Source organism: Apostichopus japonicus, chromosome 20 (assembly GCF_037975245.1).
Source record: "Apostichopus japonicus isolate 1M-3 chromosome 20, ASM3797524v1, whole genome shotgun sequence".
NCBI lineage: Eukaryota > Metazoa > Echinodermata > Holothuroidea > Aspidochirotida > Stichopodidae > Apostichopus > Apostichopus japonicus.
The window spans coordinates 34,272,923-34,330,693 of record NC_092580.1 but is presented as its reverse complement, the minus strand read 5'-3'; the positions used below and the strand labels follow the sequence as shown (position 1 = coordinate 34,330,693).

General features: G+C 36.1%; 1 protein-coding gene across 5 annotated transcripts; it reads left to right on the top strand.

Annotated features, from left to right (window-relative positions):
* The first annotated feature begins 336 nt into the window (after nucleotides 1-336).
* On the top strand, nucleotides 337-57,438 carry LOC139961332 (uncharacterized). Of its 5 annotated transcripts, none has more exons than XM_071960464.1 (17): nucleotides 338-658; nucleotides 5,126-5,240; nucleotides 6,107-6,235; nucleotides 7,127-7,258; nucleotides 7,948-8,008; nucleotides 9,016-9,104; nucleotides 9,633-9,758; nucleotides 10,820-10,978; nucleotides 13,241-13,372; nucleotides 20,178-20,306; nucleotides 20,548-20,966; nucleotides 26,568-27,504; nucleotides 27,886-27,927; nucleotides 31,909-32,043; nucleotides 39,575-39,681; nucleotides 53,443-53,640; nucleotides 54,603-57,438. In XM_071960464.1, exons 2-17 carry the CDS (start codon nucleotides 5,129-5,131, stop codon nucleotides 54,618-54,620), a joined length of 2,925 nt encoding a protein of 974 aa, XP_071816565.1. In that variant the 5' UTR covers nucleotides 338-658; nucleotides 5,126-5,128; the 3' UTR covers nucleotides 54,621-57,438. The 5 variants fall into 5 exon arrangements, with proteins under 5 accessions (XP_071816568.1, XP_071816569.1, XP_071816565.1 ...); XM_071960465.1 differs by lacking the exon at nucleotides 338-658 and adding an exon at nucleotides 719-1,200; XM_071960466.1 differs by lacking the exon at nucleotides 338-658 and adding an exon at nucleotides 1,220-1,437.
* The last annotated feature ends 333 nt before the right edge of the window (nucleotides 57,439-57,771 follow it).

The window sequence follows — 57,771 nt, the reverse complement described above, 5'->3', positions numbered from 1 at the left end:
CAAACGATTGGTATTGTTCCCTTGTACGACGGTTGGCAAGCGCCAAATTGGCAGACTCCATTTGTTCGTGGGTTTGTAAAGATAGCTTTTTGAAATGTAACACACTATGAGAATCAACTAAACCCATAAAATGGAGGTTTGACAAAGGAAATATGAATTAAAATGTACTTGCCAACGTACATAAGAACAAAGCTTTGAATATCACACTTTTTCTCATGAAAACGAAGGTGATCACTTATGGTGTTTCACTCAAACATAATGGGAGCACTGGGATATTTGTTGTCATACGTCAGGCGGCAGGTTGCTGACATTTCGAGCATATCTATTTGTGCAGTATTTTACTGAATGGCTTTGCGCTAGCGCGACGCATATACTGGCATACGTACGTACGTACAGTATTGTACGTACGCGTTACGATCGAACATACGTATGATACTTGCATTGGTTGTGACTACAGCTAGCCGGCCTGGACCACAACACGGAATTAGAACAAATGATTTTTGTTACCACCTACAGTACTACTAGTTGTTTTTTACCTGATAAAGTGAACTGAAATGCATGGCGTTGCTAGCAAAGTGTGCCGCTTCAACTTTACCCAGGCCAGTTATGTTCGATATGGACGTTGAAACTTAGTTTGTGCGGTGCAACCTACCCTCTTGTAAGTTAGGCTAACGTTAGGCCGTTTTAAGTACCCAAAATCGTCTTCCAGAATCTTGGTAGATTTAACGATAGGCTTGTCATGGTACTGACAGGCGCTCCCAACGTTGCCAAACAGTCCTAAGTTATGACGTGACGGTACTAACGTCGTTAGCATACTCAACAGACTGGACCTGTTTAATCTAGTGAACATCTAGCTGTGGAAGTAGTATGCTACTCTGGCTGAGGTAGTAGGATGGTGACTTCGAAGTTAAAACACCCCAAAACTAAATCTTCTGGTATAAATCATTTGAAAATATACTTCATATGGTGGGAGAATTTTGTTATAGTACGATACACGGCCAAACTTTCTTTCCTGCAAACTGTTTTCACGTTGTTTTCCAAGAAGATTCTTCGTGATTGTGGAACTGGTATTTCTTGCTAGAGTATTGCGAATTTCGGCCACGCAACCTACAGTGTGGCGCTGGTAAAATTGGTGGCGCTGTTGCTCTTTCAGTAATTATAACAGACTTCATAGATCTTCGTCATTTTATTGACAAATATGTAAGTAATTTCTTGCACACGGGTCATTTTGGAGAGAAAATAACTGTAGCTTCGTACTTTTTGGTAAAATTTGGCTCTTTCTGTAGGTTTTCATGGTGAAAATCGTGTATTTCTTAGGGTGCCCGAACTTCGCAGTATGGCGAACTTCGCAATACTGACTATACTTTGGCGTTTTACTTGTCTAAGGATCCAACACAAACGTCAGACAAACTGGGGCCTAACTTGGGCTAAGGGAAGGTGAAAAGAATTGATACTGTTAGTCAGACAAGGCTTAGGCCTAAATAATGCTGCTTAGCAAGGTCTTATTCAAGTTATTGGAATGCCTAACTAAGGCTAGGCCAAAGCCCTAATTTTACTAGTTTCGGTCACTGTAGGGGTGCTAATTTGGCACTAGGATTAGGAATTCATTACTAATACTACATTCAGGTCGAACATTAGCAAGGTGCAATTGTGTATATCCCTAGAAAGCTGGGAATAGGGTTTTGTTGGAACATGTGTGTTACAACTAATTAGTATAGTAAAGGCTTCATAATTGACGCACCCCCGTAACTGACGCACCTTCAATTATTACTAGCAACGATACAGCAGGCCACCTAAACTTTCTGCAGTCAAGCATAATTACATATTTCATGAGTTTGAATCCATTTCAGCTATTTGCTGACCAAATTGTGGTATTTATTAAGCTTTTAACACCCTCCCCCCAGTTTAACACGTTTTTTGGACATTTGGAAATCTTACTCCCAAAAAATAACCAAAATTACTTCAATGTGATACAACTACTCTGTGGGACCTGACCTGTCTGAGCTTAGAGGTTCAGAGCATAGCAAGTAGCATCCAAAGTCAAAGGATGTATGCTAAGGCCTACACTACAGTTAACTTATCGACGGATGTGTCAATTTAGGGGTATGAAAGAACTTGACACGGCAGACATTTTGTGGTCAAATTCTGCTCAATTGTAGGGTGCATAAGCACAGAACCTTAAATATTTTGAGATCAGAACATTTCTGAGGAACTACACATATGAAAAACACATACAGTTGAGTGATTTGGATTTTTCCTTGGTAGATATTGTTGATCAAATCCTTAAGTGCGTCAATTATGAGCCCACCATGCTACTACTAGCATGGTCACTTCGAAGTTCGGACACCTAAGCCTTAAAACACCCCCAAACTAAATCTTCTGGTATAAATCACCGGAAAATATACCTCATATGGTGGGAGAATTGTGTTATAGTACGATACACGGCCAACTTTCTTTCCTGCACACTGCTTTCACGTTGTAATCAAAGAAGATTCTTCGTGATTGTGGAACTGGTATTTCTTTGCTAGAGTATTGCGAAGTTCGGACACGCAACCCACAGTGTGGTGCGGGTGATAAAATTGGTGGCGCAGTTGCTCTTTCAGTAATTATAACAGACTTCATAGATCGTCGTCATTTTATTGACAAATATGTAAGTAATTTCTTGCACATGGGTCATTTTGGAGAGAAAATAACTGTAGCTTCGTACTTTTTGGTGAAATTTGGCTATTCCTGTAGGTTTTCATGGTGAAATCGTGTATTTCTTAGGGTGTCCGAACTTCGCAGTATGCCGAACTTCGCAATACTGACTATACTAGGCTAGGGCTTTTTGTTGAGGTAATAATATTTGGTAGTCTTTTTATGGCATTATGTAATGTGATCTCAAAAGTTGTTGTTAGACCTATGCCTGCTATATTCAAAGTGACATTGTGTAAGCATAGTGAGCAGGAGTGTCAATCCGAATTGGACAGTGGGGGGGGGGGGCTAAAGGATGAACATGGTTAAAACTGAAGGGTTTAGTGCTTTGGTGCAATTCCTTTAGGCCTATCAGGTGAGGACCAGGGACAGCCTTAGGGCCCCTGGTGGGGGTGCTGGTTCCAGGCGGCAGACTCACATACTGTACTTCAAGTTTGCATCTGTTTGGTTCCTGTATATAATGTCAGTCATAAATATGTTTTAACAAATGTCACATCTCGAAAATTGAAGCATGCATCGTGGATATAAAATCGTGGTGCCTATCAAACAAACTTGTCTTAAATGACTCTAAGACTGAAATATTACATTTCCGATCCCATTTCAATAAACCTCTCCGTCCGCCTGCATTCAGGATTGGACAATCTCTTATCATGCCATCTCAAACAGTGAGAAATCTACGTATGGTTATGGATCCTTCTCTGAATATTAGTAGCCATGTAGAATCAAGTTTGTAAAACTGCTCATATAGATCTAAGAAAGATCAGCAGCATCTGACTGTTCTCGCCACTGACACCACCAGTAGGTTAGTTCATACTTTTATCACTACTAGACTAGACACCTGTAACTCGCTCCTCTACAGTATTCCAGACAAAGACACCTCCAAGCTCCAACGTGTTTTAAACACTGCTGCTTGTCTCGTGTCCCTTGTTCTCATTATATATCACCTATTTTAAAATATTTACATTGGCTTCCTGTTAAGATGAGCATCTCTTTCAAGATTCTTCTGATGACATTTAAAGCTATACACGGACACTCTGCAGTCTATCTGTCGGAACTTATTCACCTTTACAGACCGACCAGGATGCTAAGGTCATCCAGCCAGTCTATTCTCACTGTCCCACGGGATATTTCCAGTCATTTGGTCAACATTCTTTTTCTTACGCCTCTGCTTCTCTCTGGATTGCCCTCCCGGCTGACATTCGCCTAAATGACAATTTAAACTCCTTTAAATCTATGTTAAAGACTCACTTATTTGTAAATGCTTATGTGTTATCTTTCTTTAGGGCTTAGAGGCTTTTACATTTTGCACTTTATAAATTCCTATTATTATTATTATGGTGATGTAAGCTGCATGGTGGGCTTGTAATTGACACACTTAAGGATTTGATAAACAATATCTATTAAGGAAAATCCCAAAACAATCAACTGTATGCGATTTTGAGATGTGTAGTACCTCAGAATTAAAGTGACCCCGAAGTATTTATTCTTCTGTTCCCACAAAACTTACAATTGAGAAGAATCTGACGCGAAGATGTCTGTAGTGTCAAGTCCCAAAATACCCCTTAATTGACACATAAGCTTACTGTGTGCTATAGGTAAAAAAGTGTACACACACTCTGCATGCCTAGATGTAGCAGAAGAATCATTCCTACGGAGTAGTGGCGTCATCTCAAGGTAAATTGGTTATTTTTAGAGAGTTAGATTTTCAAAAGCGAAGAATACTTGCAAGATTTGGGGAGTGTAAAATGTTTAAAATGAACCAAACTTTAATCGGCACATACCTGAAACGGATTCTTACTAGAAAAAACATATATCTGCTTAGGCGCAAAATGTTAGGTTGCCAGCAGTATGGTTGCCACGGTGATATCTAGGAATATTTAGAGGTGTATCAATTATGGGGTCCGTCAATTACGAACCCTCTACTGTACATAGTATGTACTGTTATGGCTTTTGCAACACTTATACCTCATTAGTGGGTGGGGCTTAACTGGAAATCATGGAAAACAGCTTGTAAACATGATATCTCAACAACCACAAGTTGAGTCAATGGCAAACTTGGTTGGAAGATGCCCCATGATGTGAAGGTGTGCCCTATTGGTTCCCATTAATGAATATTTATGATTGAGCATGGCTTAACATAAAACTTTTCAAAGGTCAATATCTCTGTAACGTATGTCCGATTTAGTTCATACTTGGTATTTTGATGTAACTACATAGCATGTACATGTTCTTTGCAACAACAATAAGGGTTACATTTCTTTGGACCATCTGGGCCCCAAAAAAATTTGGGCACATTTTTGAGCCAGGTGGGCCCAGATTTTATTTCCAACTCAAACACATTTCGAGAAACATTCTTTGGGCCCCAATTTATGGGCCTACATATGTATGCATTATCATATCCGAGATATTCTTTACTCTGTTATTTTAACAGAACATGGAATCTGATTTAGCATTGGTCATTGACTGCTTGAAACATCATGATGTTCAAAACTACAGTGCACAGAGGGATAGCCTTCTTACCATAGCTGCTCTATGCACAGAAAGTGGTAAGTGAAATGTACTGTAAATAACATCTCAAGACTGAATCAATACCAGTCTTCATTGCAAGAAACATGTAAATGTTGGAAAATATCTCAATTGCAAAATGGCAGGTATATCAGAGCTTTCATAACTTATGAATATTTCTTCCTGGTATTAACATTAAACTTATAAGAACCTTTCACCTAGCTGCATATTGCCAGTCCCTTGCATTTTCACAACATCTATTGGCATCGGTTCTCTGTACTTAGTGTAGCATACTTCTTTCATAGTTAAAACAACTTTCCCTCATGTCTTATTACACTGACTTGATCATATAACATATTAATTGTAAAAAGTAGGCAGGTAGCTTCCTTTCATGCAACAGAATGTTAACTAACCATGGTACAAGTAAAGATAATGCTGTTCTCAACTCAAAGTTTGTCACCAATTCCAACAACACAACAACATTAATCTTTTCGTTGAGTATTAAACGAAAGTGCAACCTGCCTTCTGATAATTTTAAGAGTTTCTATCATTAAATTTAGAAACTAATATCAATGTATTAAACCTACTTTTGGCAAAGAATATTATAATATTTTGGGGATATTCTTGATTAATAAACAGTATGCCATCTATCAAGTCGGTAACATGCTCAAGTGTGAATGCACCTGTGAGGAACTTCTTTACGATACAATAATTAGTAGCTGGATTGCAAATTAACAATCTGTTTTGGTGTAGTTGTATAAATTTAGGATTAAAACTTAACCCAACAAATTACCTCCCTTTATGCTTATTGGTAATGAATTTGTACGCTAAAGTTTATTTGCTCTTACACATAACATAGAGGTTAAATTTTACATGACTTTGCGTATATAATTTTTGATTCTTGTAGATGCTGCAAAGAATCACTTTCGTGAAAGTGGAGGTCTGGGATATGTACTGAGTATGCTTACATCCAAAGATGATGATGAAGTTAAAGTTACAATACTCTATACATTGGGATGTGCAACAGAACGTAATGGTAAGCTGTATCTGTGAAATGTGTAGTGAGACTTAATTGATGTGCAAATTGGTCATCAACCATGCTGTTTGTGGATCAAAACACCTGTTCTGGTATATAATCTATTTTCTACCATCGGGTAAAGTTTATTTAATAAATACATAACAGGTTGACTTCATGTGGCTTGGTGTGACAAGTATGAGCTTTTCAACTTTCTATGCTTTATACCATTTTTTATGTTCACATTTCACTCGTTGGAGTATTTTCATCAATCCATTTGAAAGGATAAATTGAGCTTTGACAATTCTAGATAAGCAATGCATGTTTTTGTACATACCTTGCATCATTTTAGAAGCATTTATTAGTATTGTAAAATCCTGGTAAATTCTTTCATCTTCAGTTTTATTTTGTTACAAGTACGGATAGCAATGGACATACTATGCATGGAGTCTCATTTGTAGCTTAGCAGGTTTAAGCAAACACTAACTATTAGTAGATGAATAGTTCCATTGAGTCTACCTGATGAATTGATCTACCAACAAACGATATTCCTTTATTGAATTACTTCAGATATTTGCTCTTTTGCTAGACAAGTTTGATGTGATGTGCTGATGGTGGCATTAATGATGGTGGCATTAGAAGAGTCATCAGTAACATTGACAAACTGAATCTGTTGTCAATTGAGTATCCTCTACAGTAATACCACATTGTCTTCAATCTGTAATTAAACTTGCAAATGCATTTGCAGAGGATCAGGTGGTAAACAATATATTATATGGTGTTTACCATAAAACTTCCCTACTAACATAAATGCCAAGAACGTGTTCTTTCTGTTTCAGGAGTAATATTTATCCCAAATCCTCTAAAACCTTGGAGGCACACTCATGATATATTTATTGATGTCTCTTTCAGTTTATTCCCAGAGGAGATTGTGTGGCAGTGTCTTATTGAAGTATCTTCAGTGTCAGCTGAGTTCTCAGAAATCCTCTGTGAAATTAAAGAGATCAGCAACCTTCTTGATATGCTGTCTGGTTACCAACAACAGTAAGTGTGCAGGATAGGCTCACTTTGTTGTATTAAATGTATATTACTGTTTGGAATCCAACAATTCAAATTTAATTAAGTTCTGACTTGTATACCACAAAACAGTTAATTTAATGTTTACATGCTTGATTATATACTATAATGTACACAGTTATACAGACCATAATGTTGCTGGTTCTTTGTGTTTAAGGCTACATTAAATCACAACTAGCATGGGTCCTCATTGTAATTTGACTTTCCCAACAGGATCACACTTTTCTATGCAAAAAAAACACAAAATGAAACACAAGAGCTCAAAATATTGTAGGATGTGAACCACAAAACTTTAAACTTTGTATACTTAAGGTGATCATGTTATCTGTGAACTGTGAAGGGAGTATTCTTAAGGGTACTGTACATCTCAAATGACTAACATCATTTCTGATTGAGCAACTCTATTCATTTAATTAATCAGGTTCATCTCAGAAATATTGAAATAATACTTTTTTGTGTTATGATTAACCTGGATACAAATGTTTAACAATTTACATGTTGTTGATCTAAAGGGATAGTTTCACATGCAGAGATAGCTGCTTTAAGATATGAAAAGTTTCATGCCTGCACAACGACCTTGTCATTTATCACTTACAACACTTAATTTCACAAACACCATCAAGGTGACTACTACAATTTGCTTTTTCTCATGGTAGGTACCGGTCAAAATGATGTCAGAAATACTGGATGTCTTGATTGTCTTCTTTCAACCCTGAGGTGAGTACTTGAAGCTTTTAAATGTAAATTCACTTCTCACAACATTGTTTTCAAGCCAATGTGCTGATGTTGTTTTAATTCAAGAGCTCATCCGAAGCCCATGCATCACCAAACTCTGCATGAAATAGCAACAACTTTTGAATGGGACATTTTCTTATTGTTAAGGTTGTTGGAATCTGAGTCAATTTTTTAACTTCTGTAAGTTTTTCATTCTGTCAGTGTATTTGACAAGTCAGTGATAGACAGCGATGACATTTATACACAGACACGAACTGCAGTGTGTTAACTGTATAAGAAGCATGTGGATACCTCTGTCTCAGTTTTGGTAGATCAGTCAATCGATTTTAGTTCTCATTAGTCATGTGTAGCTTGGTGTGCCTATCAGATTGAGCTTCTGTGTGCAGTGATGCACTCAATAGCTTTCGTAACCCTCCAAGAACTTGCACTTCATGTGCTTCAAAGTGTAAACAGATTAAATTGCAGAGTTTTTAGTTTGTCATATTCTTGTGTATCATCTGTATATTTTGAGAGAGGTATTAAGTCTTAATTCCTCCATGAGACCTTTGGGGGGTTTATTTCCGCTGGGAATAAATTGCTATTACATCAGCATAAAGATACATAAACAGCAAGTTTATTGACCAGTTCACTGCTCACACTACAAAAGGCTGTCCTGTTGTTTCCAGGTAAAAGCTTTTAATGTCCCTGAGTTTAATCTAGCAAATAGGATGCTTATTGGCTGTGGCTTTGACATGGTTGTAATGTTGAATGAATATAGTATAATTTATGACTGATGTTACTGGAAAGTTATCAATTTGAATAACAAATACCTGTTTGGACCTTTGTTTTATGCATTAAGAATAGGCCATTGGTTTGCAGGCTGCATTTATTGAGTTTTGTTCACAATTAATCAAATATAGATTATCTTTTTAGGTATTATCTAAAAGATCTGATGCATACTCAAATATATCATCATTTTAATGTTTTAATCATTGTTTTTTACCCATCAGTAATTTACTGAAATCTAAAGGCAGTCCACAAGATCTTTGGAAGGATATCATCAAGACATTAGGCTACTGTGTTAACAACCCACAAAATCGTAAGTTGTTTAGTAATTTCTATTTTAATATTTATCGTAAGAAAATTGCTCAACTTTAACAAATTGCCTAAATTCTTGCAAGAACTTGGACTCTTTACAACAGCTCCAACAACCTGTTAAAACTGGTGCTTTGCCATTGTGTAATTTGTTAATTTGGGTATGTCTTCTACTGGCTCTGAGGAATCTGGAGGTACACAAAGGTGTGGTGCTTCCTGGGGAGTTTCCAAATAACTAGTGAGATTGTGAAATGGTTAGAATGTGTGCATGGTTTATAGTTTTTTAACTCAATTAATTTTTTTTGGCTGTAATAAAATTCTCACCTCTGGTAATGAAGGATTTGTAAATTATCAATTTATTTATGAAAACCATATTTTGAAATAATGAGATGAAGAAAGAAATTTACATGTAGTATAAAAGGCTGCTATGCATTCTAGCTGGGTTCTCAAACTTTTATGTAACTACATGTATTTACAGTCAGTGACAACTTATTTACAAATTTGAGGGTTTTTTGGGGTTTGATTTCTTCAGGTGAGAATCAGCTGCTTTGTGCTTCAGCTTTTCCAAATCTGCTTCAAATTTTGCAAGAATGGACTGATAATGGGGTAGTACTACAGCAGGTGTCTTCCTTACTTTCATTGACTGTCAGCAATAATGGTTAGTACAGAGAGAGAGAGAGAGTGGAGACCATGCTCTGAAAATATGACAAATTTCAAATTACAAGAGCATAAAATAAGCATTTTAGAGCAGAAAAGTCTCAAATCTCAATGATACAAGTGGCTGAGCTTTAACTAGACCATACTTTACATATATGTATCTATGTTTCTGTATTAATTGTGTTAATATGTTCAAGGGTGTCTGAGGAGAAGCGAATGGTGGGGTGGGGATGTTACATGTGGAATCATAATACTGTGAACGTTCTAGCAAGAGTTGCAAATGACGCCGCATGATTATTTGTTTCCACCAGAAATTAATAGATAATGTGATACTGTCTTCATAAACTGTTGGGCTGAAGTACCTTGTGGAAATGAAAGACTTACATTTAGGGGTTTAGGGAAAGCTTGAAAGTAGCAAAGCCTTGTTTTGTTTTTTAAAGGTTTTGGTCTGTTTTATAGTCTTCTTGTGTTTTTAGATTTTTGTGTTCTTATTTTACATACTGTTTAATTTTTGTTTATGTATTCTCTAGACTTTTTTATTCCTTTGATTTCTCTGTCTTTTAGATTTTTTGATTTGTTTTAGGTTTTGTAAAGCGCCTAGAGGCCTTTTGGTATTTGGGGCTATATTAAGAACTTATTTATCATGATTATTATTATTCAAAGTGCAGAAATGTCTTTAAGACTCTCACAATTGTTGATAGCAGACATTGATTGGCACATGGCTGCAGCGGTTTGCCAATATTTATCAAGACAGAAATTAGTTTGACTGGAGAAGACCTCAGATGCCGCTACCACCATTTCATTGCTTTTAAACTGATCAGGAAGTAACCTATAGAAATGCAAACAACTTAATGTACTTTAACACAAACGTTGACCATGAGATGACTGCGATACTTTAATCCAGAGGTTATTCAAAATGCATTACGTTTGATTCCTTAGCAAACATGCTATTGCAAATTAATTTTCCTTCTCTATCGTAGTTAACTGTATTATTCGTTTATAAATCCACTTTTTATGGAAGATGCAAAGTAAACTTTTCTTCTTTTCTCTCCTATTTTCCAGCAGCAAACCAAACCCGATTAGGAATCCTTGGAGGACTGGATGTAATTATTTCTGCGTTGCAAGATTTGGTGCAATCATTTATCAAAGTCCCAGACAAGCAGAAAATGACTGTTATAACAGGACTTGTTACCACCTTGGGTGTCGCAGCCACTGACCATAGTAAGCTAATATTCTATGATATTATGTCTTTCATACTTTATTACCCGTTAAGAAATGTTGAGATAACTTAGAAAACTTCTTGTAAAGAGGAAATTTAAATTCTGGTGTAGTCAGCATGCAGTAAATTTTAAATCAGACTCAGTTGTTGGAACTTCAAAATCGAATGTTCATCTTGTGTAGTATATAAATAAGCAGAGATTTCTGGAAGCTGTTATTACTTGAGTGCTCTTTTAATCTATACATTGCAACTTATGATGCCAGCTGTACTCTGCAGTGTTATTACTACACATATCTTGGTGTGTACGCACAATTGTGTCTGGGCATTATCTTAAAGACCTATCAATAAAATACCCTGGATCTGGATGACTGTTTATTTAATTTGCGGGGGGGGGGTGGGTGGGGGGGAGTAGTACGGCACTCTCAGCAGCAGGAAAGGTATGATGCTATAAGATACACTTACACAATGAGTATAATTTTATAGACAGCTCCGTTGTTATGAAGAGCTCTGGAAGTTTGCCAAGTTTGCAATTATTTCTAGTTGTTTTATAGTTTCATAAACCAAGTCCACTACTTTACATTCACATACATTAAGATAAAGTTTTTCAGCTCATCCATCAACCTGGTTATACGGTTTTTTACTCATTCTGTGAGGTTTTCAAGATCCAGTATGTGGCCAATGACCCTGGTCTTAACAGTTGAAACAATATTTTATTACTAAAGATAGAATTCATGATGATGCATTCTCAACAGTTTTAGATGATACAATCATTTCTAATTAAAGAATCTCTCTGTTCTTGATTCATTCCCACCTCAGTGAAGTACCTGTTGCAACCAAATACCAAATTGCTACATCGATCAGATTCTATCTCTGCTATGAATTTTTCATTAAAATTGTTTTCAATTTTCTTTACGTATAGTGGCTTTAATCCATAAAAATCTGTTGAAAAACAATTTTGCTTTTAGTTCATTTAATTTGTCCATTTCACTGCATGGTACAAATGTATGAAGCGGTCAGTGAAAGGTGTTAGTGACATTAAACCCAAATTGGATGCATTGAAATATATTTAGAAATTATTTTCCAGTGATAGTTTCTGTTAAAAGTAATTTCTAGGAACACTGATGGCTTCAACTGCTCCCAAAACGTCCATCTATTGAGCCATGTGTGTTTGTTATGTTTTTAACATACTTGCCAGGTTTGATGTCAATTCATTTTTTTAAAGCAATCAATGCCATTTTTATACCAATTAATTAATGATTAATGTGATTCTCAGAACATTCATGATTACATTTAATCTATGACAACACAGCTCAATCCAGAACAGTTTCAGTCTTTTCCAGAATTGTCTGATTTCTTATAGTGGATACTTGGCAATAAATTTTAGCTCCCAATCCTCCATTCCCACAGCCCTAGCAAAGACAAAAAAGTCCATTAAAAGACAAGAACTGAAGCAAACAAGCGCAATCGATGAGTGGTTCAGTGCAAAGTGAAGGCTCATGTAATAAAAAAGTAAATCTGTAATTATCTATAAATAGTCAGGTCAGCTAGTGAGTGCATTAAGTATATCCATTGTTCTCCAAATTTGTTGATTGCCCAGGGCTACTCATTCATGCAGATGCTGAAGATTTAACAATTTCAGAGATATTGAACCCTATTTGGAAGCTTATTAGATGGTAATGAAAGACTTTATTTTTCTTTTTATCACCTATTAAGCAGCGATGATGTACAATTAGTTCAAACTTGCCATAGTTATCACTTTTCTAAATTAAGAGATAATGGTTGTGATATCTGAAAATGAATAGTTTTAACTGTCTTCACATAAAATCAATTTACTCTCGAGATTACTCGGTAATCTTCTTGTTTGATGGATTCATCTTCTTCTTTAATGAAGCTTTACAGCCTGGAAGTTTACTAGTTTTTTTTTATTTTTATGACAAATCACTTCAATGGTGAGTAATAGTTCTCTGAATTGCTGATTTATGGCATAAACATGACACACTCTGTATCATGCGAGAACTGGGAAGATTATGGGAAAACTTGTTGTCACTCATATCCTAAAAGAGTTACAAAAAGTGGAAGAAAAATGCAAAAGGAATCAAATTTATAGTTCAAAGTACCCTGTGTTATCAATTATACAAATGTCTTCCACGTTAGCGTATGTACATATATGCCAAATTGTTCTGGTCGTAAGTTGTCATGTGAAACATGTTAAAAACAACCTTCAAATGATATTAATTAATTGTCAACTTCTCTTCATATTACAGAGAGCAATTGTGAAATATTGACAGAACTAAGATTGATTCCTCTGTTGGTGCAGCTTTTGTCTTCAGAGGTACTCACAAATGAAGTAAAGCTGAAGATAATCCTGACAATGTCCTCTGTAACACAATCATCAGGTAGGCACTGTTGATTCATGGAGAAATATAATGCCACGGAGGCAGGGAATGGAGGGAGGGAGCGAGGAGTAGAGGCGATATAGAATAATTCCCTTCTCATCATTGTGAGTTTGATGATATACAGGGGTTGGAAGAAAATTCTTATATTGATATAATTTAGTATATTTTGTCAGAGGAAGTCTGACACCAATAAAAGCAAAACACCAATATATATACACTGTAGGAGAGAGGTGTAAGTTCGTGAACAGAACAGCAATATATACACTGTAAGAGAGAGGTGTAGGTTGGTGAAGAGAACACCAAAATATACACGTAGGAGAGATGTGTAGGTTGGTGAACAGATCACCAATATATACACTGTAGGAGAGATGTGTAGGTTCGTGAACAGAACAGCAATATATACACTGTAGGAGAGAGGTGTAGGTTGGTGAAGAGAACACCAAAATATACACGTAGGAGAGATGTGTATTGGTGAACAGAACACCAATATGTACGCTGTAGGAGAGATGAGTAGGTTGGTGAACAGAACACCAATAAACATACTGTAGGAGAGATGTGTTGGTTGGTGCGCAGAACACCAATATGTATAGGCCTACTGTAGGAGAGATGTGTAGGTTGGTAAACAGAACACAAGCTTTAAGGGTTATAGCAAATCATCATTTACCTATTTAGGAATAGGCCTTATTTAGTTGTAATGCAATTTGCTGTTAACAACTAGTCTTTTTAGCAATTTTATAGCATTTTGGTTGTCATTAAAGAAATTGGTCATCTCTGAATAGAGGACTACCATCAAAACTTTTGTCCTGCAATGTATGTGTATGAATATATCGATGCATTGTTGTCAAGCTAGCATGATAAATGGCAAGTAATACCTGCAGACTGTAAGAATGATGCTCCTGAAAGCAAGCAGCCTAGTTTATATTTACAGATGATATTGTTTAGTCACTTTCTCATGCTCCTAATTCTTCTCATGCTATTATTTCTCACAGTGTACTTAACAATATGACTAATACAAATCTGTTGTCACATGCACTTCCAACTTAGTGGTTAATGGATGTGGCTTCTCAAAAGGTCATAAACTGAAGGTTGTATGGTGGACTCATTATTATTTTGTGTTTTACAACAATAGATGTGTAGAAAATGACTTTAATGGTACTGGAGGCAGTTTTGACCATTGCAGTTAATTAGAGTATTAGTTTCTTATCTTAACTTACCCTGAAGTAATCCTTTCACACCCCATTTACAGGAGAAGCGGTAATTGCTCAAAGGAGTACTTGCTATTAACTAGGATTAGAACTATATGACATTATGCTTAAGTGCTAGAAGTATGAGTGATGTAAATGTGTATTAGTTTTGTCGTACTCCTGGAGACTCTTGCAATCTATTCAAAGTTTGTGATGGAAATTGTGAATGGTCACTTGGAATTGTTGCTTGAGAGAACATATTTTTTTATTTCTTCATTACTTGAAACTACGTAATTGACCAAATGTTGCCTACATGGATCTATAAGCTTTAGAAGTGGATTGATATTTCATGCAACAACAACAGTAACATTGAAAACCAAAGCATCCATTGGTCTGCCTCCTTCCTTCTCCTCCCTTCTCCCCCCTTTTCAGTCCCTCTCCCCTACCCCTCCTCCCTCTTCCCCTTCCCTTACCTCTCTTTCCACATGAGCACACAAAGGGGACACCCCCATAGAGAAACATCACCAAGGTAGAAAATTTTGACACATAGGCTACAAATTAGATTCCCTACTGTACTTCCTATTCTTGTTTAAAGCCATGTCAACGATATCTTATGTTATTACAAGAAGTCTATGTGATTCACTTTTGCAAAAGCAAAAACATATTGTTATTATCCTTCTCTAACATTCATGTATTATTTGCATTTAAACAGGCTTGGGGCGATTACATCTGAATGTAATCGATTACGATTACGATTACTTGAGAATGTATGATTACGATTACAGCCTAAAGTTGAAGTAATCGATTACGATTACATTGTAATGTAATCGTGATTACAATCACGATTACATTGTGGTTACTTGCACAATCCTCTGTATATCTGTTAATATAACTCTCTGCCAGGAAATAGGGCAATGAAATAGGGCAAAGGAAGGGCATTTACAGTATATACGGACAAAATTGTGGAAGTATATCTACAATTCCTACCAGGCATTACACATTTATGCCTTAACATGTTTAAGATGTGTAACCCATAAGTCCAGTAAAAAATACAATTTAAAGAGACAAAGAGTAAACAGACAAATACTAAAGTAAAACAAATGAAGATTTTCATGCAACACTATATTTTGTAAACTAATAATTTCTGCATAGCAGCAAAACTAAAAACTCTTTTAACATTATAACACCAAAATAAAACTAAACAGCTTTGAAATGGGGCATTCCAATGATTCCACAGTACATGGGACATGGAAGGCCCAAGTAAAAGTAAATTATTTTCATCAAAAAGTGGTCAACTCTGGTAATGAGAACAATAGACTGACATAAATAGCAATGTGCTTTCAATAGCTGCTACACCTGAGCCTTGTGGCCCAATGAACATGGCAAATGGAATTATTTATCAAATTTACTTTAACAAAATTACTTAAATGAATTTAAAGGGTGTATTTTGTCAGCCTGACTGTTATTGTTTGTTAAGTGTTTAATATACTAATGAAATAACTTTCTATAATCAGCACACCATGTCAACTAATGCCAACCAGTTGTGTATGCAAAAGGATTGTGAACGCTGAGAGGCAGCATTGAACAGAATAATTCAGGTGATAAAAAATCCTTGAATATGGTGATCAAATCCCCAGTACTTCTTAGTGTAAGTTTATTGTGCTACAGAATTCTAGAAGCAGGAACACTTCTTTGGTCACACTAAAAGCCAATAGTAAGAATTAGTTTTAATCATTTCTACTGATTTTGCCCTTCTCATTCAAATTTCACTGTAATCATAAATGTTATACGATTACGATTACTTTGCAATTTTCACAAAAGTAATCGATTACGATTACGATTACTTTGTAATTTTCACAAAAGTAATCGATTACGATTACGATTACTTCAAAAAATGTAATCGATTGTAATTGATTACGATTACTGATTACGATTACCCCAAGCCTGCATTTAAAACTATTTTAGTGTATATATAACATGTACAGCATTTGTACAGTGTGTGTGCTCAGATCTCTCAGTGGATCTCTCTATTGAACAGCACAGTGCCTACTCAGATGGAGCAATTATTTTTTGTTTACAATACAAAATAAATTATTCAGTAATAAAATGTTAATATTACCCAAACCTTCCAAAATTTTGAATACCGTCCAGCCACCCGATGCCCCTTCCCCACCCCTCCCAAATAAATAAACAAATGCTTGATTATAAATAAATCAATTACCTTAATGTCACAGTGCTATCTCATTTAGTGCTTTGTTATCATTAGGAAGTTTCTCAAAATTATCAAGGATGTTCCTAAAAATAGACAATTCATGAACTGTTCCAATGGTGTGTGCTCATATATGTAGTCATAAAAGGAAAGCCATCATAGTGTGACCTACTGACATTTACCCAAACCATCCAAATGTTTGCATACAGTCCAGCTACCCGATCACCCCCCAACCCCCCCCCCCTAAAAAAGTAAAGTAAAAAAATGCTTGATTTTGAATAAATCAATCACCTTAATGTCAAAGTGCTATCTCATTTATTACTTTGTTATCATTAGGAAGTTTCTCAAGATTATTAAGGATGAAAGGATTTTTGCTAAAAATAGATTAAATGATCAAATCCTCTAGATCAGTCTCTGTAAGACAGCTATATTGTAATTTGCTAGGAAGACTGTTAACTTTATTGGATTTGTGACGGTTAATGTACATGGACAACATTCAATTAGAGAGATCATGCAGCCAGCTCCTTCAATAACTGACACTGCATGCAATATAGATCCAATGATGTTGAAATTGAACTACATAGGTTTGGAAAATAATCATTTGCGTGACAGGATATTATTGGATCGAGAATGTTGTGGTCAAGTGGTTAAGGCAGTGGACTTGTGATCTAAAGTTTGTAGGTTTGAATCCTGACCAGATCATTGTGTCCTTAGGTGCAAGGCACTTTACCTCCATTGCCTGTCTTTGCCCAGGCGTGTACATGGGAACTTGCGAGGTAACTTGTAAATATAGTTGGGTGCGCTGGTTTCTAGTTGCACTTTATGGGAAGTCCCCGGGGGACACAGAGATGCAGAGGGATTGTTTGAATTGTGCATACTTAGGTGTGACAAGTTACTCAATGACCAGGGGTTAAGTTGAAATGTTGTGTGAGGGGGCCTTTAATTGGTCTCATACAGAACTGCAAACCTTTAACTTTAAGGTATGATTGTTGGATTTATCACCATTAAAGAGTAATTTCAATTGTGAAAGCTTAGAGGATCCTAAGTTAGATACAGTGAATCAATGAAACAGAATGTTTGATGTGTTGTCTATCTATGCTATCTTAAATTATTGGAAACTGTAATTAATATCCAAATTAAATGAATACACTGCGCTATGTGTGTAAGCAGTCATTTGATGTTTGGCACAGATGACTTAATTACTGTACATTACAGTGCTTCATCAAGAATTAAGTTACAAAAACCTTGGTCGTTACTCACTTACGCTTTATTACATCGTAGTTGAAGTCTAAGGTCTTCAATGTGTTGTATTAATAAACTTTAAACCTGAATCTTACTAAAAAAGAAAAAAAGAAAGAAAAAACAATACCTTCATCCACTTCTCATCTTTCATAATGAAATTCAATGCCCCCTACTAAATTCAATTTTTCAAGTTTGTGGTTTTGGGTGACTTTATTCTTGCACACAGCAATAACATGAGAGAAAAGGGACTTGTTCATTTCTGTTAGGGGTCGTATTCAAATTTAATATGTTAAACTGTAAAGTGAGCTATAGTTGTCATTAGAATAAAGGTGATATTTACAATATGCTTTTGCATTTAATCTTTTTTAACATAGTACTGATTATACTAGACGACAATCTCATTTTAAATCCATGTAAGATTTCTGTATATACTGCACAAACAAGAAATGATGCCTACAGCATTACGCCTAATATGGAATGTTAATGTTTGTGAAAATCTAATTCTAGATTCACAAATAAGCAGTGTGTGTATTTTACATTACTATATGGTATAAAGCAAATAGACTTTGGAGTACACAACTTCACTCATTAGCAAATCTTTCTATGGCTAAGGAAATATAACTAGGTTATGACTGGAAAAAACCAGGAGTTTTTTGACAGCGTATTGCAGTAACCCTTAATACATGGCTGATGACCAGATCCATTGATGATGTCATGCAAAGTTGATGATGTCATGAAAACAAATATAACAGAGAAATAGGGGATTGTAGTGGATAAATTTTGTATTCAACTAAAATCTGCATAAGGTTCCTGTGAATCAGTCGGATGAATTGAATACTGATGGGAAAGCTACATAGACAATCTGAGAAATACAGTTTATCCATGTCTGATATGTGACAGTTAATTAGAGACCAATGTGCTGTACAAGCTCAGACAAAGGTGGCTTTCTGTATCTATTCTCATTAACATTCTCCAAAGAATGACCAATATGTACACTGTAGGAGAGATGTGTAGCTTTTGTGAATAGAATACCAACTTTGGCCTTGTAAAACTCCTCTTCTGGTGGATCTTAGGCCTTCTGCTATTTTTGTTTTCTATCAATATCTTCCAAGGGATGGATATGTGATACCTACTTATCATTTTACCTAGTTGAGGGTAATTAGTTACAATGCAGTCTGACTTTGATGTAAACAACCAGACTTCTGCTGGAAGACTTTCAAAGCTGATTTTGTTCATCTGAACAGAAATTTGGTTGTCTCAGTGGACTACCATTAAAAAGTGACCCTGTTGCAGACTCTTTATCTATTGCTAAATAACATTCTGAATATAAAGGACAAAATCTGCAAATTTGGAGAATCGTCTCAAGACAGGGGTTGTTTCAAGCTATTGACAATTATTTGTATAGTTCTGAGGATATAGTAGGATGACAGTTTTTCATTTAGATGGAATAGTCTCATTAAAACTCATTTTAGTGCTTACAAATAATAGAATACCATAGTTGAATGCTGCTATCACTGATGGTAGTGTAAGAAAGTATCATGTGGCTCTATTCATAGGGGTAGGAGGTGGGGGGGGGGCTGCAGCCCCCAACCCAATTTTTTTGTGAAAATTCGGGCAATATGCTGAGAATTTTTCGGGCACCTACTGAGAGAAAAATAATTTGCAATGTGTTTTTCAATGGTTAAACTGATATTATTGTTATCATTATTATTGTAACGACTTCCCAAATAATTAAAACCAATATGGAAGTTTAATAAAACGGTAAATGATTGCATGTTATTGGCATGCGATGTAATAACCGATGCATGCCTATATGATATGCACATTAACATGTTGAACACGCGCGGAGCGCAAAACATTTCGGTTATATTTTTCGGGCAAGTTTTTACAGCCCCCCCAAATCAAATTGGGCTCCTACTTCTATGGCTCTATTATATATAAAGCTTAATTAATCACACACAATGTGAAGTATTCAGCCAGCCATTTCATCAATATGCTAATGAATTGGTACTTATTACATTCTAGTAGTATAGTCACCTCTGCTCCCTTACTTGTCATTATAACTACATTGTGGACATGGTCAGGTTATTGTAATCAATTGTTATTTACTGTTATGAGATATTACCATTAATGAATCCATTCTCTTTCTTGGATGTTTTCTTTGTGACAGAGCTTAGTCAGAAGCAACTAGTTAGGAGTGATGGACTGGCTCTGTTGGTTCAGATATTGCTTCAGAATCAAGATGATAATGAAATGAGGAAGACCATTTCATCAGTTTTGGAGTCTTGTCTTCGGTGGGGTGAGTCAATATTGCACTGTAACTTGAAGTTGAGACTTAACAACTGAAGAGCATTCAAGTGCAAACAGATAGTTGACTCATAACATTTCCATACGTTTTGACATATTTCATAATTATTTCTACAACTAATTCTCAGTCATGTTTTTTCTACATACCTTGAACAGTAAACTATAAAGGTTTCAGTGAACTCTGTCATGTTGTCTTCAATCTCCATTTCAGCTTATTGCTTTCTTTTCAACAGTAACTGCTCTTGGGGCGGAAGACATGCTTTACTCAAACACCCCAGCATTGGATAGTACGGTGAACCAAAGCAAAGCTGATGTCTTTGTCAAGCCCACTGCATTTGATCATCCATTGAAACAGTTCCAAGAAATACTTGGAGCAAGCAAAAACTCACTATTAAGAGTAAATCCAAAAACTCAACAACCTTATCAAAGATGTGTAATAGAAGGACTTAATTCAGATGAGTTGAACACTTGGAATAACTCTCTGCAATCAGAGAAGCTCAGTTGTTTAGATCAGAATATTCAAGACACAAATCCCCTCACAAGGCTTCTGCATCTTGTGTCTAATCAGACTGATGAGAGGATCAAGAGAGTTGAAGCAGAAGTTAGCTCCCTTCCTTTGAATGACATTGAACCTACTGATGATACATCTGATGTAAGTTTCATCTAAATATTGCAGTATTCACAATTATCACAATGTTTATTGCAGCCATTGCTGAAATCCTATTGAGTGTGGAAGGGGGAGGGGGGTGAGGGTTGGGGTGGACAGGGGTAAGTGGGTGTGAATGGGAGCACAGAGGGTTCTAGAAATGATGTGTAAAATGGATGGCCTCAGCATATATCGCTTTTGTTTCCATTCGTCTTAGATCTTTTCTCAGATCCTGCAAATGTATTAATAATGAGTGGAAAGTCTGTGTAGTACCAATTTTATGACTTTTGTAGCAATTAATGTTCATTAATTCATACTTTAGAAACCCTTGAATCTGATTGGCTTGTTGTCAGCTGACCGTTCATTAACCAGGGATAATGCACAGCAAACTTACCGACGAATGAATATCAGTTGCAAAAACTAGCATCTCGGCAAGCTTAATCCCAACTAGCGGCTTAAGCTCAACTAAGCTAAATCAAAGCAAATGAATCAGATCAAGTATAGTATGGCAGCAAGTCCCTCAGTATCATCACCCCTTGGCAAGATGATGACCAACACTTCCGAGAAAGCTAGCTTCCAGCATGAAGTATACTAACCATAGCATACAAGCAACAAAGAAAACCTTGTTTAGCAATGCCAGCTTCCAATCCAGTGCTAATGTTGTTAATGTTAACTGTAATGCTGTTAAGTAGCCATCAAAACAAATAAGCATTTGTATCAGAAGTAATTGGACACTTCAAATCAGCAAAAAGAAGCAATGTTCAAATGTCCTGAGAGCATCGATCCAAACAATCAATCCAACAATAGACAGTTATAAGTACACAAGAATTGACTAGCCAATGTCAGAGCACCATTGTCGATATTAACACACATAACATCTAACGATATATGCCTAACCGTTAGGCAATGGCATCTATAATGATTGGGAATACCATAGCAAATGTATTCAAGAAATACATGTTTCAAGGAACAGTAAATGTAGATGGAATACAACAGCAAATTTATTCAAGAGATACATGTTTCACACAGCACTGAATGTAAATGTAAATGGAATACAACAGCAAATGTATTCATGAAATACATGTTTCAAGGATCAGTAAATGTCATATTCCAAAAGAAAGTAAACATTGCAAGTCCTGGTTCACCCATATTTCCTTCTGATCAAATACCTTCCATAGCATAACGTAGTGTTATTCAATTTACTAGGTATATACATAGCCTATTACTGTCATTCTTGTTATTTATTGATTCATTTACGTTGTTTCGAGACCTTACACTATAATAAAAGTAAAGAACTAGGGGAAACTACAGTTATAAGACAATTGTTGGTTATTTTTCTTTTAACATTTCATTAAATTGTAGCATTCTGAGATAAAAAGTTGATGTTTATTTAGCGTTTGTAGGAATGAAGGGATTATGATGCTATTGTTGGATGCACTTGGCCATAGTCCTCGTGTATGATTCAATGCTTCCATTATACTCCTATTTGTGCATTATCCTGTGATAAACACACCGTTTAGACCATTGATTAACCCCTTATTGTCTCTTGTATTACAAAAGCACCTCTGTCCTATAACAGTGTGATGGTTGTAATTTTTAATCATTCTCTACATTATACAGTGATAGTGTCCCTGTTTCTATCTGTCACCTACAGTACTAACAGCAGCTACAAATTTTATATGTTACGTGGGGCTGTTTATACATCTTGGTGTGTGCTCTTTCATTTATATGACTCACGACACTAACTGTCTCTTTTCATCAGAAGTAGAAATTATCACTTAAATTGAGTATTCCCAGAAATGTAAACTTTGGTAGACACATGAACTAAATAGAGGTCATTGCTGTGTTGCTTTCCTTGTTTTAGCCTTCATGTGACTTAACGAGTCCTGTAGCTATTGCATGACTGGCTATCATCAATGACAATATGACAGTCTTTGCTTGACAATTATGGGAAACTTTGACATTTGCCCTTCCTGTTACTCGAGTTTCATGCTGTAAGTTACTGTATAGGTAGACTATATGATATATATATCTATTTATATATATATATATATATATATATATATATATATACAGGTGCGTATCCAGGGGGGGGCTTTGGGGGCGCGCCCCCCGGGTAAGGAAAAGAGGAGAGAAAAAAAAAGAGAAGAAAAAAGGAGGGGAAAAAAGAAAAGGAGGAGAGGAAGGAAGGGAAAAGAAAAAGAAAAAAGAGAGAAAAAGGAGAAAAGGAGGGAGTAGAAGATAGCCAAGACCTCGGGAAGAGAAAGACCCCTATTATATACACAGGGTAGCCAGTGACAGATCAAGGATTACGGAGGGGCTGTGCGCCTCACCCTACCCCTTACCCCGACAACTCCATTTTTGACGTTTCCGTTTTTCCTCTCTCACTAATGTACTTGAACTCGACCGAGTCGTCGGAGAACATAACGCATTTCGGGAAGGGGGCGATAGCCCCCCCCCCGAGCAAATTTTCTTTATGACATCTCTAGTAATTTCAAAATTGACAATGCTTAGATGCAACTTACAAGCAGTGTTCGATTTTTCCGGTATCGCATCGCAAAATGCGATCCAAAACGACAAACTTGCGAGACGTTTCCAAATCAGCATCGCACATTGTGCCGATTTGTGCGATACAAATTCCTAGTCAGATTTGGGAGCAAACACTCAAACATTAACTTAGGAACTGTCGATCACAATGTAGAAGTTATACTTTATTGAGTTTATACTCAATGTACAACTTATTCACTTGACCGTATAGCGAAAAAAAACCTGAAAAAATATTATCCTACCATAGTTAAGTGTAAAGCAAATAGCCTAACCACCTCGGCGGTAACGGATCTCACGTAACTAAACTCCCTGGCAACGTGCCAAAAAAATGTTAACAAACAGGTGTTACACAGGGGATGAGCTCACAGTTGTTGGGAAGGTACCTGGGCAAATTCGCAGCACATGTACCGTGGTACAGTAGTTGGGTATATGGTTAAACACTGCAGTTGTAAAAATGTACGCATAGTGCACGCTATTCATTGTTAGGCAGTCTAGAAACGGGGCTTTGCTGAACGTTGTTTATTTCATAATATCGGAAGTTTTGTAAGTTGCACTTTTTAAAGATTGAAAGACAGATTAAATCTCTTTTCATTTTATAACATAATATAGCTACTTTAACTTGTCATTTTAAAATTTTCATCAGTTTCGTGACAATTTAAATAAAAAAAGTTGTCAGTATTTTGCATCCTCAACTGCGAATTTTTTCATCGCCAGACATCGCAAAAAATGACAATTTTCCGGGGCTTTCGTCCCCAGGATCCCCACGAGGGGTTCTAACCCATGACCCCACCATAGCCCTAAGACGGGCCCCTGGACACCACGCCTTTATGCTCGCACGTTACGCGTGCTAGGCAGGCGAACACCGGCGGGAAATCGGCAGTGTGTTCGCGGGAAATTGAACAAGGTTTTCCAACACTGCTGAACTGTGCAGTTACTGTATGCATCATGTTCAAGGTTTTCACGGAGGCCTTTGAGGAAATGAATGGTTAGTACAGTGTATATATGCTGCACTAATGCTGTGTGTAGGCCAAGGTTCACGAATGTCATTGGTTATATTCGCGCGCCGTAGATGTGTTTTTAGATGTTACGGAGAGTCAGGTTTCCATGGATATTAATCGAAAATGAATCTGAGTTTAACTGACGCTAAAGAAATGGATCGTCTTGGGCAGATTAACAAATCATTGCAAGTATAAATAAGTACAGGTAGCTCTGCTGTTAAAAAGAAAAGTTCAATATCGGTTTGCTGTTATCGACAATTAGGCAAAATTTTACCGATACCGATATGCTGCCGATATTGCAAATATCGGCCGATACCGATATTGAAAACGATTATCGTAGCAACACTAGTATAAATAATAATAATAAACAAACATTTTGTAGTTAATACATTGATCGCCAACATTTGGTCCGTTTTGTGGTAATTTCAAAACTGCTATTCAATATTGGGGAACTGCTATGCAACAAAAATATTGTATAGCAATTGTCGAAATTTGTTGCTATGCAATATTTTGGCCATAAGTCGAACCCTGCTTACAAGGCCTGGGAAGTGTCACTTCCAGCGATCTGGGAGGCATTTTCGGCCAAAATTTTTCTTGTACGCTTCACACCAACTCATGGTGGCGCTTCGCTTAGGTAGTTTGCCTACAGGCTTCGCCCTCCCTTGGCAATTACTCGCTACACGCCTGTTCGAATTTGTAAAGCAAAGAGCAGATATAACATCATATCAATGAGCATTGAAATGCATGTTCCACGATGAACAGCCTCAAAACTGTCAATGTGTGTAGTCAAAGGCCTAGGAGCCAGATTGGATTTGGGGGCTGTAATGACTTGCCTGAAAAAAAAGCCAAAATTTTTAGATATATATATATATACAGTATATATATATACAGTATATATATATATATATATATATATATATATATGTATATATATATATATATGTATATGTATATATATATATGTATATATAATATGTATATATATATATAATATATATATGTATAGCTGATCTGTAACTGATCTTCATAGTATCCAATTTGAAGATCTTATGTAAGGTGTGTCATGGCGGGAAGTGCTTGTCGAATGCTCTTGAGGTAAGTAGAGCCAACTTTGTTTTGACGTTTGTACTGAAAGGAGGGTTGAACCAAATGATTTTGCTTTGCTGGTTTTTCCGTTGCCTTGGTTGGTTATGCTTCACCGTATTGATCAAGACTGTCGGTGTACCCCGCTGATTTAGCGCTTTGCCATAGGTGAGGGCGGCCTTATCGAGGACATATTTGTCGGAGCACAGGGAGTAAATTGTATTTTTGATGACTTGGGGGATGTTGTTTCATATCGCTAGAGGGGTGGTTAGACAAGCGGTTAATGTATAGGGTTGGTTATTTGGTTTTCTGTATGGCTGGAAGGTGCCAGTGCCTAGATCTAGGATTACTGGTATATTCTTCCTCGAGTAGTTCATGGAGAGTAGGTCCAGAGTTAAGGTGGTAAATGTGGATACGGCTAATGATGATGTAGAGTAGAGTGCACTACCGAAAAATGAGCTTGGTTCTCTAATTGACTGTATCACCCTTTAAGCACAGGATTTCCAGGACCTACTCTCCATGAACTACAGTTGGGTGGCTTGGGTTTGTTACCATGGTGACATGCTGATATGAGCTCGGTTCTCTTATTGACTGTTTCACCCTTTAAGCACAGGATTTCCAGCTTTTATTCCAAACATAGGTTACACAAACCCGATATGCGCTTCCCTGTCTTCAACTTGTTGAGGATTTTCTTGGTTACAGTGATGTTGTTCAACTTTCCCTTTAATCCCCATAAATGTTTAGATCATTCCGTATAAATTATGTATTGTCACCTGACATGAAGGGTGATGTCTGCACACATTTCTATGAATTGTTTGCCTAGCTTCTATACAGTCAAGAATGATTGAACTATATTTCAAAGTGCATGAAGTTTGACAATGCTATTCAATTCTAAGTTTGGTTCAGTGTTTATATGTTGTTATGAAAAGTTGGAAGTCGCTGTAATTTCATTGTATGGTACTATGTTTTTGGATCACAGGTTAATACAGTTAGTACTGGCTATGGAGATATCCACCAAAAGCTTGAAAGTTTTGAAGATAAGTTTGACAAAGTGCTGGATTATGTTTACTCAAGGAAACAAGCAGATGTAACAAAGAAAGATGTCTCAACAATTGATGTAACAAAGAAAGATGTCTCAACAATTGATGTAACAAAGAAAGATGTCTCAACAATTGATGTAACAAAGAAAGATGTCTCAACAATTGATGTAACAAAGAAAGATGTCTCAACAATTGATGTAACAAAGAAAGATGTCTCAGCGAGTGAAGATGTCAACAGAAATGATGAAGAGGAAGCCAATAGAGGTACATCTACTAACAATAATGTAGCAGAGAGTTATACAGACAAGGGAGATATTATTACCAGAGAAATAAATGAAACCAGTGGAAGACAGGAAAGTTGTGAAGAGAAAAGGCCCATTACGTGTGGAGAGAGCTCTCAGATTAGAAATGATTTGGTGAACAAACAGGTAATGCGTGACAATGAAGACAGACAGGCTGTGAGAATGAGAGACGAAGATACAAACTCAGTCCTGGTGAAGGCAGCGGATGGATCTGTTATTAATCAAACTGAGCCTGTTAATGAGAAAGGTGATGTCTATTGTAAACATTGTCTCAAAAAGTGTGTGACAGGATCAAAGACAGAAGGCATAAAATGTAATGAAACACAGAAAAGCTGCTCAGATATCGTCGATGATTCTTGCCTTGCTGGATGGAGACAAGAAGACAAGGAGGAGGACACTAGTAGGAATGGAATTGATAAAAACATTGAATATTCTGTAATTCACAGTACTAATGAGCTATCTAATACTGAACTGTCTACCAAAGATGAAATGGTCCATAGGAGAGTGAAGAGCAGGAAGTCCACATTAGTACCGAAACCAAACGAAAGAGGCGGAGATGGATTAGAAAGTGAAGGTCTGTAAACTTAGGTGCTTCTGAATAATTGTAGAAAAGATAGATTACTTTCATATTCAAAGCTTGCTGTTGAAAGAATATCAGTGTCTAAGTGTACTTTTGCTGTTTTGCTTGTTGCATCATGGGTAGCTTATTGTAATGATTGTTTGACTATATGGCTTGGTTTCCATAGTAAACATTCTTCTTGACTAAAGACAATAGTAGTCATCAAAAACAAACCTTGAATATTCATAGTAGTGGATAGATGTGACAGTATAATTATCTGACATTTAAATGAAGGTTTATAGACTTTATACACATGAACAAGTATGTGAAGTGAATCACTCAAATCTTGAAGCTACAAATACATGACAATAATTTTCACATTTGCTTCTATTTCAGAGTTATCCAGTAGATGTGAGCTGTTGACATTAGAATGTCCAGGTAATATTAAGTTTACTACTGTGTGTACATGCATAAATAAACCCCCAAAATAAAAAATGTGGTCAAGATATATACTGTAACACACATGTATACACATGGATTTTACAACAACTTCTTTGCAGCTTGTGTTAGGAAGTAATAAGATTATTGTAAGAGGAGGAAATGAAATAAAGTTTCTGAAAACTTACATCAGAACTTAGAAGCAAATTGATGCCAGTCATAGGTTTTAAAGTCTCAATACCTGTTTGCTGATGAATATTGGAAACAAACTTGCGAAGTAGGTTCAATATTTCTTATTCTAAATGCACTCGGACCAGGTGGGTTTAATGGAGAAAAGCTGTTGCAATCGAAAGAAAGAAATGTTTATTCTGTTACCCTTATGGCGCGAACAATTTACCATACAATCACTGCGACCGCCCATGTCAACATGTTGTATATTCATCCGGATCAGCTGTTCATAAATAGTCTACACATGTGGCCCAATCAAGACTTTAACGCAGTCCTATTCGTATCGTCCACTTTTTACAATTACACGGAGGAAACGTCTGAATTAACCTTTTTATTCATTGCAATGGAAGGAAATGACACAATTTCGCAAGCTACCTCGGTAAGACCGAGAGAAAGATACTTCAACTGTCAAGAGAAGGGACCTAAGATATGCTAGCCACAAAAGTGAAAGTAGGCCTAAGCATAACAGTAAACAAAACAGATAGATTTGATTTGATCTCTGTTAGGCAGGGGCTTTCAAATTTTGATTGTAGTTTGTAGAATCTACGGACTCATTAAAAAATCTGGCGAATTTTATTCAGCTCAAATTTTTAACGACAGATAACTCAATAAAAATAATGAATATTTATATGAAAATTGCATAGCAAGGTCACAGGTGTCGTTTTTACTGAGCTTTTAGTGCAGTAAGCTGGAAAGGTTGAAGTTTAAATTTGGCAAACATGTTCTGAGACTTGAATCATGCAGTGTTTACCACTGACATCATTACCATGTAAGTTAATTTAAAATACTTTATGAATTATTACACTTTCACCTGCTAGTGCAGTCCTTCTCCTTAGCAGTTACCAAATTCACACCAGTCTGCTCCTTTAAGCTAAATGTTAGACTAGTCAGTGAAAGGCTAGTAGCTGAGAAAGGAAACTACCTGACAGTGTCTATTAGTTTGAAGCCATGCATAATCAAAGGGTGCCTATATTTTTTATAATTTGGAAAGACCAAGCATTATTAATGGTACACAGGGAAAACAAATCACAAGGCTTTTTAATAACATTGTTTATTGCAAAGACAATTTATCATCATTTTTGGCAGGTAGGAATGTCTTTTGATGAAGTAAGAAAGCATAGCTCAAGATGGATATTGAATATAATTTATTAGCAGTCCACTTTGCATCTGTAATTAAAGTTATTAAACATATTATTTTTTTGTTGCTTGCTTCCAAACCTTGCTTCCTATGTTTTAGGACTATAAAGTACTAGAATGTAGAATCCACATGTTTTGTTCAAATGGCTCTAACAATGTTTGAGGTCATTCTACCACAGTCTGCAGATTTTGTGTAAAGTTCATTTTGTAAAGGAAGTGCAACCACTACCAAGCAGCCTTCCCCCATTTTCTGTGTAATATACTCTTCAAAGTAGAATATAGTGAAATCTTTAATAATTTTGCCATTACTTTTATGTAGCATTTTTCATGTACGTCACTATGAAATTACACACTGAAGCATTAATTCTAAACCTTGTTGTGCTACCTATCACAATAAAACAAAATTTGTGCCTTTTACAAATACTTCAGGGCACATTTTTTAATTTAAATTTTTTTTTACTGTGGTTGTGGTTTGGACAAACAGATCTTACTTATTGGTTGTCTGAACAGCAAAATTGGTTGTCTGAAAATGTAGCCAAATAACAAAGAACAACTAGTATGTAGACTATAGTAGGGATATGTAGGGTGGTTCATGGAACATCTCCAAAGTGATAGATTGTGATACCAATTGATCATTGTAACTCTTTGAGGGTATTTATTTACAATGCAATCTGAATTTGATGTCGCAATTAGTCGTTAGCTGGACGACCTGCAAGTCTGATTTTGGTCGTTCAAACACGAATTTGGTCTTCTTGTCAAAAGGCACACCATTAAAGATTTGCCAGGGACTTCATTTGAATCATCACTGAGCAGGTCTCTCATCATCAATTTGTTGTTTGCAATTTAATCTATAATAAAGTGCTGGAGAAATTTATGTAATTTTTCCATTTTCATGTGCTTCAGTCAATGCCATAGAAAGTTTGTGTAAATTTCATGATCTGACTCACTTGTAATGTACACAGATGTGAATTCCATTCCCATGTTGATTCCTTGTCGTGAGAGTGTGTGTGAGTGTGTGAAAACTGAGATTCGATGAACTTGTAGCCTGGCGTATTGATTCACCTTAGTGAGTTCCAAAGGTTTATCTGTTTTTGTACAGGTCAAAGTTGATTTGAGGTCACCAGAGGTCAGATTCTAAAAACATAAAAAAAGTTTGGATAAAACTCATAATGCATAGATTCACCTTACTGAGAATACAGAACTCTATTGTTACCTGTGGAGGTAAAAAATCATGTGAGGTCGAAACTTAAAATGAGGAAGGAATCACTAAGCTGTTGTTTTCCTAGTTTTCAAGGAAGTAATACTTTGTTTCAGGATTTGTTTTATTTTTGGTGTTGGTTCATTGAGGTCTATACATGAACAAACAATTACCTACCAGCAAATGGTGTAAGGTCTCAGAAATTCAATAGCTATCAACTATCAATCTTTAATCTAATAGCCTCAGTGTGTTAGCCAACTATTCAGTACAAAGAAAAACTATTATAGAGGGTACTCAGGTTATACCCTGCAGTAGTATCATGTTACTTCAGTGTGTATTGTCATTCTGCAGTGTGTATTGTCATTGTATGATATGCAAAAATTGAGTAATTCTTGACTCACTGTTATCTGTCGCTTATTTTATGTTGGTGATGTGACCTAGTCATCTGAAGTTAAACCATTTTGTCTCAAGTTTAGAAGGGACTATAAGCCTGTTAATTGACTAGTCTAGCTGGTTAATTGTAGTGACATCTGCACTACCAATATTCATTCACCCACCCACCGACACACCCACCTACCAACCCATCCATCCATCCATTCCCTGCAAACAACATACAGAACTATCATAGACAAAGTACAGTGTCTAGATTAAAAACATATACTTCTGTGCTACTGTCATCTTTACTGTATTGTACCATGGTGAATGAAAACAGAAGTGCAATATTTAAACTGTCCCCAAAGTTGTTCTTAAGGTTTTTGGTAGAATTTCACATGTAAGAAACTGTACACTGAACATCAACAAACTTGGATCGATGGGGGAAATAAGGAGATTAGATTAGAAAGGAGAAAAGGTTTAGCATTTACACACTAAGGCACCACTAAGATGGTATAGTTTATACTGAATTTAATATATTATTAACGTGTAATATGAAATGTCAATGAAATATCAGGCTCCTTATTCCAACTAGCAACCAGGCATTATTGCTTAAGTCATGCATTGGTATGACCAATCAATCAGACTAATAAATTAAATATTTGTGACTAATGGATCTGTGACATGACTTAAAGGATTACACAATTTAAAGTGATAATACCGGCCTATAACTTGGCCAGTGTGGTTTTGTAATTAGTACTGTTTGGCACTACTGGTCATGTGCATGGCCTGCTTGCTCCAAAGTTGGTGAGATATATTAGGAATGAAAACAATAGTTAAGTTTGAATTGCATCTTATCTGGCAGAACTTACTTATCTTGACTATCTGTAAGATGTGTGGTATTAGATGTTACCAATGAATTCTTTTATAGGAAAGGTGGCCTAGTCTATGAACATGGATGACAATAGCAGAATAACCATTCTGGAAGTTCAGTGTTTTCAATGTTCACTTAGTTTTTATATCATTTCAATTTTGTTCCATTGTAGCATGTTGTACTAGAACTCACCTCCACAGTAAGAGCTTTGTTAAGACCTTGATGTCAAGCCAGCATGTGTGCAACCATCACAGAAATCTAGTATCAAAGATAAAGGATCAGTATCACAGAAAGCTGCATAATCTTGGTAAGTGATTCAATCTGTGCATAAAACTGTAACATAATTCACAGGAGTTTGGGTGTCAGACCAATGTACCAATTATCTTGAAGATAAAATTGTTCTGCGCTGTTCTGTAAAAACTTCATTGCATCTGCCATGTGATCTCAGTAAATGTATTTTCAACTTAGCTTTATTTTTCCTTTTACAATCTTATGTGCTGAATAATCCTTGAAATGTGACTAACTTGGAGTGTTTGCCGCTTTTGCGGACACTATTGTCTGTATTTAGAATTCACAAAATGCAATATTTTTGATATCAATATTATATTGTGGGTGAATGATTTTAATGTAATATTATATTAAGGAAACAAAAAGACATTTTGAACCCAATTGCCAGGATGACACCATTCATTATGCCTGCTGTTACCAGGTGCATTCATAACATATCACCAATTTAAACATATTTTTATCTTCATATCTCTTTGGTGCAAAGGACCATGAAGAAGATTTGGTTTGACAAGATGCAGAAAATTCACAGCATGTCTTTAAGCAATCAACTTCCAATCATGATAATATCCCTAAATTAAGTTATTGTGCAAGTGCATGGCCAAAGCTCACAATAAGTAGACAGCAAATTTAAGTTGGCTGGGTTTTATAGATAAGCATTATCAGTTTTGATTTTTCCTTATTCCATAAGGAATTTAGATTTACTTTTTTTTCTTCATTTAAAAGGTGAATTGGAAATTCAAAATTGACTAGATGTAGCTGGTTTGTTTAACAGTGGTTGTGGGTAATTAAGTTCTATAGTTCTACACAATGAATACACTTAACTTCAAACCCATGCATTGATGGAAGGATCATGTAAACAATCCATTACAAGCCATCAATGTATAACATGAAGCATTCATTATTGCTGATGTGTTTTCATCCTGTTTTAAGTTTCATGTGAGAATACATGACATCTCCAACCTGATGTTAATTATCTAAAAGCAGTTTTTCAAATATCATCAGGGCAGATCTATGCTATAGTTATGAGATATATCAACTTATCAAATGGTTCATTTAATAATTCAGATTAATAAATGTGCCTCATTAAGTGATCTAATCTCTTTGCATGCAAGATGTGAGAAGTGATTGTGGCAGCTAGTCCTCAAGTCTCAGATTCTCTCACGTTTTACTCTCATAATAGTGCAATGAAAGTATAGTGCGTAGTTCATGTTAGAGTAGTTGTTTCTGAACACACTTAAATCTTCAACAGGGAAGTAGCACAATTGGTTGATGGTTGAGGTGATAAATCAACATATATACACATCTTAGAATCAATCACCCCTCTATTAGCTCTGAAGGTCAATCTGCCAAAAAATCTCATGCTATGCAAATTTTGTCCCAATTTCCAAAATATTTGTATGCAAATTTCATAATATGTTCCAACCTGAAACTTAGTAGCTACTTTCCATGGTTATTTAAGTTGAGCAAATGGTTAACATAATCTTGTATATCTATTTGACATGCAACTAAAGATAAGACATAACAGTACATGTAAAAAATAAATGGTTTGCAGTGTCAGGCTTACATGCACATTTTAGTTCCTTTTGTAGGCTAGCTAACTGCACAATATGTGTGTGTGGGTGTAAGCATACATCTTAGAAACCTTTAATAGAAAGATGGTTTAGCCATTAATTGATAAAGGCTAATTACAATCTAATTGCACTTGTATGGTGAGAATTTCTACTTCATTGCATTTGTATGGAACATGGCATCTGTACTTCAGATGAGTGGATGTGGTGGGAATTAGACTATGCCTAATAGGTAGTTGCAATTACACCACACAACAGGCTCCTTTAAGTGTTTTGCAAATAGCATCCCATGGCATTATATGTATTTAACAATATGTGTTTCTACAGCACTACTAATGCAGCTAAATGCATGTGGAAATTAAGGAATTCATTGCTTCTGTGCGCTGTTAGGGATGAAAAAGTTCTTCTAAAACCACAAGTTTAAATATAAGAGTGAGGCTATTGATGCATGGTTTAATTTATTATTCATTAGATGGGTATAAGATGGTAGTTGTAAATTTTAAAGTATTCCACAGTTCTAATTAAGGGCTTAGTGTAGTCATGTATTGGGTTTCATACAATATTGTTTAGTTGGAAGTAGTTTAATACATACAAGGAGAAAATAACAATATACAGAATCATAATACAAGATGTCATTTGATGGCTGCTAATGGAAAACATATATGCCAGAAAATAATAATTTCTTGCTTACAACAAAAGGCAACAAAACACACCATATCATAACTGCTTGGCATCTTACAAGTGATGATTTTGTACTGCCAAGCAAATTTATTAAATGCATTGAATATGTCATACATTGTGCCAATTATAATGGTCTTAAATTTCCAGCATGTATGGCTCTTTCTTTGAAATGATGCGACTTAATTGAACTGCCTTTAAACAACTTACAACTACCTCAAAGGAAAACCTTCCTTCTCTAATATGGGCAGCTTGAACTCTGTCAGGGTATTTCCTCATATTTAGGGTATCGGCTATCCTGGCATTGTATTGTAGCGTAGAAAACCTTCCTTCTCTAATATGGGCAGCTGGAACCCTGTCAGGGTATTTCCTCATATTTGATTGTATCGGCTATATACTGGCATCATTGTATTGTAGTGTAGAAAACCTTCCTTCTCTAATATGGGCAGCTTGAACTCTGTCAGGGTATTTCCTCATATTTAGGGTATCGGCTATCCTGGCATCGTTGTAATGTAGCGTAGAAAACCTTCCTTCTCTAATATGGGCAGCTGGAACCCTGTCAGGGTATTTCCTCATATTTGATTGTATCGGCTATACTGGCATCGTTGTATTGTAGTGTAGAAAACCTTCCTTCTCTAATATGGGCAGCTGGAACTCTGTCAGGGTATTTCCTCATATTTAGGGTATTGGCTATCCTGGCATCGATGTAATGTAGCGTAGAAAACCTTCCTTCTCTAATATGGGCAGCTTGAACTCTGTCAGGGTATTTCCTCATATTTAGGGTATCGGCTATCCTGGCATCGTTGTAATGTAGCGTAGAAAACCTTCCTTCTCTAATATGGGCAGCTTGAACTCTGTCAGGGTATTTCCTCATATTTAGGGTATCGGCTATCCTGGCATCGTTGTAATGTAGCGTAGAAAACCTTCCTTCTCTAATATGGGCAGCTGGAACTCTGTCAGGGTATTTCCTCATATTTGATTGTATCGGCTATACTGGCATCGTTGTAATGTAGCGTAGAAAACCTTCCTTCTCTAATATGGGCAGCTGGAACCCTGTCAGGGTATTTCCTCATATTTGATTGTATCGGCTATACTGGCATCGTTGTATTGTAGCGTAGAAAACCTTCCTTCTCTAATATGGGCAGCTGGAACCCTGTCAGGGTATTTCCTCATATTTGATTGTATCGGCTATACTGGCATCGTTGTATTGTAGCGTAGAAAACCTTCCTTCTCTAATATGGGCAGCTGGAACCCTGTCAGGGTATTTCCTCATATTTGATTGTATCGGCTATACTGGCATCGTTGTATTGTAGCGTAGAAAACCTTCCTTCTCTAATATGGGCAGCTGGAACCCTGTCAGGGTATTTCCTCATATTTGATTGTATCGGCTATACTGGCATCGTTGTATTGTAGCGTAGAAAACCTTCCTTCTCTAATATGGGCAGCTTGAACTCTGTCAGGGTATTTCCTCATATTTGATTGTATCGGCTATCCTGGCATCGTTGTATTGTAGCGTAGAAAACCTTCCTTCTCTAATATGGGCAGCTGGAACCCTGTCAGGGTATTTCCTCATATTTGATTGTATCGGCTATACTGGCATCGTTGTATTGTAGCGTAGAAAACCTTCCTTCTCTAATATGGGCAGCTGGAACCCTGTCAGGGTATTTCCTCATATTTGATTGTATCGGCTATACTGGCATCGTTGTATTGTAGCGTAGAAAACCTTCCTTCTCTAATATGGGCAGCTGGAACCCTGTCAGGGTATTTCCTCATATTTGATTGTATCGGCTATACTGGCATCGTTGTATTGTAGCGTAGAAAACCTTCCTTCTCTAATATGGGCAGCTTGAACTCTGTCAGGGTATTTCCTCATATTTGATTGTATTGGCTATCCTGGCATCGTTGTATTGTAGCGTAGAAAACCTTCCTTCTCTAATATGGGCAGCTTGAACTCTGTCAGGGTATTTCCTCATATTTGATTGTATCGGCTATCCTGGCATCGATGTAATGTAGCGTAGAAAACCTTCCTTCTCTAATATGGGCAGCTTGAACTCTGTCAGGGTATTTCCTCATATTTGGGGTATCGGCTATCCTGGCATCGTTGTAATGTAGCGTAGAAAACCTTCCTTCTCTAATATGGGCAGCTTGAACTCTGTCAGGGTATTTCCTCATATTTGGGGTATCGGCTATCCTGGCATCGTATTGTAGTGTAGAAAACCTTCCTTCTCTAATATGGGCAGCTGGAACTCTGTCAGGGTATTTCCTCATATTTGATTGTATCGGCTATACTGGCATCGTTGTATTGTAGCGTAGAAAACCTTCCTTCTCTAATATGGGCAGCTTGAACTCTGTCAGGGTATTTCCTCATATTTGATTGTATCGGCTATACTGGCATCGTTGTATTGTAGCGTAGAAAACCTTCCTTCTCTAATATGGGCAGCTTGAACTCTGTCAGGGTATTTCCTCATATTTAGGGTATCGGCTATCCTGGCATCGTTGTAATGTAGCGTAGAAAACCTTCCTTCTCTAATATGGGCAGCTTGAACTCTGTCAGGGTATTTCCTCATATTTTGATTGTATCGGCTATACTGGCATCGTTGTAATGTAGCGTAGAAAACCTTCCTTCTCTAATATGGGCAGCTTGAACTCTGTCAGGGTATTTCCTCATATTTAGGGTATCGGCTATCCTGGCATCGTTGTATTGTAGCGTAGAAAACTTCCTTCTCTAATATGGGCAGCTTGAACTCTGTCAGGGTATTTCCTCATATTTAGGGTATCGGCTTTCCTGGCATCGTTGTATTGTAGCGTAGAAAAACTTCCTTCTCTAATATGGGCAGCTTGAACTCTGTCAGGGTATTTCCTCATATTTGATTGAATCGGCTATCCTGGCATCGTTGTACTGTAGCGTAGAACACCTTCCTTCTCTGATATGGGCAGCTGGAACTCTGTCAGGGTATTTCCTCATATTTGATTGAATCGGCTATCCTGGCATCGTTGTATTGTAGCGTAGAAAACCTTCCTTCTCTCATATGGGCAGCTGGAACTCTGTCAGGGTATTTCCTCATATTTAGGGTATCGGCTATCCTGGCATCTTTGTTCTGTAGTGTATAAAACCTTCCTTCTCTAATATGGGCAGCTTGAACTCTGTCAGGGTATTTCCTCATATTTAGGGTATCGGCTATCCTGGCATCGTTGTATTGTAGCGTAGAAAACCTTCCTTCTCTAATATGGGCAGCTTGAACTCTGTCAGGGTATTTCCTCATATTTAGGGTATCGGCTATCCTGGCATCGTTGTATTGTAGCGTAGAAAACCTTCCTTCTCTAATATGGGCAGCTTGAACTCTGTCAGGGTATTTCCTCATATTGTGATTGTATAGGCTATCCTGGCATCGTTGTACTGTAGCGTAGAAATCCTACCTTCTCTAATATGGGCAGCTTGAACTCTGTCAGGGTGTCACGGGTATGGTAAAACTATTCGACTGGACAAGGTAAATACTCGGATGGCGTGGGTCTTTTGTATAAGCTTTATTTGGTCCTCGTTACCAGGGGCAAAACCGGAATTCGGTCAGTTTCCGGCTTTTTACACGTATGGGTATGTCCTTTACGATATATGACAAGATATATATTGCCACGAATTCATCAGCGGGGAACTGAAGTTGCCCCTACATATACTATATTAGAATAGCGAAGTACAGCGGGCTATAATGTCGCCCAACGGACATCGTGTCCAACTGCAACAAGTGACTGCTGTGGTGCACCCAGCACCCTTGCACAAAGTATACTATACCAAACACGACTACCACGCCCTGACCTGCTTACCCGGCCTATTCATACCGACCCTTTACCTGCATTTTATGCAAATTAATCTAAACAAAGACTTGCACAAATTCCATTGATGCCCGTCGAGCAATCAGTGAATTAAACAAAGCATATACTAGAATGTCGTATGTTACTAATTTGAACTTCGTGAGCAAAACAGACAAATGAATATTCATCAGTAAATTTATCCAGCTGCACGATAGTCGTTAGACTTGCGTCAAGCATACTCGTGACACAGGGTATTTACTCATATTTAGGGTATTGGCTATCCTGGCATCGTTGTAATGTAGCATAGAAAACCTTCCTTCTCTAATATGGGCAGCTTGAACTCTGTCAGGGTATTTCCTCATATTTAGGGTATCGGCTATCCTGGCATCGTTGTATTGTAGCGTAGAAAACTTCCTTCTCTATAATGGGCAGCTTGAACTGTGTCAGGGTATTTCCTCATATTTATGGTATCAGCTTTCCTGGCATCGTTGTATTGTAGCGTAGAACACCTTCCTTCTCTGATATGGGCAGCTTGAACTCTGTCAGGGTATTTCCTCATATTTAGGGTATCGGCTATCCTGGCATCGTTGTAATGTAGCGTAGAAAACCTTCCTTCTCTGATATGGGCAGCTGGAACTCTGTCAGGGTATTTCCTCATATTTAGGGTATCGGCTATCCTGGCATCGTTGTAATGTAGCGTAGAAAACCTTCCTTCTCTAATATGGGCAGCTTGAACTCTGTCAGGGTATTTCCTCATATTTTGATTGTATAGGCTATCCTGGCATCGTTGTACTGTAGCGTAGAAAACCTACCTTCTCTAATATGGGCAGCTTGAACTCTGTCAGGGTATTTCCTCATATTAGGGTATCGGCTATCCTGGCATCTTGTACTGTATGTAGTGTAGAAAACCTTCCTTTTCTGATATGGGCAGCTTGAACTCTGGCAGGGTATTTCCTCATATTTTATTTTATGGGCTATCCTGGCATCGTTGTACTGTAGCGTAGATATTTCTTGAAAATGTACAATTTACAATTTTGTTTGTTCAGGAAACACCTTTTGCTTGCTTGAATTAACTGCAGTTGAATATTAATGATATTTACCACAGAGAGAGGGAGGGTGCATGAGGGAGAAGTGGACTTTTAGGAAAGGAATGTGCATCCCATGCAGATATAGTAAAGCACACAGTACACATATAATGTAGATACTTTGTCTGCCACATCTGATATATGTTTAATAATGTCACATAATACCAAGTCCATTGATATTTACTTGCCCAGTGAATCGGATGGGAAGTGGGCTATATTAGCTTAGTCATGAAACTTAACCAGGTGCCTAAGTTAATAGTGATTTGATGCAATATCAGGAAGTGAGATGTGAAAATCCTTAGTTTGTCTAAATTCAAGGTACCTTTCTTCCTCAAAGTTTATTGTGTAAGCTCTTTGTTTTCTTCTGCTTTATAAATATTTCCCCTTCCTCCCTCCCTCCCTCTCTCTGCAGGTTCTAAGAAAAATATTTCATCTCAAGGGAATTGTGATGTTTACAGCTTCTCAGAAGATGAGAAACTTCAACAAGCATTTACTGTAGATAAATGTGAGATACCATTGGTAAGTATTGAACATGTCATATCAAACCTGAGAAATGGTAATCCTTTTTGTGTGTGAGTAAGGTTCCGTCAACATTAATATACTAGTTAATATTTGACTTTACATAGTTTTTACATAGTTTCATAGTTAAAATCTTAAATATGGTATCTGTACATACTGTGGATGTATGGCAATGGACCAATTGGATTTCATTGATGAAATATTACATTGCCATGCTACACCTTCCACAAGATCTTCTAATAAGTAGTGTAGATTGTCTCCAGTAAATACTAGTGTCTTATATAGATGACCAGTGAGAATACTTTCCTTGTTATCCAAAAGGTGCAATTATAGTTTATGTTAACTAGTCATAATATCAGTAAATCAACAATTTGCTGATTACTCTGTTATGTGCTAGTTCAAACTTTATTGTAGCATATAAGTTAACAAACCTCACCACTAATAAACAAACCTCACCACTTCTAGGCTGAGGCTTTAATAAACCAACTCATCACTTCCAAGCCGAGGCTTTATTTACCAACCTCATCACTCCCAAGCTGAGGGTTTAATTAACCAACCTCATCACCTTTAGGCTGAGACTCTAATTAACCAACCACATCACTTTTGGTTTTTTTAACCAACCTCATCCCTTCCAGCCAAGGCTTTAATTTACCAACCTCATCACTTGTTGGCTGAGGCTTTAATAAACAAACCTTCTAGGCTGAGGCTTTAATAAACCAACTCATCACTTCCAAGCCAAGGCTTATTTACCAACCTCATCACTCCCAAGCCGAGGGTTTAATTAACCAACCTCATCACCTTTAGGCTGAGACTTTAATTAACCAACCACATCACTTTTGGTTTGTTTAACCAACCTCATCACTTTTAGGCTGAGACTATAATTAACCAACCTCATCATTTCCAGACTGAGGCTTTAATTAACCAACCTCATCACTTTTAAGCTGAGGGTTTATTTAACCATCCTCATCACTTCCATTTTGAGGCTTATAATTAACCAATCTCATCACTTCTAGGTTACTTTGATGGTGCTGAGAAGAAGAAGCTCAGGGACCAGTGTCTTTCATAATTTGAAAGAAAAGCTAAAAAAGGATTAAATATTACTGTACAATGGTATAAGAATCGTAATTTCCTCAGGACTACAAAATAGCTTATAATTATAGAAAAAATGCCAACTTATTTTTTCCATCCCCTCGAAGGGATATTCTGTTTCGAAGACACTAAAATATTCCACATTAATACAGTTGAAATTTCATGTCCATGTTTGCTTTTCAAACAAAGATAGCATGTTCTAATTATGTACACCCATAGAAGGGGGAAATGTGTGGGCTGTCCTTTCACTGTGCTTAGTTTTTGCAAAGGGAGTCACTTTCCTTTTGAAATGTAATTCTTGATATCTCCTTCAATATGCTGTAAATTCCTTAGTTAAGAGGACCAATGTTAGCTTGGCTACTAGATTAACTATACAACTTTATAAAGTTTTATATAGAGAAAAGCGCATTCCATGTACAACAAGACATCATGTATTTATGCCAAAATTTGCAAGACTCAAAATGATATCATATATTAATAATTCTGTTTACTTGAACTTATCCACAGAATTAAATAATATAATAAACCATAAAACCCAATACATGACTACACAAAGCCCCTAGAACTGTGGAATACTTTAAAAAATTTCCAGTACAATGATAAAAAATATAATCCACCATAATTTGTGGGTGTATATGTATGTGCATGTGTAAGCCATTGAGGGCAGTGTTGTGTGGATGATAAGAGTCATAAACTCCCACAGTGTTAATAAAACCTCTCACAGCAATAAATAAAATAAGTGATACATGATGTGGAACTGGAGCCTCAAGGGAAATAAGTGACAACCCATCAGTTTTTATCATATATGACATATATGCATTCATGTTGTTATTTCACCCAACAAGATTTTTAACACCCCACAGTTCTCGGCTTACATGGCATCATTTCTTTCTGAGCACATTTTGAAAATATTGATAAACATATTCAGACATAGAAGCTGATCCATCCGGAAGAAATGAATATAAATATTTATTGCCACATTACCAGCCATACATGCATTCATTGTAACTGCTAACATGAATGAAAATCTACAGCAAGGAAAATATACTCTTTGTTTAAAGAGATTTATAACTCTTGATATCAAAATGTCACTTCCACCTTTAGCCATGATTTTTGATGAGGCTAAGCTTAATTAGGAATGTATGTAATATCATATATACCAGTAGTTAATTGCTTCATAATGTAAAATTCCACTCTGTCAATGTGGTGAGATTAAAGAACTAAATCTTAAAGGTCTGATTCCAAAGGGGACCTATAATTCTTTCATGCAGCCAGTGTTAATTGGTAATTAACAAAGTTTGATCTAGTTAAAGAATAAATCAGAGGACAACATTTCTAAGCTTCACATGTCACACCCCACATCAGAAGTAGTGACTTGCACAGGATATCAAAATCTGACAACTGATTTTGGTAAGGTCATGAACCTTACGGAAGGGTATTGTCGGCCAAACATAAAACCCGTCTACTGAATATGTCAGACTGACAGTGGGAAAAGTCCCCCCCCCCCTCTCCTACTATACACGCCACTGAGTTGAGGCTCCTGTTGGACATCTTCACTGGATTTATTTCTTGAACAGATATTTTTTACTGATTCCTCATGCTATAAGATAGCTATTACACCACTGCTGTTGTCCACTTGTATGGCATTATATGGTTACCCTTCCTTAGATGTATGCTTTCAATTTTCATTTCTTTACTGTGTAATAATATTTGGAAGATTCAGAAAGTATCAACATATTTATTCTCCCATAGGCAAATTTATCTGGCAATGCAGCACATGAAAAACGTGTGTGACACTTAATTTCAGTCACAGTATATCACATGTGTAAAATCATTAAATGGGACAAAGTCCCAATTATCATCTTTAGCTGTATGAGATGCCATCTTTGTGATGATCAAGCAAAGAGCTCCTCAAAATTAATAAAAATCTTGCTCCGTTTGGGAGTTACGGTAGTTACGGTAGTTTAAAAGTCATGTCTGTCATTTTATGAGTCTGTGATGTCATAATGATGTCACTAGGATCTAAAACCTTTTACTTTCTCTTTGTTTTTTTCAACCCATATTTTTAATTTAGAATGTGAATTAGCAGTCAATTAGCAATTAGCAGGCCCTGAAACCAATGCCATCATTAGGTCATGTAAACAGCTTCAATATGCTAGATTCAGCATTAGCAAAATCCCATCTCTATTACAGCTAAAATTAACCATAAATAAAGAAACAAAAACACAGAAATTTAATCACATGTGGCTTGATTATGTCATATTTAGATCAAGTTTTAAGCCTTGTGTGTGAAGGAAAATTAAATCTGTGATGTCTCTCAAATGGAATAAGAATTGTCTTAGTTGTTTGTGAAAGTTGTACATTATGCATAGATCAATTATAATAGTAGGGTTTGTTACCTTAACTATACTATTATGGACAGTTGTTTATTGGAATGTTTTAGTAGATGTGTGAAGGAAAATTAAATCAGTGATGTCTCTCAAATGGATTAAGAATTGTCTTAGTTGTTTGTTAAAGTTGTACATTATGCATAGATGAATAATACTGTCAGGGTTTGTGTTACCTTAACCAGACTATTATGGACAGTTGTTTATTGGAATGTTTTAGTAGATAGTTTAGCAGATAGTTTTAGCAGGAACTCTCTCCATAGGCATTCAAGCAAAATGTGATGGTACCAAGGAAGTGTCCATGGTGTGCAAGTGGTTTACATATCTGCCCCACTGTCCATTCCCCACCCCACCCCTTCCTAACTCATTGGTCCTATCTTTTATATCCATGTGATATTGCTTGCATTCTGTTCAAGAAATTATAAGCACTTATGCCTATGTTTAAGTATTATATTGACAGCTTATTCAATTGCAATGTCCTTGGAAGTTGGTGTTTTGTTTCCAGGCCAGAGATTGGCTGGTAAACAATACAACGTTGTGTCTCCTCTTGCCAAGTATGCTTGCTGATGTTGTCATTCTGTAAGCACGCCGCTAGGTATAATCATGTGCCCGACTTCACTTTCAGTCTACTCAAGCCAAAAATAGTTCTTACATCATGTGCTGGTACGTACGTGAGGTCATTGCTGTTTGTCTCGTTAAGGTATATCGCTTAGTTCAAATAAAGTAGATATACTAATTGAGTACTTGCTGCAAGTTGTTTGCACTTTCTTGATTGGTTTTTGTTAATTTCAAAGCAATTTTATAGAGGACATTAGACCACTTACGGGTGATGAAGCAGATCAACTAGTGTTTTGTTAATATCACTTGGCATCATAGTATATAAATAGAAACATTAAGAAGTAGCAATCATATATATGCATATCCTTATCATTGGATCTGCAGTATCTTCTGGCTCAATAACCAGAATTTATGAAACATGTTGTCAGACTGTTGACTAGATTGACAATTAGTTAAGTTAACAAATTTGAAAAATGTTCTAGTTAATATGAATTATACAAGATTAATACTGTGGATGACCAGTGACCAGATTTAATTGCACCAATCGTTCCAAACACTCCTATATCAGATCCCTGTATTATCATGGCATCTTTTGTGGTAGCCCCACACCCACATGTAAGTCATTGCAATGAAATTATTTGAAGGGGTGGTGTGGGGGAGGGGGAAGGGAGGATTTCTCACTCCTCCCAGGTGGCAGAAGTGATTTAAGACCTGCAAAAAACAAGAGTGTACAATGAGTACAGATTAAATGCTAAATACATATTTTATACAGCTTACTGTGGACTATAAGTCATCAGATAATCAAAAAATATGTTGTCTACTACAAAGTAATTGCTATAAAAGGGTAGAACAGACATAATTATCTGTAATTTTAGTTTTCTCAAATATCTGTTTTTAACTTTCATTTGTTCTGAGATCTTAATGGTTGTTTACTACAAGAGCAGTATAGGCTTATTTACAATGAGTAACTCAACAATCATCAAACTGATCACAAAGTAGAAAAAAATTAACACAGAAGAAATATATTGTAATTACTACATCCTTTCTTTCTTGAGTTGAGTGAGAGATCTTGAAAGGAATTGTTTGATGGGAACCCTTAATTGTCACATATCTTTTCTCTCTTTACTTTCTATTACTTTCTTTCTCTCATGTAACTTTCAATGCTCTTGAAACCATTCTCCATTAGGTCGTTAAAATGTATTTTTACTGCAGACTCTCACTTTCAGTTATAGTAAAATAAGATTTCTTGTTGCAAAGATCTCGTATCTAATATGCTGCTAGTATATACCTCCTTAATTATGACTTGTTTTAGGTTCTTCTCATTGCATACTTTAAAGGGGATCGCTATCAAATGCAGCAATATTAAGCATCACCTGGTACCAATAATGCAACTGTGAAAACAATCTAACGGCATAAATTCAGTTTGGGTGATCGCATGTAATCTTGGTAATAACAAGGTTGTCCTAAAAGTTTGAATAGCATTCTGTACAAATAGATTCTCCAAAATTGTCAATGAACCTCTTAACAATTCTTTTGACAAATTTTTGCCTAACGTTGCATCGTATATAGACTAGCATGATTAATTAATTATCGATGTTCATTTCCGTGCAACCTTCGGTTTCCAATTAGCATGTAAATTTTGTCTGGTGAAGCAAGGCCCCTTTTTCATGTTTCATTGTCCTCTGTGTAAAGGATGCATAGTTAATATAAGTGTAAGCAAAGCTGTCAGCAGGTGCCTGATACTGTACCTGGACAATTCACAAAGCTCAGTTCTCACACCCCAGAGATTATGACTTATTTGTTATATTATCCATAAAAGTCTCATATTAGTGGTTCATGTGACTCAAACTTTAAACACTTCTTTCTAAAACTGACAGGTCAGCAATTCAGCAAACCTAATTTAATGAGCATGAACATACTAACAATCAAGAGAGTTTATCAACAATCTTCCAAGTAGTAATATGACTTTATATTATTGATTTTTCAATCCTTATAAGGACACAACCTTTGAGATTGTTGTTTAATGGAAAATTGAAGAACAGAGTATTTGAGATTTGAGAGATTATATAAAATCCTGAAGATTATGATGTAACCATTTCCTCATCTTTCAATTTGAACTCAATGGAGATCATCATTAATAATGAATTTTTATACCGTGGATATAAGATTTAAATTGACAGTATATTATTTGCATAATTGTAAAGTTACCAGAGGTCATTCATGACCTAGGTAGGGTGTGATATGCTTTCTGTAATATTCAGTTCAATGTTTATTCTTTGCTTGTACTCTGTATTTTTTTTTTATCTCTCAGTGGAAGTTTAAGTTGTTGAAGATGTCTGTAAATCCAAGGTCATGATATGTTAATACTCTGTATACCTGGCACTCTGCCAGCTTATCTAGCTGTCAAACTGGTTCTTACCAGTTTGAGGGATGGAATGATTTCATATGTACAGCTATTTCATATTCACAATGGTCAGGCATTCTGACCAATCATCAATTGAATGCAAAACGACATGTATTTTATCAGATTGCTGTCACTAAATCACCTTTAGCCAATGAGACTGTTTTGAGTATGTGCACGCATCCCCTCCTTGAGTGACTAAACTTATGATTTGAACTGAGTGCTCTTGGGCATGACAGAGTAAAATCATATTTCTAAGTCCCTCGTCATTGTTCACTGTTAGTCTGTATTTTATCTGTATTTTTCATGTAATGAGCGTTTTCACCCAACTCTTAATAGTGTCAGAAGCTACAAGTAGCTACTGTTGATAACATTTGCTTTTAACATTTGATCTTGATATATCTTGGCTATATCAGAAGGATCTTTGATATTATCCAAAAGGGATTCAAATAAAATATTCTTATCATATTAACTGATGACAAATAGTTCCATTTTTATTTTTGATTACCCACACTTGTACAAAAGGTTATGGTGCATGCTACTGTTCAACCATTGAGAAAGATAATTGTGCGAGTGAATAATGGGAACCTCTTGATCTAAGCTACAGTACTTTAGAACTGCTCATAAATACTTTGACATTTCCAAGAAAATTAGATTTATTCTATTTCATATAATTTATCTAGGGAGGAAGTTCTTCAATGGACTCTGAATTTAGTTTGAACTTTACCAATGTATGAATTAGCATTCTATCTTTGGTGTACGTTTTAATATTTGAATGGTTTTATCTGCTTATTTAAAGAAAGTCTAAAGAGTGCATAGAATATATACATAAATTTTGCCACCTGTGTTAGTTTGAAATTCCTAAAATTTCTTCTTTCATTCGATGTTTAAGGGGCTGATTTATAAAATTTATTATCAAGAAGGGTTCTTTATTCTTAGGTATCCTGCAATAAGGGTATTATTTGCAACCAATTATCCTGAAGAATTAAGCGGCTTGATTGAGTTCAGCACACTGTTAGCATCTGCAACCTGCATTGAACAATGCTATAGTTCTGTTTTGGTGACATATTTTGCCTTACTCTAGAGATCAAACATGATTTTAACCAACTAGAAATCATTTGTGATTCTCGAAGCCGGATCTCAAAAGAGATACTTTGAACAGACTCTGTTAAATGAAATGGAAATAAGTGACAAAGGTATATGAATATATATATATATTAGAAATTTTAGTGAGTTGGAAAATCCAGAACAGTGGAAAAACTTCCAGCCCCCACCGGGATTTGAACCTGGGCGCCCACTTGATATGCAGACATCCTAACCACTAGGCTATGGACCCTGCTGGCATGTCCAGAGGTTCAAAACCAGTAAGGAAGGTCGTAATTCCACTGTAAGCACCTGCCACCTGTATTGAACAATGCTAGTTCTGTTTTGGTGACAAATTTTGCCTTACTCTAGAGATCAAACATGATGCTGACCAACTCGAAATCATTTGTGATTCCTACAGCCTGATCTTGAAGGTATATATATATAAATATATATATGTACATGTCTATCTAAATATATATGTAATATTAATATATTATAAAGAAAATCCATGTGTACAATCCAAAAGAAAATATTATGATTATTATTATAGAAATAGGATATGACTCATAATTGACAAATAAGGAGTACTATTCTAGAAAATAGTGGAAGTTTTGGGGCCCCCCCCCTCCCCCTGGGACCTTTGTCAGCAATACTTGGCAGTGGAATTCAAAGCACAAAATGTAACACAATGAATTAAAGGAATTGTCTGGTGGAAGATTTTGATACATTCTCCTCATAGTTCTTATTTTTCTCTTTCTAACCATGTGAAAATTGTCCCCATTAGATGTTTTCTTCTTGTAGAACTCTGTTTTTCAAATTCATCAGTTTCTTTTCTCACCAAAGGCACCTTTGTTCGAACGCATCAATATGGTGAATGACGTAGTGCATGCAAATAGGCGTAACAAGGGACTTGAAGTTAGCAATCCCATTTCCGCAACAAATACACTCTCGCAGGTACAGGCACAGGTGATTGCCCAATATATATTATGTTCACAGCAAGAACGTACGTGTACAGCCTACCATGCCCAGTTGGTACGTACATAGCATTGCACATAATACACTCACACACACAAACCAAAGTTTACACACCATTCTTTCCTAACAACCCTAACACATTCTACATAGAATAAAAATTTAGTTTCCTCTTTTCTGGGTCAGGAATAGCAAAGAACTTTATTTTCTCCATTTCGTTCACGCATCCACACAAATTACTACATCGGAATGCCTGGCACTGAGGCTTCATTCCACACAAGGCCTTCGCTAACCTGCCTAGTTGAATGAAGTACTGTACCTGGAAGCTTAGGCTTCGTAGAACTGTCTGAATGTAAACGATACAGTAGCATACCTACAGTACGAACATTCTTCGAATTGGAACTGGACAGCGCAATGTTAACAATGAAGAGTCTGCTGTTCAAACTTATCTTGTGTTACACAAAGACCACGAAATCACTGATGCACTACATATACGACGGCTTGAGGATTTTATTTAAAGCATATCTAATTTATAAGAAACTTCCCTGAAAATTAAAGAAGAAATTAATCTGTATTCAAACGCGGTTATGTTGTGATCACTGTATGCAGCGTGGGTTATGTCGCAATCTGCATTTGCTCAGATGAAGTCACATTCGCTACTGTTCAAGTATATTAGAAATACCCATCCCTAAACGATTAAAAATCGTTTTTCTGTCAAATGCAGTATTAGCGTTCTCATACTTTGAGACATGTTTGGACATATTTGAGGTAGCTTCTAAGGACTACCAGACAATTCTTTTGAGTATGCATGACATGTGTGAGTGGCACTGTTGGAGTTAGTACCAAATAAACCATGACTACAGTAAGCCACCTTGTTGAAAAACTAACAGCATAGATAATAGATGTATCCTATTTAGACAAATGATTAGTTATGTGAATACATTATCATGATGTGGTTTGGTCAAAGTTACAACCAACTTCCTAACAAGGATCCAGTATGAATACCAAATAAATTTGGTCAAAGTTACCACCAACTTCCTGACAAGGATCCAGTATGAATACCAAATAAATTACCTTCTTAAAGGTAGCCAGTATTGGCCCCAAATTATAGCACGCTTTAATTGCTAGAAGTTTTCAGAAATTAATTTCCTGGAGGTCTTGACTCTCCAAATTGTTCTCAGACATTTTTAAGGAACACACAGATGCCTGAATGCCCCAGTGAGGAAAATTTCTTTGAAGGTTGTAATAAAAACAGTTTAAGAATGTTGACCGAAGGTGACTATATTTGAATATCTAGCATACTTGGGTCCATTATACAGTAGCATACCTTTAAATATCAACTTCCATCGGATCCATATGACTGTTTCAAAAATCTATGGTTTCAATTTCTTTGTCCATATTAGCTCATCGACATGGAGCTGACTTTGAATTTGTGATAGTTAACCTGATGGGATCCATTAGAACTTTATTTTGATATTTGACCTCGGCTGACCCCAAATGACATTTGACCTCCACCAAAGATAGAAGGGTTAATTTACTCACTATAAGAAAGACACATGCCAAATGTGAGCTATGTGATGTAACCTAGGCTTCATAGAGTGACATTTGATGACCTTAAATGACCTTTGACCCACCCAAAAACAATGGGAGTTCCTTTTGTCATTATAGTTTCCTATCTGGAGATATTGGTTTTCAATTATTTCAAGTTTTAACCCCTCCTGACCATAAATAAACTCTGACCTACACCAAATTGTGTGAAACCTTTATTACCATGCTACCATGCATTTATGAGAGGTATTTGACTGTGTAGCTTTGATGTATTTGATGCTGCAACTCATCACACATCCACAAAGCAGCTCAGTACTGTATAAACATGAATGCAATAATACCAGCAGATCATAGAGGCATTGCCTATTACACTGACCACGCATACAATTAATCTGCAAACACTCAACATTACTTGACCCAGTGTACCATACTCTCTACCTCTTTGTTTGCGAGGTTAGAAACTAGTGAGTTAGGTCGTCATTCCACTCTAGGCTTTTGCCACCTGTATCACACAATGCTAGTCTGCTTTAGTGACATAGTTTGCCTTACTCTAGAGATCAATCATGATGCTAACCAACTTGAATCATTTGTGAATCCATAGGGTCGGATCTCGATAGAGATACTTTGAACAGACTCTGTTAATTGTAATGGAAATAAACAACCAAGGTAAATGAATCATTAATGAGTTGGAAATCCAGAACAGTGAAAAAAGTTCCAGCCTCCATAGGGATTGGAACTTGGGGCTCAAGCTTTATGTGCGGACACCCTAACCAACTTAGATATGGACACTGATTGTGTGCCCAGAGATTTGAATCCAATAACCTTCCTGGCTTTAAGTGAATTAAACCAGAGGCAGACAGCACATTGCAAATATTATTTGTTTATACATGGAGTTATTTTGTTAATAGCTCCATGGTTTATAGGACATTGAAATCTTCACAGTAAGGCAATATGGTGTTACTATATTTCTTCTAGAAAAAATAATAGATTTTTTCAACGTGACAGGTTTTGAGCCATTGGCTGTCAAAGACAATCTCTTTTGTACATCAGAGCAACTTTAAAACCTCATAAATTAATATCTTGAATAGCTAGAACCCTGAACTTTGGTAAGCTGTACAAACTTTATACCCTCACAGCTTGCACATGGTACTGTACAGTATATTGGTAAAAAATTGGCATCAAAACCCCTTTCTCATGCTGAATTGCAGCATGAAATAGCAACTTTTGAGCTGCACAACTTGCAAATATATTACAGGAAAGCACTTATCATTATTTTTTATTGTATGGACTGGACTTAATTATCTCTGAACTTTTCAAGTATCCTGAAGCAATAGTTTAGGAGCAATTTATCACTAAAAATAGCACAATTTGTAGCTAAAAATACCAAATTGAATATTTTGACACTTGAGTTGACCTAACTATATACAAGGCTATGGATTCATAGACTAATTTTTGTATTTCCCATTTTTATGTGATAGAATCAATGGGCTGTAATAGGAAGTTATTAGGGTGTTTTAATGGCTGAGAAATGAGACCTCAAAAGTCAAGAAAAAGCACTGCTGGCCACAAATTTGCCGAATTTCAAAGTGTGATAAACAGGCCAAATTTTAAAGCAATGCAACTGAGATTCTCAGAATATGCTTAGTTTATGGTGTCCAAAGCATACAATAAATTATAATCTTTATAAGGGGGGACAACAAGATACTCAAAAGTTTGGTGATTTGATATGGAATGACCCTTCAAAAACTGTTCAGTGAGAATATTGATGATTGATGATGCATTACAGGTTAATAATAATAATAATGTAGATATATATAGCGCCACTCCAGGAAACGAGTAACTGCCCATGGCGCTTCCATCAGGTACCATTTTCATTTATGATTTATTAATACAATTAAAAGAAAATTGCAAAAGATATTAATCCGTAACCCTACAAAATAATGAATAGCCTAGCCTGCAATACAATACATGAATATCAAAGTACAACCAGGAAATCACTGAATGCTTCATATAATTTATGATGCAGTGGTGACCTTCATGGGCGGCGATCATGTGGGGGGACGGGGGGACATGTCCCCCCCAATATTTTAGGCGGGGGGATATAGTATTTAATATCCCCCCCCAATATTTGCTGGCATAGTTTTTTTTTTAAGCATCTTTTTGTATTTTTTTATGATATCGCTAGTAATTTCAAAATAAATGCCTAGATGCAACTTACAAGGCCTGGGAAGTGTCATTTCCAGCGATCTGGGAGGCATTTTCGGCCAAAATTTTCTTTTGCGCTTCGCGCCAACTAATGGTGGCGCTACGCTTAGATAGTTTGCCTACAAGCTTCGCCCCTCCCTTGTCAAATTCCTCGCAAGGCGTCTGTCTAACCGTGTCACAATTTGTTACTATATATGACCGAAAGTAGTTTTTACTTTTTTTTCGAAATGAATAGCTAGACGGACCGCATCCGTAATGAAATTTGGTTTGCCGATAAAAAAAGGAAAATAGGGCAGTAGCAACCATATATATATATATGTATATTTATATATATATATTATTTAAATATATAAAATGCATATTGCTATATAAATAGTTTTTAAAAACTACCATTAATAAAAAAGTATAGACAAACTTAGAGAAGAATATACTCACAAAGCCTAAACTAATTTAAAGGGTCAAATTAATTTTTTAAAAACCTCAACCTGAAAAAAACAGCCACCCTAAAAAAAAAAAGAATTCTTAAAATGTGTGGTTTTGAATTTAGGGGTGATTGATTGATTTCTTAAATTATTTTGGTTTGTCGTAGTAGCGATTTCAGCTCATCGTCAAGGGGGGGGGGGGGGGGTTTCATCTGTTTGAATTTATCAGCAAGCCCTTTCAAAATCTAACCTGATCGTATTAATCTTATTAAGTAACACATCAAAATCCAGATGAAAAACTTTGGCACAATCTTTCAAGAAGGCTTGTATTCATTTCTGGTCTTTGGCACTGTCCTTAAAATTCTTGAAATATGATTCATAAAATTAAGTTTACATCACTACATACTGTACCCCTAAATACATTGTCTGCTCAGTGAAATCAACAAGTAGCTTGTATTACAGTTTTCTTAGCTTTCGTTGGAATTAAGCCCTCATGCCTGATATTGATATTTTCAAACATCATTTTCTTTTGATTTCATTGTGGTTTAAAAGTAAGTTTTTTTTTTCAATTACAAACAATAGCAACATGAGACACAACAGGTGTATAAGTTTCATGATCTACATTATAAGAACATTTAGAACATTCTAACCAATATTGCAGTATCATCTTTAATAACAGAACAATTAGAATTTGATCTAATTTCATCAGTATAGATTGCTTAGCTTTCATTAAAACTTATATGTAAAAATACCTGCTAGTTTGTTAAAGCAATGCGTATACACCCACCTACTAATACAATCTTTCTGTTCCCATGCTAGATTGCATTTGTAGGTTCCTTTAAATCTGTTCCTCCTAAAAATTGTGAAGTAGGCTAGCACTGTGCCATAGATAGTTTCAAATAGTCTTATGTTGGTCTTCAATGGAAGCAGCATTTCAGAAGAAAAATAATTGTGAAAAATTAGCAAATGGGAGTATTGTAAATGTAAACACCCTCTCTATTCTTTCCTTTCAAAGCAGTTGACAGAGACTTGATATTTTTTGCTAAGAAACCTGAAATGAAAAATATTTGTTTTAAATTGATTTTATGATCAGCTACCAAAGAAACTTCTACAGAGGAAAATTAAGGACACAACAAGGAGGCAGAGGCAGGACTTCAGCGAAGGAGAGATCCGTAATCTCATGAAGGGGGTTAAACGTCATGGCAAGCACTGGAATGCTATCTTGTGGACATATCACTTCAAAAAGGGGAGAACTGGTATTGATTTGAAAGATAAATACAGAAGACTTGTGGTGAGTTTTGGCTACCGTATTGTTTTTGATGTTTCTGGCCATAAATGCACATCACTTTGTGTGATTCACAATTATCAGAGAAAACTGCTTCTAAGACACAACTTTATTTGACTTTAACCAAAACTAAGTTCCTGTGTACATCAGATATTGCAAGCAGGGGCACAACCAACTTTTTGAGCTGGGGTAAGCTAAGGTGTTATGTGGTCCAGAGAAGGGGTCTAATTGGGGGTCCTTGGATGCAAAATGTGCTTATTTTGCAATATTGATACAACATGTACTTTATTTATGTACTGTTCAATTGGGATTTTTGTAACATTTTGTCTGCCAGTGGAGGGTTGGGGGGGGGGGGGTTAGTTTGCTGAACCTCTCTGACTTTCTTCTGGATATAGTAGGTTGCACCCTGATCACAAGTGAATTGATTTTAAAAAATTTCCTTGCTTAATTACATATACTTTCATAAAGACAAAAAAACAAATTGAAGCACACTGTTTATCACTAGATAAATAATGTGTTAGATAAATGTATTGCTGCTTATGATGTCAAATGTTGCAAGAAGCGACACTGTAGTCATGTAAGCATCAACAGGAAATTGCAAATGAGTGCAGATTCTGTCTAAGTATAATTCCTCAAACACAGAAATTAAAACCAGGCAATTAATGATATTAGAGAGAAAACTTCTATAGATAGAACCAATTATCATTAGCTCCCTGATGGCATATATCTCTTAAAGAAGAAAAGGAATCTTCCGATACGTTGGTGAGTGACTGGATAGCGAGGTGATCCAGTCAATTTATTGCCGCAGGCATCATTTTATGTTTCATCTTTTTCTTTTCATTTATATAAAATGTTAGCAATAAAGACTGTTATTTTCACCCAAGTACATAAAAACACTTGCAGATGCTTTTAAGAGAAACCAAATTTTTATTATGCCAGCAAATTAAAAACATTTTCTCAATCCACAGAGGAATCATTTGCACTAGAAATGTTATTGGTTCCCAGATGTAAGTTATTAGTCTGGTTTTTCGGATGTCTTAAATGTTCTTTTGAAGAAGAGAGACTTTTGATGTTTCTTACATTGTGAACGGAAGCAGAGAGGTGACTGGATGGAGGAGCAGTTTATGACAAACAGTCTAATTATGTATTATGAGATCTTTTTAATCTATTTTACTTTTACTTTCCTCAAAAAATTTTCATTTTAGACAAATAGTTCTAGAAAAATTACTTGTTTCTAAGAACCTTGGATGAGAAGGTGCAGATAAAAGTAGTACTGGTCGACACACTACTAAAAAACAACTCAGACTAGTCACAACATACCGAGTATGAACATAAAATTATATGAAGGATGATGGCATCAATGCTGCAGTACCTATGAAATATTTCATTGTCTATAATATGTTCATATAGCTTGGGATAGATTTTATTAATGAAATTCGGAAATGAGGATAATTAATAAAAATGGTAAAATCCATGAAAAGTCCTATAACAATGCTTAAAGGAAAGCTTTCTGATTGATTTATTTTGTTAATGTTTTGAAATTCTGAAGTAGCCATCTTCGGGTGAAAACATTGAACCATAAACATCTCATTTTGAAACGTAACAGTAATGTTTTATAAGATCAGTTTCTGATTTTAACAGTTTTGTCTACCATCACAACTTAGCCTAGTGCCAAATCTTTCAATCCTAGCAGGATCTTCTTCAGCTTCTAATGGGTGTTCCAAAAAAAATAGCAGGGAAAACAAAGTGCTTGACTTCTGATTGATACCATGGCAATTTGCTTTCAGAGAATAGCAGTCTCATCATTACTTTTAACCTGTGATATCTCTAGACAGAAGTTAATTCATATTGAGGGTGGGGGAGGGTTAGAGGGGATAGAGAGAAGATGTTCCTCACATAAGCATCTTGGTTTTATGCACAGTGTTTCAACTGTAAGATGACGGTTGGAATTGCTACTTATTCAATTTCAAAGTCACTTTCATAACCTTTTTTTCTGGATATTGGAAACATTTGTAACATTTATGTAATTATTATCAAGTTGCAATGACATGTAATCACAGCAGCTGCATGATTTTTATTTACCTATGAGTAGTAACATAGGAATTGACATTTCAATCGAGGAAATGTAACCTTTTGGGCATTCCGTAGTGTGAACAAATATGCAAACCTATATGAAATTATATCGCTGTTTATACCTGGAATTGGAGGAAGTTTTTCACAGATAAAGTTCTGAAGGTAATTGTTTGCAGTAGCAAGAGTATAATATATCCAAGGGAAAATGACATGTAATGTGGAATAAGCAAAGAAGTGACAAGATTAAGTAATATTATCTTCATTTGTAAAATATTCCTTTCTGTTTATTAAAAACATGTTTTAGTTCTTGTTTAGTTGGTTTTCTTGTACATAATCTGTTAATTTGGTTAATATAGTGTTAAAAGTTAAAGCTCTGTGTTACAGAGAAAAGTTGGTGAGAGTTTGGAAAATGAAAAACTTCAGTTCAAATAAAAAGAAAGTAACAGAAAAGTTCAAGTTTCTAACTTTAATAATCATCACTTCCGAATATGCTCGTAATTGGTCGGGTTTTGTTATATTTATTTGAAGCTAAATGATTCCTTTTATATTTCCTGTAAGTATAGTTTACATTCACAAGTATTTATTGAACAGCTTGGTACTAAGCTCATGCCAAGGAAAATAGTAAAAAACATGAAACTAATTACTAGCTGAGACTGCAGGCGGGAAGTTGTACCTTGAGTATAAATTATACTAACGAACATTCAAGAACAGAGGTCGAGAGCTGCAATTTGAAGATTTATTTCACCATAACCCCCAGTGTCCAGTGATACTCAAAAAATCAAATCAAAACACATGTAGGTGCTGTAAGTGTTCTCTAACTGTTTTTTGACCATACCCCCCTCCCCCAGTGATACTCAACAAATCAAAACAAAAGACACGTACAGTAGCTGCTGTAAATGTTCTCTGTTACTTAAATTTATCAAAGCCAAACCAGGGTTGGATTGAATTAGGTAAAAACTCCAAATGTTTGCCATTGATAATTTATATTACATTGCCATTGAATGTGTGGGGGACACAGATTTGTTTGTATCAGGATTACTTGTTAATACCTGGTATGTATGAGAAACAGCCAAATTGTTGTATCATCCTGCATAGATCTCTTATACTAATGTGTATCCAATTACATGTCATACATAACACATATAATTTGGTCAGAGAGGCACAAAGTGTCTACCTTAAACACAATATTAAGTTGAAAACTAGAAGCTGAATTTAGAGTAAAAACCATCAGCAGTTAGAGAAGGCACATACATGATGCCAGTGTCATTTAGGAATGATGTCTGAAAAGAAAACCAGACTAATCTTGAAGTTGAACGACAGCAGTCAGTGATAAGAGTTAAAAATAAAGCTACTTCAGTTAAAAAATGAGTCCAAACTCCGATAGCATTCGGAACACGAGCTAAATATAGGGAAAATTGCACTCAATGTACAGGTTGAAAAATAGCGATTTCCTACAACTCTAGAGTTACTACATAGATTTTTTTTCAAACTTGAGCCCTGATCAAAGCTGAGATAATTGTAGAATACAGCCATTGACTTTGTACTAAGTAGTTTTACAAGACTGTTTGATATTACTAGTATCTCACATTTACCACTTTTCAATTTATTGATTTATTGCTTTTTTTGTCAAGTGCAGTTGCTATTGTTAATTATAGTTTGTTTTTCTTTTGAGCTTATTAGCTGAGTAGTGCATTTTGTCGTTTGTAATATAATCTTACAGTTGTTACAGTATTTGCTTTGTTTACACATTATTTGCTTTTTGTGTTACTTCTTTACTTCAAGACAATACTCCTATACTGAAGGAAGTTATCTATGATAGTACAGAATGTCAAACTTTGCATTCTATACATGGAATTCAATCAAGATGAAGGCATCAGAATGGGATGACGATTGACTTCCACCCCCCCCCCCCCGCCCCACCCCTCCACATTGCTCCTCTCAACATCAATGCAGCCTTGATATGTCGGATCTGCAGCAATAACAGATTAACCAGATTTTACACGAACTATCACGTGCAGGAACATGTATGGGATTTTCGAGGCATTCATACATCTATGCAACTTT

Coding starts and splice junctions, on each gene's coding strand:
- LOC139961332 (XM_071960464.1), top strand. CDS start 5,129: ATGGAATCTGATTTAGCATTGGTCATTGACTGCTTGAAACATCATGAT. Junction 6,236..7,126: donor ATGTGCAACAGAACGTAATG/GTAAGCTGTATC, acceptor TGTCTCTTTCAG/TTTATTCCCAGAGGAGATTG. Junction 20,307..20,547: donor GGAGTCTTGTCTTCGGTGGG/GTGAGTCAATAT, acceptor TCTTTTCAACAG/TAACTGCTCTTGGGGCGGAA.